The 52127-nt window shown below is 39.6% G+C and overlaps 2 protein-coding genes and 1 pseudogene across 3 annotated transcripts; all 3 read right to left on the reverse strand.

Moving 5' to 3' along the window:
• Positions 1–85: 85 nt before the first annotated feature.
• Positions 86–2418, reverse strand: LOC118831406 (annotated as a pseudogene).
• Positions 2419–6863: 4445 nt separating this feature from the next.
• Positions 6864–27646, reverse strand: ZNF200 (zinc finger protein 200). Of its 2 annotated transcripts, none has more exons than XM_036737438.1 (5): positions 27315–27646; positions 22140–22499; positions 21333–21424; positions 20853–20982; positions 6864–8367 (listed from the first exon to the last, which is right to left on the reverse strand). In XM_036737438.1, the coding sequence occupies exons 2-5, from the start codon at positions 22387–22389 to the stop codon at positions 7622–7624; spliced, it is 1218 nt and encodes a 405-aa protein (XP_036593333.1). In that variant the 5' UTR covers positions 22390–22499; positions 27315–27646; the 3' UTR covers positions 6864–7621. The 2 variants fall into 2 exon arrangements, with proteins under 2 accessions (XP_036593333.1, XP_036593332.1); XM_036737437.1 differs by having other exon boundaries at positions 6864–8370.
• Positions 27647–33182: 5536 nt separating this feature from the next.
• Positions 33183–35072, reverse strand: LOC118831429 (natural resistance-associated macrophage protein 2-like). The gene has a single exon (XM_036738776.1). The coding sequence runs from the start codon at positions 35070–35072 to the stop codon at positions 33303–33305; it is 1770 nt and encodes a 589-aa protein (XP_036594671.1). The 3' UTR covers positions 33183–33302.
• Between the last annotated feature and the right edge of the window lie 17055 nt (positions 35073–52127).

Here is a 52127-nt window from a genome sequence, read left to right on the forward strand (position 1 = left end):
AAATATTAAAAGAAATAAAAACAAGCATGCACACAATTGTAGTTTTCAAAAAGGTCTATTTCATTATAGGTGGGTAGTAATTTAACAGTAAAATACATTCAAATAATGTATAAGTAACTGCACTACTGCAGCATTGGTAACTAGATAACCAATTTAACTAGAAACCAACTAACAAGTAACTGTCTATAAAATACAGCTTTTGTTTGGCTCATCTCTTATTTCAATCATCCATCTCTCTTGGGGAAAAAAAAAAAAGGTTAGCAAGTCACACTGGAAATATATTTTGTGGCCAAATCTTCTGATACCTCTTCCTTAAAAGTTCCTTCACAGGCACTAAGCTTCCAACTCCAAGGCAAGCCCAAGTTTGTGACCTTCAGCATAAATGCTCTTTCCATCTATCAAGGCAGATGGCACACTCAGGGTCTGAGTGTGGCCCTCACTAATTAAACTAGGACAGTGAATTCTGCAGAAATAGAAGCCATGGAATACCAATTGATATTAACTGCAATATCAAAATGAATGCAATAATTAAAATGAATGGTACCTGAGGTCCAAGCTAGTTTTACAGAAGTATCAAGATCATCATGTAGCTTCTAATAAATTGAATTTCCAATTCTGTTCCATCATTGACAATAGTGTGCAGCTGGAAGGCTCTAGTCCTGAAACCCTTTGCAGTCATTCCACTAAGATCATCTAGTAACCAGCAAGCTGGCCTTTGTAGCCAAAAACGGATGACCTGAATTGTAGGTGAATTGTAGGTCCAGCAAAATCAAAGTCAATATTACAATCAAAGTTTATATATTTTCATTTGTGAGCAGATTTATTTTTTTTTTTTACCACTTTTCTTAACTGTTTGGTATTGTCAAATGTCAGCTTCAAACCTTGGCAAATCTAATCTTCAACTGCAATTTAATTTCCCAGAGTAATCAGTGTTCCAATTTTTTTTTTGAAAGACCATGCTCATACCATTTACATTTGATTTCTAATTTAACTGTAACTTTGGTCCCATTAACTTTACTAGTGTCTGTACTAGGTGAAACAGAAGATAATTCCACTCCATTACAGAACTTTGTTTTCACATCCAGTTTCACCAACCAGAAACCAAATCCTTAGTTGAAAATATCTCTGGCAACTTTGCCAAGGTTACAGTATAAAGGAGAAATACACATTGACAGAGGCTGACAAGACTTTTTGTAAAATGACATGGCAAGATTACAGGACGGGGTGACCAGTGCACTAGTACTCTAGAAAGGTGCTGAGGCTGGAAGGCAAAGTAAAGACACCATCATTCTTTGCCTGCCAGGAACCCACCTCCACCCACCACACCCCCATGGCTGTACACTGTACTGGTCCAACAATAGCCACCCTCCAAGACACTCTTACCTCCGTGAGAATTCACCCCCAGTCACTCCTCCTCAGTAAGTCTGCCTTCTGGATACCAAGAGGGTACAGGTAAAGAAAACTGGGGCAGCAATCAGGCAGTAATGAGAGCAGCTTGTGCTCAAAGGGAGTGAGAAATGGTGGGAGCCCTAAGCTGTTTCTTCCTATTTTTTTTTCTTCAATAGGTCTAATTTCACTTTTTAAAATGTCTTATATCCTTCTGGCCACATTATTCCTTTTTCTGAGGCATTACTTTACATTTGTTGTGAACTTTTATTTTTTGTGGAGTTACTAAATTCTTTGGCTTCTCTTATCCCATTATATTCCTTTTGCTTCTACAGTCTGGGTCATTGGTAAATTATCTTGCTTATTTTTTTTTCCTCCAGAAACTCTGTAAGTGCCTCCCAATTTCGTTGGATGTCCATTTCCTTTTACTGGTAAGTTCAGGTTTGCAAAGTATATTGCTTTGCATTTGGAGCTTGAATTCCTTTGCTTTTCAGAATATGGTATTCCATTCTCTTCAGCAATTTCTTGTGCCTGTTGAATAATCCTGTGTCATCCAAATTGTCTTTTCTATATAAATAAAGATATTTCTTCTATTTGAAGGATTTGCTATTAGTAATGGAAATTAAATTTAACCCCTGTGACTTGGAGTTTAAAACACAAGTCTTTTTTCTGAGGATAAGCTGATTCTTGAAATTGATGTTTTTGTTTTCTGTATTCAGAAATACTGGGAAGTTTTCTTGCATTATCTGCTATATTACAGTGTTTATTTTTTTTGTCATGTTCTTTTGGGAGATCTTTGATACTTAAGTCATCCCTATGCATCCTTTCTTCTAGGTTAAATCACATTGGTGCGTATTTTACATTGATGCCTTTTACTTCTTTTATGCCAAATTATCTTCCACTCATTTTTTTGTTTTAGACTCCTAATCCTGAATTCTAAACTGCTGAGTATTTGAATTCTGCACCTAAAGCTATAAATTCTGAACTATATTCACTCCTAATTTCTTAGGTGCTTTACTAGCATTATCTCATTTTAACTTCACAACAACTCTGTGACATAAGTGCTACTATCATTCCTATTTTATAGTTGAGAAAACTGAGGCACACAGTTTAAATGTTTTGCCCAGGGTCATACAGCCAGTTGAGTGTCTGAGGCTGGATCTGAACTCAGGTCTTCCTGTCTCCAGGCCCAGCTTTCTATCCACTGTACTAGTACCTTCTTGTTCCATGCTCTCATGGGAGTCCACATGATTTGCATTTTGACAGGCATTTGTTTACTCCTCTTTGAGGATTTAGTATTCATCCTTCCTTCTGGCTTAGGATACTCTAAGCTGATTTATTAGCTTGTGCTCTCAAGCTTTTATTGAGGAATTTTCTATATTTCATTCTTTTAGAAAGCTTCCACCTCCTCCCATCCATCACTTTTTTGATCTTCCCCTTTTATAAGGTCACAAAGGTGCCTCAGCTCCTAGATATCACAGGATATAGGTTTTGCCAGCCTGTTTCCCTGCCCTGAGTACACCTTGGCAAGGCAGGACTGACTCCCTCCCCCAATTCCTCTCTGGCCTCTCCTTTCCTTCCTCAGCTAAACTGTATCATTACCTATTAATTTTTGTGGGATGGAGAAAAGGTGAAGAGGAAAGAATCCTTGCAGTCTTACAAGTTCCCTTACCTACCAATTGGGCTCCAGCCAGAAGGCTTCACATTTTCAGCCCCTTCCTGCCATCGCCATCCCAAGCTGGGCAGAGTCAGTCTGCCTCTTATTTTAGAGCAAGAGGACAGAGAAAGTGTGCCGATAGTCCCTGCAATGGAGGGAGGGAAGTCTCTTACTGAGCCTCCAGTACAAAGGTGCATGTTGGCCTGTGTCTCTACCACAAGCTTGGATGCTGGTAGGGAAAAGGTGTTGAGTTATTGCTTTAAATATATGAGTTCTCTAGTGTAAATTCTTAAGTATTTTTACTCGGTCAGAGTTTTCTCTTTGTCCTATTTATTCAACTATAATTGTTAGATAATTGTGCATAATTCTTTTTTGGTGAGAGTATCAGACAGTTAAAGGAAACTGGAGAAAGCGACTAATCTGCTATCTTCCTCATTCTATAGTATTTCTTCACTGTAAAATGTTCTTCTGTTTACGCACATCTTTAGCTTCAGTTCTTAGACTGGGATTCAACATCGGGAGCAAGTTCCACCCTCACCCACATTCTTGGATGAGATGAACATGCCAAGGTGCTACGATGCAGTAACAATACCACAGCCATTGCCCTGGTATAGTTCTCCATGAGGTGGCTGGTTTCTGGTTTTCCTTCCTATAACAACTTATCTTCCTTCTGCAAAACTGGCTTGGCACAAAGAGCCAAGCCCATAGAAAGGACCAAGCTCAGTCTTCAGCCTCAATCTCTGGTGTCTGTTTCCTGTTGGCCCAACATGTATACTGGCCTCTATCTCATCTGTCTCCTTTCCTAGTCACCTACTAGATTCCACTTTTCATCCTAATGTGGCCAAGGCCAGTCCTAATCCAGTATCAGAGATTATTGCTTCAGACCTCAAGGGTTCTGCAATGTTAGCTGCAGAGGTGCATTTGCCCTATTTAATCTCCTTGGGCAAGCACCAAGAAGTGTCTTTACCCTCTCATGCAGATCTAACAGGTCACTGGAAATGAAGCCATTTTCAGGCATCCTAGAGGACCCTATAGCATATGCTTCCCATGTATTTCTGCCCCTTCTCCTAGGGCAGTCATCTACTGAGTGTTGCCTTTGTCCTCTGCTACGGCTCCAACAGTACTGAGATCCCACCAGCTTCAAGTGACCCAACAAGAATATCCATAGGTTTCTGTGCCATCTTCTTGTGTAGTCCTGGACTGGATAGAAGATCTTACTAGTTTTTCTCTGATCTTATCAAATCTTTGCTTTATGACATTCTCTATAATCTTGTCAGAGATATTTCCCAGGAAAGCTGAGTTTGGCTGAAATCTTTCACAATGTTATCTTTATCAGAAATTTAAATAGACTTTCCAACAAATTTCAAGTCAGTAATAAACTTTCATAGTTATCTTTGTTACATTTGTCAAGTTATAAGAGGAATATTAACTCTCCCAATTTTTAGTGCATTGCTATCTTTAGAAAAATTTCAGTTAACAATCCATCAATAAGCATTTATTGAATACCTATAATGTCCCAGGCATTAAGTGGTGGAGTTCAAAGAAAAAGGTAAAATAGTTCCTGCAGTCAAGGAGCTTTTTATTCTGTTGGGGGAGATAGCATGTACAAGATAATCTTGGAAGAGAAGGCACCAGCACTTAGGGAAATCAGGAAAGACCTTGCACAGAAAGTCACATCTGAGCTATGTCCTGAAGGAGTGAAAGTATTCTAGGTAGTAGACTCAGCCAGTACCAAGACACAAAGACAGGGAACAGAGCCTTGTGAGGCAGAATATAAGAGTGAGGGGGGAACAATTTGTAAGAAGGGGAGAAGAGGCCTGGATGTGAAAAATGATAAATATCAAATAGTTTACATTTGATCCTCCAGGAAAAAAAGAGAGCCAATGGAGTTTACTGGGGGTGGGAGAGACACAGTTATACCTATGCTTTAGGACAATCACTGGTATCTGTCAATGTGGATCAAGGCTTAAACTAGGGTTGTGGAGAGTGGAGAAAAGGGTATGGATAGTAGAGATGTTACAGATCTAGAAATGACAAGATGTGACAACTGACTGAATACGAGTTGAGACTGAGGACTTAGTTTGTGAACCTAGGTGATTGAAAGATGGTGGTGCCCTTGACAGCAATAAAGAAGCTTGGAAGAGGGGAACATTGTTGGCTGACAGGAAGGGGGTAGATAATGAGATGTTTTGGAAATATTAAGTTTGAGATGCCTATGGGATGTTCAGTTTGAAATGTCTGTTTGTGATACAGAATTAATGAAGGAAATAGCCTAGGTTTAGAATACATAGATCTGAGAGTAATCTGCATAGAAATAATGAAACCCATAGGAATCGATTAGATTACCAGATGAAATAGGGTATAAAGAAAATTGAAGGTCCAGGAGAGAGCTTGAAGGACACCCTGACTTAGTGGTCTTGACATAGATGAAAACCCAGCAAAGGAACCTGAGGATTGGTCAAGAGAATCAGAGCTGTGCCATGAAAAACTGGAGAGAAAAAAGTATCCAGGAGGAGTAGTAGTCCAAGTATCAAACACAGAAAGATCAAGAAGAATTAGAATTGAGAAAAGGCTATTAAATTTGACAATTAAGAGGTCACTGGTGACTTTGGGGAGAGAAGTTTCAACTGACTGAAGAGGTTATAAGCCATATTACAAAGAAAGAAAGAAAAGCATTAAATAAAGACTGCTTTTTCAGAAAGTTTTGCTGAAAATGGAAGGATAGAGAATGATATCTAGCAAAGATGGTGGGATGAAGTGAGGCTTTTTTTTACAGATGGGGGAGATTTGAATACATCAGGGAAGTAAGACATAGACAAGGAGACTGAAGTTAAACTGGATATCATCCAAAGCTGTGTCCAAGGCCCTACTTTCTTTTCTTTTATCCTCCCTTTTAACATAGTCTCATCAGGTTCCAGGAGTTCCATTAGCATTTATTCAAATGACCCAAATGAATAAATCTCACTTAATTTCTTTCTTGAACTTGTGACATCAATTCCCATTTGGCCATCTCCATCTAAACTTCTCAAATTCAGGGTCCTAATCACCTCTCCCAAACTATTCTAAAAGCCTTTCAACTGGTTTCCTGGCTTCTGGTTTTTCGCATTGATCATTCACAAAGCTGCCAAAGCAACATTCCTAAAAGAAGCTTGACTATGTCACCTCCCTACTCAAAACTCTTCAATGGTTTCCTAATGCCTCTTACAACACAAGCTCCTCAGTTTGGTGTTGAAGTCCCTTCACAGTCTGGTCCCAACTGACCTTTCCACCAAAGGAGATGACAAGTGGCTCTATCCTTTTCTCTCTCTGCCTTTGCACAAACTGTACCCTATGTCAGGAAAGCTCTCAGATTCCTCCTCCTTCCTTAAAACTCAGGTCAGGTGCCAAATCCTCTCTCTGCAGTCTTCCCTGATCATCCTCCAAATTTAGTGTTCTCTCGCTTCTCAAATTACCTTGTTTTTACATATTTATGTACATGCTATAATCCCCCAATGGAATAAAGGTTCTGGGAGGGCAGACTGTTTTGGTTTTTTTTGTCTCTATATCCCCAGTACCTAGGATAGTGTCTTGCATATACTAGGTGCTCAATAAATTATTTACTGGATTGAATCATATATACACTCACAACTTCTCATACAAAGATAACACTAAAGACTAACCATCAGTATTCCAAGCTGTTTTCCCATTACACGTGAACTTCATTTCGTATACTGGATTGCTGTGTATCATTAATCAGCTCACTTTCCATAATGAAATACTGAGATGGGTGCTTATGGGAAAAGAAAAGACCTGTTACAGACAAAAATAAGAATGGAGAAAACTTTTTTTAATCACATCAGAGGAAAAATGGCATTTTTCTGATAAAACATGAATATTCAAAGTAAAGTCACAGAATACAAATATTGTACTGAAATGGTAAAAGCTATACAGGACCAGAAACTGCACTTAGGTGTAATCCAAATGGGAGTGATCCACTTTGTAGACCCCTTACATTAATCCATGGTGGTTCCTTGTCTGAAGGGAAATTTTCCTTTTAGAATTTCAAGCTTTTAGTCATTTATTTATTTAACAAACCTAATAAGAGTTGTTGGTTCACTATATCCAAGACTCCAACAAGTATATAGCACGTGTCAATTATATTTGATTCATTTTTATATTGCCATATTTTAATGCTGATTTTCATGTAGAGGAAAGCTGGATACAACTACATTAGTAATGGGTTCATACTGAGCCTTCACTCTGGTCACTCCTAAAAAAAATCTGTAGACAGACAAAAATATAAAGGTTTTCCTTGAAAGAGAGGTTTGGAGACTTTATAGTTCTCTTTGCATTGCTTTACATGGAAATTATCCTTAGTCCTTTGTCTGAACTTTAGGCTTGGCCCATTCATATAGTTTTTTATCTTATACATTCTTCAAAGAGTAAATAATGCCTGAGCTGTGATGGTCGGATATTTATCTCATTTGGACTATTAACAAAATTTCACTGTGAGTTCATTGTTTCAAATAATTTTTCTTACATTCTTAGCATTTGGAGGGTCACCACAGAGAGAATCATGTCAAGGTGAACAAGGTCTGATTAACTTGACAACACTTGTTTTTGTGGTTTAGGGATGAAGTGGGCTTTTTCATGTCTGGTACAGTTTGATTGTCGACTAAATCTTCTCCCACATCTACTGCATCTATAGGGCCTCTCTTCTTCATGCGTTTCTTGATGAAGCAAGAATTCTTCATCTCCTAAGAAGCTTTTCCCACATTCTTGACACTTAAGGAGTTTTTCCTTTACGTGAATTACTTCGTGGCGACTCCGGTGAGAGTTCTGACGAAAGTTTTTTCCACATTGAGAGCATGTGTAAGGTTTCTCTCCAGTGTGGATTCGTTCGTGTTTATTCAGGTTTGTTTTATGATTGAAGCTTTTCCCACAGTGAATACAATCGTAAGGTTTTTCCCCAGTATGTGTTCTCTGATGGGAAATAAGGTAAGAACTTTCAGTAAAGTGTTTCCCACACTGTGGACACGTGTAGAATCTTCGTGTTCTTCGATTCTGAGAAAGTGCAAGAATACTCATGTCCACGTATTTTGAAAGGTCCTCTAACGGGGCATCGTTTTCAACAGTAATTAAAAGACTTCTTAGTCTCTTTTCTTGTGAGTCTGAAGTAGTATTTAGTCTTTTTCCTTCATGGCTGTCTGGATGCTTCTCATAGCCTTTTGCCTGCTTAAAAATCTGGGAACCACCCCTTTCACAGTAACCTGATGACATTTCATGGTGTTCTACATCCTCTGGATTTTCTGGCTGATGATCATCTTCCTTATTCTCACTGCAATCTACTGTTGAGACAAAGATAGAATTCATATAATATATCCTCTTAATTAAGCTTGGTGGAAAAAAATATAGGAAGAAATACCAAAATGTACGCCCTAGGTTTTTACTGACTTTGAAGGACACAAATCAAGGACCTCTATCAGGACTTGTGGGAAATTTGAGGACTGAAAATAATAGCTAAATTTATATAGCACTTCATTAGTTACTGAAAAACTAGAAAAAAAATTACCCTGACCAATATGGGAAAGGGGCTGAGAGAATTTACAGGTTTACTTTTCTTCACCTCACTTGTCACCATTAATTTATTCAACAAGCACATTGAAATTTAGGCTGTACAGAGCATTAAAGAACAGAAAGGAAAAAAATACTCATGAGCACTTAGATACAATCATTGAAAACTATCATACACACTGAAGTGAAATCAGTATTACTAAGCTGGCTTAGCTGGGTGCATTGATGTTCGTGGTGAAGCTTTTAATAAAACTTTTTTTTAAAGAAAAGTTACAGAAGACAATTTCTATCCTTGAGGAGCTTACACAGTTAGTAGTCTCTGGGTTTTGAGATCTGGAATTCATGTTTATAAGACAGGTGGGGGAAAATTTTTTTTTTCCCATACTGTACTAAACTGATGTTATCATATCCACAGGTGGTTTTTCTATTATTGTGATCGCCCCTTTACTGTTCATTCCTACTTGCCATCTGTGTCAAGAGGACAGTGACTAAGGAATCCTGTAAGAAATTTTCCCATTTATAGAGTTAGTTATAGGCTTCTGCCTGCAACTCCCTAAATTTTCCTAATATAAAACTTACCAAGACAAGATGAACAAATATGGCCAACAGGTTGTTTGCTACAGTAGTTCCCCAGGTAAATCTGTCATAGGTGCAACCACCAAGACAGAAATTTTTATGTGGAGCACAAGAGCAAAGGAAATTCTAAAGTGATCTTCAGCCTGCACACTTTCTGCTAATGCCAAGGCATACATGTACACAAAGTACAAGGTGGTTTCTCACTCCATTTTCCAGGGTATTTAGACGAATTTTTAAAAGAGTGAAAGAAATACTTCAAAGTAAAAGCAAAGAATAAAAAAGATATTAAGAAAAAGAGAATATTCCTGACCTGCATTAGGAGTTCAGAAGGCAAAAAATGTAACAAAGAGAAGAGAAAAACGACGACTGAATATCTAGAGTTAAAAGATATAAGTCTTTTCTCCTAGGGAGGAGAGCTGAACATTTTCAAAAGGAAGCAGTTTTTTTGTGCTCCAAGGAATGTTCAGATGGATCCAAAAATTGCAGATGGAGTTAAGCCACCCAGGAAAGGACAGAGGAAGAAGAAATAGTAAGAGTTTGTGACTCTGATCAGGCTTGTACTAAGGTAGCTATTTGATTTGACTTTTTACAACAGACTAGACAGATATCTCCTCAGAGACCATGTTCAGGATGCAGCAGAGAATTTGCTGAGACTTGTCAAACCTGGTAACCCACTATCCAACTCTGATGATTCATGTGGGGACATGTCACCAAAAGGAATTCTACAAACCATTATAAGGGCTTATAAAATCCTGGGCAAGAAAGTAAAGACCTTAGGAACACAGATGTTTTCAACCACCAAGAAAATTATTTCAGTTTATGTACCAACATCCACTGCAGAAGATAAAAAGATAGAGAAATTCTGTTAAGAATTCAATTAGGACTCTCCAAATTAAATCTGCTTGGACATTTAATACTAAGTAACTTCAAAGCAAAGGTATAGGGGGAGAAAATGAAAAATACATTGGAAAAATATGGTTCAGGAGCAAAAAACAAGAAAAGTTAAAGACCAGTAGACTACACATAAGCCTCACCCCTAAATATTACAAATCCCTTACTTGAGAAAATTTAGAAGTGCTGAACTTGGCAAGCACCAAAGAAGTGTTTTGTTTTTTGGTTTTTATTTTTGCAGGGGGGAAGGCAGGGCAATTGGGGTTAAGTGACTTGCCCAAGGTCACACAGCTAGTAAATGTGTCAAGTGTCTGAGGCCACATTTGAACTCAGGTCCTCCTCACTCCAGGGCCAATGCTCTATTCACTGCACCACCTAGCTGCCCCAGTGTTTGTTTTTTAACTGACTATATTTTAACTGCCAAGTAATGCCTGATTATAGATATGGGAAAATCATTTCTGGATTAGCTGAGTACAATCGAATAGATTACTGACTTGTTAAAGCAAAGATGAAAATTACTTCCAAATTAGAATAAAAATGAGATGTGGCATACAACTGAGGGAACTCCGGTCTGATGTTCTGAACCAGGCTGTTGATCCAAAAATATTAAAATGGATAAAAGGACTGACACTGACAGACTGTCACCACTTTCCAAACAAGTTTAGCTGATGTAAATCAACTGCAACAAGAAAACCCAGAAACTAACACACTTCCTCAGCTAAGAAATACTTGATTTCTTTTTCAAGCAGAGATAGACATGGTAGACAAAGGAAACAACAATTCGGAATATAAATTAGTCTGCAAAATGTACTGGAGGAAGATTAATAGCATTATCACCATTTTATAAAACAGTGAGAAGCAGCAGAGGGAAAAATCACTTTGAAGAAAGTTTGTCTTCAGATCCAACTAAGTAGCTATCACAAGGGCACCTAATGACAAAATCAGAGATAATAGACCATAAAAGAGTTCTGTAAAATCTGAAAAAAGATCTGTAAAGGACAAATTTTTATGATACATGAAAAAAGGAAGGATACCAAAGACTTGGGAGAGAAATTCAATTCTTTTATTACCCCTTCTAAAATAAGACAATATAAATCATTACTGACTAATATACACCAACTTTCTCTTAACTATAACATTTCTTATGAGAATAATCTACACACTTTGCGAACATCTTTGATGAAGGTTTAAGAGATCAGGCAGGCCTCTGTAAATCATTCCCTACAGTAAATAAGACCATATCTCTAATCTTCACAAAACTGACTAAAAGGTATAATGAATATAAGACTGTATTGTGTTTATTGTTTGACTATTAAAAAGGCATTTATTTCAGGAGAGCAAAATATTTCCTTTAAGGATTCACCTCTAATAAAGTACCTCCCCTGGAAATAAAAAATTTATCCAAAATTTCTTTAAAATTAAGACAAAAGACACTGCTTTGTTTGATGATCCTCTGATTATTAACATCAAATGAGGATTAAACAGGAAGACATAGGCTAACCAAAGGTCAGGCCCTGTTATAGAGAACATTTAGAATACAATCCAATAGGAAGAGGATTTCCCTACAAGTCATAAATTTCAGAAGTTATCTACTCTAACACCTTCATTTAGAGATTAGAGAAATGTGGCCTGGGAGGTTAAATGACTTGCCAAAGGTCATCCAGGGAGTAATTAGCAGAACCAGGATTTTAACTCTGGTCCTCTGACTCTAAATCTAGTGCTTTTCCACTGCACAACTTGTATAAAATACAAGTGAGATCCCAGCAGAAGGACAAATATCTCAATTTTCAAAAAGAGGGAAGAAAATGGAATCTATGAGCAAAGAGCAACAAGCCTGACTTAATTCCTAACAAAACTCTAGAATGTATTATGAAAGGGATGGTTCTCAGTATTTCGAAAGGGAGAGTTATGATCAAGAATGAATCACGACAGCTTGACTTTATTTCTTTTTCTGATATGGTTATTAGTCTGGTAAGTTGGAGGAACACTACATAGGCACAGAATACTTCAATTTCAGTAAAGCACTTGACAAACACTCATGCTATCCTTGTAGACAGGATGCAGAGACATAAACTATCTAGTCACCAGATAATAGTATAATTGGCAGAGTTAGTACATGTTTAACAACAGAATCAAAAGAGCAGTTACAATAGGTCCATATCATTTTGGAATGGAGTTCCTAAGGGAATGAACCAGAGATTTATACTCAGCTTTATACTATTCAGTATTTTTAACAACTACTTGGATGAAGGTGTGTTATTTGTGTCATGAAATTTGCAAATAATGTGAAGCTAGAAGGAATGGCCAACACAATGGAAAACAGAATTAGTATCAAAAAGGAGCTCCATGGGCTATAATAATGCACTGGACCTACTAAGATGAAATTTAATAAAGATAAATTTGAAGTCTTAAATTTGCATTAAAAAAAGTAAGTTTAAGAAGCACTGAAGGAGTCACAAGTGGAAAAAGTTTAAGAAACCCTGGTATAGAGCAAAGAAAGCTGGACTTCTTATCAAGAAGACCTTGGTTCAAATCTGGCCTCAGCCACTTACAAACTGTGCTTCTGGGTGAGTCACTTAAGCTATCTAGCTCAGTTTCCTCCATAAAATGAGAGTAATAGAACCTACTTCCCAGAGTTGTTGGAAGGATCAAATGAGATATTTGTGAAGCACTTAGCTCAGTGCCCGACACATAGTAGGCATGTAATAAATAAAGTCTACCTTTCTAGCTCACCCTGGAACCCATCTTCCCATTTACCAAGGTGGGGAACAGAAGTCTCACTTTAAATACAGGCTGAAAGAGGCCTTTCAATTCAAAGGCAGAAGGGAAAGGGCTGTTCTTAGACCATTTAAAATCAGTAATCACCAAAATGATTTGGTGCTGGTTAAGAGAAAGGACGATCGATGGAACAGATTAAGTTATGTAACATACAGAAGCAAATGAACACAGTGATCTAGCATTTGAATGGCAACAACTACCTGCTGAATATTTGCTGAAAGTTTTTCTGACAAAGGTCTCATTTCTAAAACTTATGTATAAGGAAGTAATTTGAATTCCTATAAGCCATTGTCTTATTAAATGGTCAAAGGTTATGAACAGGGAGTTCTCAAGGAACACCTGCTATCAGCAGCCATATTTTTAAAAATGCTCCAAGAAGGGCAGAATTTAGGACTAAACGAGAGATAGAGAGCATTACAAAATGCAAAATGGATAATTTTGATTACATTAAATTGAAAAGTTTTTATATAAACAAAGCCAACGCAACCAAGATTGGGAGGGAAGCAGAAAATTGGGAAGGAATTTTTGCTACCAGTGTCTCTGACAAAGGCCTCATCTCTAAAATATACAGGAAACTGAGTCAAATTTATAAGAACACAAGTCATTCCCCTATTGATAAATGGTCAAAGGATATGAACAGGAAGTTTTCAGACAAAGAAATTAAAGATATTTATAGTCATATGAAAAAATGCTCTAAAGCTCTATTGATTAGAGAAATGCAAATCAAAAATACTCAACCACATCTCTCCTGTCAGATTAGCTAACACGTCAAAACAGGAAAATGATAAATGTTAGAGAAGATATGGGAAAATTAGGACACTATTGCATTGTTGGTGGGGTTGTGAACTGATCCAACCATTCGTGAGAGCAATTTGGAACTATGTCCAAAGGGCTATAAAAATGTGTATACACTTTGACCCAGCAATACCACTTTTAGGGCTATATCCCCAAGAGATCATACAAGGGGGGAAAGCACCCATATGTACAAAAATATTTATAGCAGCTCTTTTTGTGGTGGCAAAGAATTGGAAATCAAGGGGATGCCCATCAATTGGGGAATGGCTAAACAAATTGTGGTATATGAATATAATAGAATACTATGGTGCTATAAGAAATGAGGAGCAGGTGGACTTCATAAGAACCTGGAGAGTCTTATATGATCTGATGATGAGTGAGGGGAGCAGAACCAGGAGAACATTGCACACAACCACAAACACATTGCTTCTGTGATGACTAACTTTGATAGACTTGGCTCTTCTCAACAATGCAAGATTGTAAGACAGCTCCAAAAGACTCGTGATGGAAAAGGCAATCCACATCCAGAGACAGAATTACGGAGTCTGAAAGCAGGTTGAAGCAAAGTATTTGCTCTCTTTTTAAAATGAATTAAATTGTATTTGATTCTTGGTTTTGCTTCATCTTTCTCATGGTTCATTTCATTGGTTATGATTCTTCTTTACAACTTGATTATTGGGAAAATAAGTTTAATGTGAGGTATATGTACAACCTATATCACATCGCATGCAGTCTAGGGGGCAGGGGAGAGAAAATTTGGAACTCAAAAACTTGTGGAACTGAGTGTCATAAACTAAAAAATACATAAAATAGTTAACTGTAAAAAAAAAAATGCTCCAAATCACTAATAATTAGGGAAATGCAAATGAAAACAATTCAGGTCCTTCATATCAACAAAGACAACAACAAAGGAAAATGATAAAGGTTGAAGGGGCTATAGGAAAACAGGCACACCGATGGACTACTGGGACTGCTTTCCACAGTCATTATAGAAAACAATTTGGGAACTAGGATGAAAAAGTTACTAAGCTGTGCACACCTTTGATGCAGCAATACCACTACTGAGACTATACTCCCAAAAGAGATCACAGAAAAAGGCCCTCTTTATGGTGCTTTTCGGTAGTGGCAAAGAACTGGAAATGGAGGAAATGACCACCAACTGGGGAGTGGCCGGACAAATTAAGTGTACGAATTAATGGAACACTGTTGTACTGTAAGAGGAACCTGTTTCTGTGGAAGCCGGTAGAATTAAATCTAATCAAAGCAACGCTCAGCTAGGATTCCCAAGTACCAATGATAAATGTCACGCACCCTCCAGACAGATACGCAGAATGAAAAAGCCATCTTTGGGCATTTGGGAATTTGTTTTATTGCCTGAATATGCTTACTCGTTAAAATGGTTTTGTTTTTATTGTTGCTTTTTCCCTAATAGAGAGGAGAAAGTGGGAAAAAATGCTTAATCCTTTAAAAAATGAAATTTAATTTTTCTTTTGGTGAGGCAGTTGGAGTTAAGTAACTTGTCCTGGGTCACAGAGCTAGTAAGTGTCAAGTATCTGGGTCATATTGGAACTCAGGTCCGCCCGACTCCAGGGGCAGTGCTCTGCCCACTGCGCCACCTAGTGGCCCGAAATTTAATTTTTTAAAAAGGAAGCAGGCAAATGAGAAAAAATATTTGCAGCAAGGTCTCATTTCCAAGACATATAAGGAACTAAAGCTAATTTATAAGAGTCACCTTCCAATTAATAATGATCAAAGCATATGAACAGGCAATTCTCATAGGAAGAAACCCAAGCTATCACAACTATATGAGAAAATGATCCAAATCATTAATGATTAGAGGAATAGAAATTAAAGCAATTCTGAAGGTTTTTCCTCATATCCATCAAATTGGCCAAATGGACAAAAAAGGAAAATGTCAAATGCTGGTGATGTGGGAAGACAGGCACATTGAGCCATGAACTGGTCTAGCCATTCTGGACAGCAATTGGGAACTGTATCCCAAAAGTTACTAATCTGTCTATACTCTTTGACCTAGTAGGCCTATCCCTCAAGGAAATAAAGAAAAACAAAGGAAAAGGACCCATATGTACAAAAATATTTATAGAAACTCTTCTTGTAGTAACAAAAAACTTGAAACTAAGGAACGCCTTTAACTGGGGGATGGCTAAACAAATTGTGGATGGATGTGATAGAACAGCATTTTGTCACAAAAAATGAAGAGATGGTTTCAGTGAAACCTGGAAAGATGAGTGAGCAGAACAAAGAGAAAAAAATTACACAATAACAACAACACTGTATAAAACAGACAACTGCAAAACATTTAAGAATTCTGACCAACACAATGACCAAGCAGAATTCCAAAGGACCAATGATGAACCATGCTACGAATTCTGACAGAGAGGGGATGGTGTAGAATGAGAGATAAGCATTTTTGGACATGACCAATGGGAAAGGGAAAATCAGTTGTTAATGAAAGAAAATTTATAAGAAAAATAAAATAGGGAGGTTGGAGGCAAAAAAAAAATAACTGTTTAGCTACACAAACTCATCTTCCCCAACCGTTCCCTACATTAAATATACCCAGTTCTCTAAATCAGTCTTCATATGGTATGGTTTCTAATCCCCTTACCATCAACAGGGTCACCCACTTCTGTATATACTACAGCTTAGGAATACTCCTAAAATATGGGAGCCAGAAATGCACATACTACTATAGATATGGTCTGACCAGGACCATTACCTCCCTCCTCCTGGACACTAGATCTCATTCATACAGCCTAAACTGCGTTAGCCTTTTATGACTATCACATCATGCTACTGACTCTCAATGAATCACTAAAATTCACAACGAATCCATGAAAATCCTTGTTTTCCCCACATAATCTTGCAAGATCTCTCTCCCATACCCTCCTAGCTATCTGCCTTCTAGTCTTATGCCAGAGTTAGGCATCTTACAACCTTCTAGACGCTTTGGAACAAGACATCAGGGAGAAAGATGTTATCAACCACTTCCTCAACTACTTGAAATATTTTAACTACAGTTCTCACCTAATGAATCATAGGGGAAAAGGGCAGGAACTTACAGTGCAAGGCTAACCAATCTAAGCAAAAAAAAAAAAAATTAACAACACCTCTTGAACTGAATGTGGCTCTTCTACCGTTGAAGACGGAGCTCTTGGTTGAAAAAACCAACCAACATGTCCAGGATGCACCACTGGGTTAGGCATGACTATTTAATCAAATTTATTGAATGCCTAATCATATGTATTGAGTTCTGCAGTGTCAAGTACTATTGCTGAAGCAGAATTTCTGTTACTTGGGAGGTGGGCATGGGATAGAAAGAGGATTTGCTTAACAATGAGTTTTTCCAACAACAAAAAGGGATGAAGTTGTAGAGGTTAACAGGCGTGATGCAGGGAAAAATTTCCTAACAATTAGAACTCTTCAAAAATAGAATGGGTTGAGAAGTAGTTGGCCTACCCTCACTAGAGGCCTTCAAGCAGAACTACTTGTTAGATATAGTAAAGAAGATTCTTGTTTAGGAATAGGCTGGATTAGATGGCTTCTAATGTCTATTCCAATTCTGAGATTCTATGATACAGTGCGGCAGCGTTTCTAAGGATGGCAGGCTGGAAGGAGTCTGTGTAAAAATGTTGCTTAGGGGCCAGAAATCAACTTACTCCACCAGTCACTCTTCAAAAGCCTAGAGGAACTCAAGTTTCTATATCACTTGTCAAACAACAACCTGAAGAATGAACAAAAACAAACTCTCCACAAAGAGAAGACTTCAGAAGCGCTGCCCAAAGGGAACCTGCACCTTACGTAGTATTATCATCAGCAACATCGAAATAGAACTTTAAGGTGCTTGAAGCGCTTTACAAGCATTCTCTCATCAAATGACCCTCTTCTTGACTTCCACCCCCATGATGTACTGGCCCCTGCCTCTAACACCTAGCAAGTACTTAACTCTCAACCTAAGTATGGTAGAAATATTTACTGTCAATTCATTAATTAGTATAATGACTCATCATCTAAAAATATCACTCTTACCATTCAATCTTAGTCAGTTCAATTCAGCCCCCACTTATTAAAGACTATATGCAAGACAATGTAAAGGATACAAAGATGAAAAAAACATAGTGGTCTCTTTCTTTAAGGAGCTTACAACCTCGTGGGAGAAAAGTAAGTATTACATAAAGACGACAATCGTGTTCTAAGGGCCCTTCTAGCTCTAAAATCCTATGACAGTTCATTACAAGTGGCACACAGCTCTATGAGGCTTCAAATGAGGAAGAGGATCACTTTCAGATAGGGGATTATCGGGGAAGGTGTCATACAGGACCCTTCTCATGAAAGACAGATAAAGTATCAAAAGGTACAGATGTGCAGAAAGACACTGAAGAAGAAGAACGTGGCATGAGCAAAGGCGGAGAGGTGGGAAAGTAGAAGACAGTTTAGGGGAACAGTAAACAGAATGATTTGATTAAGAGCGCACTGAGACAATGAGGAAGAATATTGTAAAAGGTCTTGAACTCCAAGTTTAGGAGCCAAGACATTATTTGACAGGCAATATTACATCAAACCTCTACTCAATTTGTCCTCAACTTACCATTCCATCCTTTCTCCACAATACTACCCAACAAACATGCTATAGCACAACCAGATTGTCCTCCAAACATACGCTGCATCATTCATAGAATGACACTCTCAGATTTGGAAGAGACCTTCAAGGAAATCTATTCCTACAAGACCAGGAATATCCTCTAACATATTATTAACAAGCAGCCATTTAGTTTATCCCTGAAATCTCTAGCGATGGGGACTCAAAATGTCTCCTGTTGAAGTTCATATAGCTCTTAAATTTTTAACTTATACAGAACCAAAATGTGTCTCATAGCAACTTCCACTGACTGCTTCAAATTCTGCCCTCTGGGATCAAACAAACCAATCCCTCTTTTCCATGACAGATACATGAAGAAAGCTAGTATGTCCCTCCAGAGTTCCTTTAATCATCCTCTTAAGCATGGTTTCCAGTCTCCTTATCATCTCACATATCTGTATGTCAGCTTATCAATATTCTTCCTAAAATATAGTGCTCAAAAATGAATCTGACACTCTAGATATAGTCTGATCAGGGCAGAGTAAAACAGAATACTACACTTTCATTAAAGTAGCCTAAGAAAACATCTGGTTTTTCAATCATTATATAATATTCAACTCATGCTGAACTTAACAGTCCAACAAAAACCTGAGATCTCTTTCCCTATGAAGTTTCAGTCATGTCTTCTCCATTCTGTACTTGGATTAAAGAATTCAATTGCACTTGACCTTCCAATTTTGATAATCGGACTACTGTTCCAGCATAATCCATGCTGGAGATCCTCAAGATCCTTTCAGGGGGTGCATAAAATGAAAACTATTTTAATAATAACACTAAGGCATTTTAATTTTTAATACGGTATATATCAACAGCTATAACCCACATAAACAAAAGATATTTGGGGGAGGATCCTCAATAGTTTTTAAGAGTATAAAGGGATCCTGAAAACAAAAAGTTTGGGAACTGCTATTCGAGGTCTTTTAGCATCTTAACTCTCTCATTCAATGTGTTAGTTATTTCTCCCAGATTAACATATAAAATCCAGCTGTTATCTAGCTCGTATCTCTCCATCTTATCCATGGAAGGCATCATGAAAAACTTTCTCAAATTGCTTCCTGAAATGCAAGTATATTCAGTCAATGCACTGTCCTATTAGTCCAGTAATCCTATCAAAAAGGAAATCAGAGGGGCAGCTAAGTGGTGCAGAGTAGAGCACCAGCCCTGGAGTCAAGTCAGGAAGACCTGAGTTCAAATCCAGACTCAGACGCTTGACACACTTACTAGTTGTGTGACCTTGGGCAAGTCACTTAACCCCAATTACCCTACCTTCCCCCCTCCAAAAAAAAAAAAGAGCATTAAAAAGGAAATTAGGTCAGTTTGGCATGATAGGGTTGGGTTTTTTTGGGGGGGATGGGAGGGGAATACCCATGTTGACTCATCATTGCCTCCTTTTCTACATGTTCACAAAACATTCCTTCAATAATGTGTTCCATAATTTTTCTAGGAATTGAAATCACATCTGCAAATTAGATCATGGAATGTAACCAGGCCTGGTGACATGAACTCACTAAGGTCAACTAGGTTTTAATTCCCATTCTGAGTCTTTTAGTTGACCACCACAGGTTGAGTGGGAGCCGGCAGTATGTTGTAACATAGATTACATCAGAATATAGTAAATAACACTTCTATCTATCTTGTAATAGTTAAACCAACTCTAAACACTGTGGTTCTCATGCTTAGATGCCTCAATAGAAGGATATTGACAAACAAGAAAATATTAGAGGAAAAGTGATTAGGAGTTCTAGAAATCATCTCCTAAAAGAAATTTGAAGAAAGCAGAGTTATTTAGCCAGGAAAACAATAAGGAGAGGCAAAATATGTTGAAATAACTGAAGGGCTACTATGCAGAAGTAGAAGACCTGTTTTGTGCTGCTCCAAAAAGGACTAATACCAAGGAACAGAAGTTATAAAACAGGGAGAACTGAGCTCAAGAAAAGGATTCCCAATGGAATTCCCTTATGGAGTGTCAGTAAATGAATTTCATCATACATCCAGAAACCTACATTTGCTGAAACCACAGAGTTCTCAAGTTCTTGTCTTTAGGAACAGTCTGCCTAAATTTTCCATTAGTTTTTGTTACATATCAACATATCAACCCACAGTGTTGGTGTTAAACTGTTAGTGGATGATCTGTATCTAGGGGAAAACAGACTCAATAATTTCTCACATCTGAAAATGCCTCTTCTGAATAACAAATTAAGCTCAATGTGACCTCTAGAGGGCGTAGAGGGTGAAAGGGAATATGTGCACACATGTAAAGCAGATACTCTCCCAGAGGCTCTAGAACTAAAGAAAAATGACACTCTCACAAAACAGTACAGTTGGGTATGAAATTATTCGGGTATCTTAGGATTCAGGGAGAATGTGTTGCTATAATGAAAAGGCACTGACTTGGGATAACACTAGCAAGGGGACCTCAGGTATAAGTCCTTTTATTTCTCTTGGTCTCAATTTCTTTACAAAAATGAGGGGGCTAGACAAAATGGTCTTTAAAGTATCTTTTGGTTATGACATTCTATGATGCTCCACAATTCCCCAAATTTAAGGAATTCTTACCTTCCAAGACCATGTCACCAACATCCTCCTCTCCATGATTCCTGGAGAAGGGGGACCTCTGGGCAAGATCCAGGCCCACATACTCCTCTTGGGAGTGATACACATTTAGATCCTCAAATACCACAGGCTCCTGAAACAATGATAGACTCCTGAATTAGTACTTATTTTCTCTAAGATGGTCCTAATTTCCTTGATCTGAGAGACATCAAGATAAAAAATGAAAGATATAATTGATATAACACAAACATTTGAATATTATTATCAATATAGCATAGATGGAAACATATCAGAAACAGAAAGATGGCAGTCAGGATGGGAGCTGCAAAGAAGCAGCCTACAAAGAACATCTAGCATAGGACCACCTAGTTTCCCCCCTGAAAGCTAAACATGAAGTTGTTTGAATCAGATTTTCTGGGCAGGAAAGTTCTGAAGAAGAAAAGAGAAAGCTGAATTCAAGAGAAAGAAGGAAGTGCAGCTTACCTGAAGTTCAGATGGAAAAATCTGGGGTCCCACCTCCCGTTTATGGACACGCCTATCCTTGGGAAAAATAGTCACCCAGGAAGCAGGATGAGCTGAGAGGAGAGAAAGCAGTAACGACAGACAATACTGAGATTCCAAATTATCAGAGTTCAGATTCTAGGGCTTCTGTATCAGACTTAGCAGCATCAACCTTCTTTAGAAACCAAGGCACAAATATTAGAATCATAACATCCTCGAAAGTCATCTAATCCAATCCTTACCTAAATTATGAATCCACTCTATAAAATTCCCCCCTCCCCACAAGTGATCATCCAGCTTTTACTGAAATATCTCCAGTAAAAAAAAATAACTGCTGCTACCTCCAAGGCTGCTCATTATTAAAAATGTAAGCCTAAAGCTACCTCTCTTCAACTTCTACCCACTGATACTAATTAAGAATAAATCTAATGACAATTCTTCATGTGTCAAGGCTCGGCTCATCTAAATCTTCTCTCCAGGCTAAATAGCCTCAATTCTTTCAACTCGTCTTTAAAGGCATTGACTTTAAATCTCCTGCCCCTTCCAGTTACTCTCTACACTCACTAATCTAGATGTGATCTGACCAAAGCTGAGCACAGTTGGACTATCACCCTCACACCACGTTTTACACCGAGGACATCATTACGCACTCGATTACGGAGGTAGGAAAGGAAGAAAAATCAATATTCACTGTCCTAGGCAAGGAAATACCAATACCTCTCACCTTTTTGGGGGAGAGAGTAGTGGTAAGATTCTCCCTTTCTCCCCAGTGAAATTTTTGTTTCTTACCTCTGTTCTGCAGAGTTGAAGTAACATCCTTCACTAAGATTATGGTGTCTTCCTTGCCAGTCTTATGATTCTGGGACTGGTTCTTCTCGGGTAGAAAGGTAAAGAAATGCTCCAGTACTAACTGGTGGATGGTCTTGGGAGGTATAGCAGATTCTTGGAGAGCATCCTGACCCATTTTAGGGCCTGGTACCAGTTTCAGTATAAGGGACCCTGTCTGCTTTGGGGGCGTTAGGACTGCTTCGGCAGCCATTGTCAGTCTCAGATTTTCCACAATCTCAGCTATATATTAAGTATCTTGTCTGAAGGGAGGCCCTTTCAAACAGGATCTTGACTTCTGCTAGATGACTGTCACACAGGGCCCTAAAGAAACAGAAAAGACAACATTACTATCTAAAGAAAACAAGCATTTATTGAGTATCTAATATGTATCACTTTACAAATGTTATCTCATCTGATCCTCACAACCCTAGGAGATAGGTACTCTTGATTATCCCCATTTTACAGTTGAAGAAACTGAGGCAAACAGGGATCACACAGTTAGCAAATGTCTGGGCTTAAATTCAGGTCTTCCTGATTTGAGGCCCGGCATTGTACCACCCAGAGCTGTACAGGATCTTACCCCCTTCGCCAACCTGTGAATCACTCTCCTGCGTCCTCTCATATCTCTAGAGTGAAGCTGAACAAAGAACCCACCACCAACAAAAGGCAAAGGTGAATCTGGGGGAGCCATGGGAAGTTACCAAACAGCATAATTAAAAATTTCAGAGATGCGTAAAACTTCAGAAACATCAATTTAACTTCCAGAGAAAAGATGTGAGGCTTTAATAACAGAGGCCAGACTATGACTGGTCAATTCTTTATGTTGATACATTTACGTCTGCATTGAATTGAGAGAAAAAACACCTTGCCAGGTCTGTAGGTATCACTGCTCAATGTTTATCACAGTGCTACTTGAAATTCCACAAACATTTATTAGGCCCCAGCCTATTTAACACACTGTGCTAGATGAAATATAGTCCTTATCCTCAAAGAACTTATAATCTTAGTGGGAGAGTCATGATACATATGTAGGTAGATAATAAAATTAGATTATTGACCATCTTAAGTGTTTCTCTAAAACATATGTACTAATGGATTGGCTCAGTGCATTTCCCAACTGCATAGCTTTTAGTCTAGAGAATAAGCATTCTTTATTCACTTGGTTTCTGTTTTCCTGTTAGGCCAAACTCTTTCGAGTAATTATGAATCTCATTTAGTAGGCTCTGCAATGTTCTGAGGCTTGATAAAGTCAAAACAGTGTTATTTGCAAACTGGAACATTTGGAAGACGTCATCATTTGCATCTTTCCATTTGGATTCTGAACTAGATGTCTTCCATGATGGTGGCAATCACCTTTAGTGAGCCTATTTCCCAGTTTTATGCCTGGCTTGAAAATAACAAAGGAGAACAAAGCTTCTTCCTATTGTCTTTCAAGGAATCTTACGATTTTTACATGTACATGGGAGACATCTTGTTGGAGAGCCTTTAAGTAGCATTTAGATCAGCTGAATCAAATGCTTTTTTACAGTAAGGTAATACACCAAGAGACTTTGTATTTTTTCTACCTTTCAGTCAACTGTGTAACTATAAAGATGTGGTCACTAAAGAATATAATTTACAAGAGCTTACTTGCTTCTTCTTCCTCATATGTTCATGTAGGTTATCCTCAATATTATTTACAAATCTTTCTCAAAGCTTCTGTAGAGGATTCCATCAATGTAGGAAACTGCCAGGGAAGAAATTCCCTCCACCAATGAAGATCAGTAACTGTTGAGCAATTTATGGCCTTACAGAATTACCTAGCACACTGGGTTAACTTGCCCAGAGTCACACACCCACTACATGACATATGTAAAACTTTAATCTAGGTCTTCCTGACTCTGAAGCAGGTTCTTTTATCTATCATGCCTGGTCTGTTTTTTTCCCCTAGCATCTGTACACTCTCAAAGATTGTTAGAATCAATCCTTCAAAATCCTGTCATGTCCTAAATGGAAATCTGGTCTTGGTCTTCCTGTCTTCTTTAGTAGTACTGTTGAATTTTCATGCAGCGCATGAGACAGATATTATCATCCAAATGCGATGGTCCCAATGTTACTGAAAGAGAAAATAGTTTGTTCTAAAGAGACTGATGTATCTTTTTCATCTATTCATCTTCCTTCCATGGCTGATCTAACTGATTCTCTACCACGCATTCTGCACACTTATCTTCACTCCAGTACTATTTTCGGAGATGATACTCCTCGCAGTCTTCCATCACCCTTCTACATTATATTCTGCAAATGAATTTAGGTTCTTAACCAGCACTTCCCTTAGCTGCCATATATCACTAAAAGGAGAACAAGTGATTTGCTGGCTGAGGTAGCTTCTTGGCTTTTTTTGGTTTCCTCATTGTGGTGACTGCTTTTTATCAAACTTCTAAAGGAAACAGTGATAGACTAAGTTGTTATCTGTTCCTTTATCCACTTCTTATTTTACAATGTCAACAACTTGTTAGACTAAAACTCTTAGTGTTCTTCCGTATGTTCACGCTTAACACTGATTTTGACCTGTTTTAACAACTCAATTACTGTACAAATACCACCAATTCAAAAATGATTCCTATATTAGTAACTACTAGTTTCCAACTTCATTTTGTTGTGATATTACTTAGTGATCACTCTGTATAACATCTTTTCTTGAGAAAAGTACTGATGGGATAGCAGGGCTGAGGTAGTTTACCTCTGACCTCTTTTGTTTCTTGTTTCTGAGTCACGTTCTCCAATACACTGAAGTATAGACTAGATAAAGTGCTATGAGATTAAGTAAAGGAAATATAATATTTTCCCCCAATCTTCAAGTACATGATTCAGAGATAGGATATCTACATTAAGCCTTGAACAAGGGAACAATGCAAGCAAAGATACAGAGGTAGAAGGAATTCAGGAGGAAATCTAGGAGGTTGCAATTAGTTCAGCATGTATTAAGGGTAGAATATACAGCACTTAGTTAAGACTGGAAAGGCAGACTGAAGCTCTACTGTGTTAGGTCTTAAATGTAAAAGTAAAACTTTTTTGCTTACTTTACTGGGTAGGCAATAAGAAGCCATCAAAGTTTTTGAGCAGTAAAATGAACAGATGAGGTTATCTGTGCTTATCAGAAATATTCATCTGGAAGCATATGTAGGATATACCGGCACCTGAGAAACCTGTTGGAAGATCACTGCAACAGTCTAGGTTAAGGGTGAACTAGCATTACATAAATGATAAGAATTAATTCAACAGTTATTTTGGAGGAATGACAGGGCTCGGCAACTGACCAAATGTGAGGCAGAAAAGAGTCAAAGATATTCTGTAAAATGCAACAATAAGTGACTGGGATGAATGGTGGCATATTGACAGATACACGAAATCAAGAAAAGGTTAAGGAGAACAGAGTTCAGTTTGGTATTTATTGAGCTTGATGTGCCAACAAAATATTGAAAAAGAAAAATCTAGAAGGCGGATGAAAATGTAAGCATGGAACTCTGGAAAGAAGGAAGAGTTGGAGATTCCAGTGTTGTCCACAGACATGACAATTGAGGCCACAGAAGTAAATACGATTACCTAGTGAAAAGTCAGCAAAAAAACACCCAAGAATTCAACAAGTACTATTAAGATAGTTACTATGTACCTCAAAATCAAAAGGCTCTACCCTCAAGTGGCTTTCATTCTCTGGAATTAGAGAAAGTAAAAGACAGAACCACCGTTAACAACTATAGTAGTAAGAAAGGCAGCAAAAGATATAGAAAGGAAATGGCTGTAGAAATGAAGAAATCGAAGAACATCAAGTCACAGAAATCAAGGCAATAGAAAACATCACTAGGTGCCAAATACCTGATGAAGACTGACAAATGAGCAATGAGAATAAACTATGATGTTAAAGCACACTAGTCTGTAAGTCAGAAAACCAGAGTTCTAGTCTAAGGGCACTGGAAGCTAAGGGCTAGAGAAGGGTTTGTGGGTTTGTTTTTAACCAGAGGGTCCATCCAATGAACTTGGATGGGGAAAAAAATCACATCTTTACTTTTTCCACCATTAACCTTGGAGATTTAGCATGTCCTTCAATACTGAATTGTTAAAAAAAATTATTGAGTAAGCTTCACCAGATTGCCATGGGGTACACAAAAAGTGACACAAAAAGAGCTGGTCTAGAAATTCAAGTCCCAGCTTTGCCACAAAAGCATTAAGTGTGGTCTTTGACAAGTTATTCCTTGCTTTAGGATTCAGTTCTCATTCCAAAAAAACTGAAAGGGCTTAATTGTACTATCTCTACGGGCTCAACTTAACTCAATATATCTTTTTTATATGCATTTTTTATTTTGGGTTTGTTTTTTTTGAAGGGGGGAAGGCAAAGGCAATTGGGGTTAAGTGACTTGCCCAAGGTCACACAGCTAGCAAGTGTCTGGGACACATCTGAACTCAGGTCCTCACTCCCGGGCTGGTCTTCTATTCACCGCGCCCCCTGGCTGCCCCTCAATAAATCTTTTAATAGTAAAGAAAAGAAGGTCTGCAAGCCATGTCTTACAAGACCAGGGCGCTCAAGTATATTTGGGCAAACGCAACATTACTTCAATTTTGAGAATCAGTGAGTCATGTGGCTCCGCCTGACCTATGAACCTTCTACTCGAGGGGAAATTCCCATGCAGTACTGTATCTCCAAGGCAGGCCCGATGTCTCCTTCCTCTGCGGACCCCAGGCGCCGCCTCCGTTCCGGCCCTTTTGTCTCCCTTCCTCTCTCGACACCCCGGGGTCCCGTGGGCTGAGGGGCGTGCGGGAGCCGGGGTCTCCGGAGCGGCCGCAGAGGGGCTGCGCCTCACGGCGCATGTCAGGGCTCGGTCTCGGCTCAGGGCGCAGGCCCGATTCCGGCGGTGCTCCCAGGTCTCCCCCAGGCGCTCCCGATGCCCAATCGGACCGAGATCAGCCAAACCTCGCGCTCCGCTGCCCCAGCCTGGCCCTGCCCAGCCCTTCCCAGCTCAGCCCCGCCCAGCGGCTTCTCTCTCCCCGGGGATCACCCGGCCGGCAGCTTCCTCCACCCCAGCCGGACTCGGCGTCTCCGGACTCCGGCCAGAGGAGACCAGATGGAATGAGGGAGGGGCCGCAGCCCACACAGCCACTCACCTCTAGAGTCGGGGGAATCAGGTATTCCAGAAGAGACCAGGAAATAGAACTAGATGGGAAAAGCCCACCGCTGCTCGCCTGTGATTGGTCCAGTTTCGCGCCCGCGCGGAAGAACCCTCCCCATCTATTGGTTGAGGCGGCTGTCCCCCGGATATGGCGGCGGTGACGTCTGTTTTCTGGAAGACGGCGAAGCCTTAGTTAGCCGTGGCGTCACTCCCGGTGCCTCGTTTCCACTTCGGATGCCTGGTCTCCCCGCTCGGAGCGGCGCTCGGAGACAGGAACTCGAGTCACGAAGCGGGGGAGCCGGCAAGATCGTGGACGCGGGCGAACTGATCCACAGACCCAGAGCGCCGTTGCATCTACCAGCGACCTTTCGAAGGAGAGCGTGGAGACAAGCGGAGTCCCATGAAGGGCTGAAGCCACTGCATGCTGGGAGTTGGAGGCTGCGGCCTCGCGTAAAGGCTTCCGGGAAATGGAGTTCCGGCTCCCTCCCCACCTACGCGTGGGCGGTGTGGGCGGAGACAGAAGAGGAAATGAAATTGAACGTGTGACGTTAGCGCTTTGTCCCTCTGTTTCCAGAGAAGCCTGGCGAGGGGGATATGGTGGCGGTGGAGTGTTAGCCTATGTGCAGAGAGGAAGGCACGAAGGGAGTGGGCGCAGCCTCTGCGCAGTCTCCGCCTTGGATTTTAGTGACCTCGGTTCTGGGCCGCAGGCTGACCTCCTGCTCTCTAAGAGTTCGGCCCTTACTCCCCGGGGAGAGCAATCGAGAGTGCGAATGCATCCTTTAAAAACTATTCCTTCCCCTGGGGTAGCCCTCCTATCTGCGTCCCCTCGCCGCAGTCACGGTGCGATCACGACAGCTCGCCTTTCTTATACTGTCGGAATATAGTTTCCCTCTTCTACACTTTTTCCCTTAAGTCTTGATCGCAGAGAACGCGAGTGCACTGGTGGTACGTTATTTCACAGTGCAACTCAATAAAAGAATGGGTGAATGACCAGATATATGTTAATATACATGATATATAGATGTATCTATATGTATAATATATATATATATATATACACACACACACAATTACAGATACACACGTTCCTTTTCAGAAGATCCCATTTTAAAAGGGAAGTCCTACATTCACAACTATGTAAGTATATAGGCTTCCTGTGACACATGACTTGTAATTTAAAGTACTGGTTGGGCATGATTTGCCCATAACAGTTGCTGGTACATAGCTAGCTTCAGCACTCTGCTAGCCACCGTGATTCACACAATTAGTATGTGTCAGATAAAAGGCTTGTATCCAAGTCTTTCTGGATTCAAGGCCATTCTCTATGCCACTGTCTCCCATGTAGTCAAAGCTACTGGTTGCAGATGAGGACTCAGGAAAAATGTGTTCCGAAAGAAATACCCTTAATTTATCATATCAGGGACTAAAACCTGATAGGAATTTTATACCTCCCACAGAAATTAATCTGAAATTAGTTAAGACAAAGTCTAATTTCTTTATTTCTGGGGCAAAGGCAGGATGGCGAGAGTGTCCTTTTTTTGTTTTGGTTTTTAAACAAAAATCAGTGAATTCAGGGCTTTATAATTAATAGAATTCCTCCAAACCTTGTGAATTATGTAGTACAAGTAGTATTTTTCCCCATTTTACAAATAAAAAAACTAAAGGAGAGATTAAATGACATGCTTTCCCACTTCAGGTCAATTCGTCTGCCATGGATCGTGTATTCAGACTTAGTCTCCCAAATTCAATTTCTGTTCCTCTATCAGTACAGCATGCTGAATTTCTTTCTAGGCTGCTACTTCTAGTTTTGCTCCCATTTTGTGGTTTCCCCTACCATCCGATAATCAGCATCTCTCTTCTTTCTCCTACCACCATCAATCAGCATTTATTAAGCGCTTAACTATGAGCCAGGTGATATGCCAGGGACTTAGAATAGAAAGACAAAAGTGAGTATTTACCCTCTAGAAGTTTACAGTCTGTTGGGATTTGGGATGGGAACAACATGCACATGTATTGGTACAGATGAAAGATGATTTTGAGGGAGACCACTGGCCACTGGCAACTGGGGGTGGAGAGATACAGAAAGGCTTCCTGTAGAACTAAGCCTTGAACGAAGCTAAGGATCCTAAGAAGCAGAGGTGATGAGGAAATGCATTCCGGGTATGGGGGAAATCCAGGGCAAAAACTTAATGCTGGGAGATGGAACATCATGTATAAATAATGAATGAAAAAGCAAATATCAAATACTTACTGTGTGCCACACACTGTTATAAATGCTGGGGATAGAAACAAAAAAGTAAGATAGTTTCTACCCCAAAGAGTTCACATCTTAATCAAGGAGACAACAAATACATAAGGAAAGTTTCACCTGCTAGTCAGATGGAGAAGTCCCATGGTCCTTAGGGTATAGCGGTCAAGAGGCAAAATTGACGATATTATATAGATATTTATATAACAAAAGAGAAATTTCTATACATTTTTGTTGATGGAATTCAAAATATAAAAATAGTAATTGAGTACAATTGTTTGTAATATGCATCTACTAATGAAAAGAATTGGGTTCTTTTGGGGGGATGATATTTCACTTAACTGGGGTCCAAAGGTACTGTTTCCCCATGTAGTTGATCAAATGTTCATCTATTAATAATGAGATTTTATATATTTCATCTGTAAAGAAGATGTCTTTTTACGCAGGCACTGCTAAATATTTGTAACAGTCCATGAGCATATGATTGTAATTGAGCATATTCATTACTTGGAAGGCAATTACAGAATTCTTTTGATATTTGCCTTTTAGCATGGCATTTTAATTGCAAATTAATTTCTTTCAATTGAAGATTAGGTAGAAGTTCCTCAGTTGCACAGCTACATGGATTTTCAAATATAGAAATTTCTCTTCCACTTGCATAGAGATCCAAAAAAAAAAAAAAACCAAAAACATTACTGGAATTGTAGTTTGAATATCTGCTGCAAATTAATGGGGGGAGATCTTGCTTCTTGTTTTATCTTTTGACAGAATGAGAAGTGTATAAAGCAGTAAATTGACTTTATTTATGATTCAAACATTATTTGTCATCAAATTGACTTTACCACAGTAAAAGTTACACTTTAAGTGCGGTTTTAACTTACAGTTTAGGTTGAATTTATTAAAAACATCAAGTCTGCAGCAAAAGCTAATTTCCAAAGACAGTTGTTATTTGACAGTAGTAATGGAGGGCAGTTCTTGTTCAGAAGAATTTCAATCTCAGCCCTGAGGTAAGAAATCATTAATAAAACTTTTTTTCCCCTCTTTTCTGTTTTGAAAATATGGGTAATAAAAAAAGTCACAGTACAGCAATACATGTGGCACTCAAAATGCTGACCAGTTTTAACTGCATCACTATAATTTGTAGTACAGAAGCAACAGTGATGAGAATGCTTCATATGTTCTCAGTTATAACTATTCAACTCTGCCATCGTGGCAGAAAAACAGTTGTAGACTATACATAAACAAAGGAGCAGGAGCAGCTAGGTCGAGTGGTGAGTAGAGCACCAGCCCTGGAGTCAGGAGGACCTGAGTTCAAATCCATCCTCAGATACTTGACACACTAGCTGTGTGACCTTGGGCAAGTCACTTAACCCCAATTACCCTGCCTTCCCCTTCCCCCCCTCCAAAAAAAAAAAAAAGACAAAGGAGCATGCCTGTGTTCCAGCTTTACTTAAAAATGTAAAAACCGTTCTTAATTCATAGGCTGCTCGCTAGATTTGCCCCAAGGGCCTTAGCTTGCCTGTCTATGGTTTTTTTTTTTTTTTTGAAAAAAAATTTAATTACAAATCAAATTTACATAGTCTTTCATGGTCAATAAAATTACTGAAAGTTTCACAAAGAAAACTAACTACCAGGGACCTCCTAACTACCCACAAGAAATCCCACAGAACTGTTCTCGGACAGTCTCCCTCATCATGGACCACAGGACAAGGATGTTCAGAAACACTGGAGGGGATCATCATTGAATACAAGAGCATTTATTATCTACTATGGGCCAAGCACCATACAAGGTGCTGGGGGTACAAAGACAAAAATCACACAGTCTTGGTCTTCAAAAGGCTTATACAATGGTTCAAATACATACACTGCAACTGTTCCACCCCTAAATACGCATTAATTCAAATGTGACTTGTATAGTGATTTTGGAAGATTTGACTTAACTGTTTATAGTTTGGGAATGAGAGTTTTTCTCATTAAGTTGGAGATGAGTTTTTATAAAAGGGTTTGTTTGTTTTGTTTCATTATAAGCAGCTTTGATTTGGGCTCCTGAAAGTCTGTGACTAGAACTGCAGATTCAAGGAGCTGAGGCAGGAGAGTGATGGCTCACTGTACCATCCTAAGAAAACAACTCCCTCCCAACAAGCACCAACCACAGCCTTGTAGTCTGTGCTCCCAGATCTGCAGAGAGTAGAGCCAGTTTGAGAGGATGGGGGGTGAAATGCTACATGACTGGAAAGCCTGGGCTATGCTCAGAGGCCTGTACACAGCATCAATGACCCATACTAGGCTCTCCTTAGTGTTCTAACTGTGTGAGCATCACATGAGCAACGACCCATCTAATCTGTACCGGGTGCTGTGTGCAAAATATCAGAATGATGCTGTCTGGACTCAAACAATGGCAGATCATAAACCAAGTGAGGCTCTGAGAGAAAACTCCAAGAATGCAAGTCTCACAAATTGTCAATCAGACAGCACTGGCCTCTAACCTGTGACCAGATCTTTTCTAACCAATAAAAAGGATGCTAGAGACAGACCTCTCAAGGGAGGAAAATTAGCAAAAGTGCCTGACTGGGGAGCATGTAACTGTATGAGACGTTAGTACTCCTTCTTCCCTCTTTGTGCCTTACAGCAATACATTTGGTGAAGGGAGGAGATGGTCAGGCCAGTCTTTCAAAGTCACAGTCCTAACCACTGCAAAGGTCTAAGGCTGATGGCAGGACTTGTGCTTTTTCAAGAATCTCCTTCTAACTCAGAGAGCAGAAGGAAATATTTATTCTTTGGAATAGCCAATGTGGGAATTTATTTTGACTGTATATGCATTACAAGGATTTTTTTTGTGGGGGGAGACATTTTTGGGGAGGAGGTAAGGGCAAAGTCGATTTTTATTCACTGAAAAACTTCACATATATTTTTAAAACAACCTCCTCAATCTGCCAAGTTGATGAGACCATTGCTAACACCCATCATCACCACACCATCAACAGCTGTGAATACTGTCAGTCAGACTCTGCTCCAACCCCCACCCCCTGCCAAAAAGTAAGTATGAATGCACTGTCTTGTAACAACCCTCATTTCACATGAAAGGTATTAAATCAGAATTCTCCCAAAATGGGAAGCCATCTAAAGCTTATAAATTACAAAGAAATGTGCAAATGTTTCCTCATTCCTACCTATCATCTACTAAGAGAGTTAATCCTGCTTAGCCTTGCTCTATGTGTACAAGTGTGAGGCACATTTTTCTGACCTTCACATCCAGTAAGTATGGAATAGCTCTAAGCAGCTCTGCCCATGGTTTCTATTTTTTTTTATTAAAAATCAGAAAACGAAAGGGTTTCACAGTAAAGGGACACCTAAATATAGACCCTGAGAGGGAAGTCAAGGGGATCTGGCTCTACTCAAAATGACTACTCTGTAGCTTAATGTTGGGATAGTAGTTGAGTATTTCTATAATAGCAGCAAAAGTCAGCATTTGAAAGCCCATGACTAAACTTCCACCCAGATGACACCCATAATTCAAAAGGTGAAGGTCACAAGGTAAACAAAAAAGATTCTGTACTTTTAACACTTCTGCAGGACAATCATCCCTCAAATACACAGTGGACCTTAGGGAAAAAAAAAGGAGACCCCGGAGCTTTGTGCAATGGCACATACATGTGGCTAAGTTCACACAGTAAACCATAGAAACGCACTGGCTCTGATGGCTACCTGCGAAGGACAGATAGGCTAACCCAGTGTTCAGCTGATGTGGCCGCCAGCGGAATCTTCAGTCAGCAGGGCTTTATTGATGCTTACCGTCTGTCCACAGTCCAAGAAGGACAAGCCCACAGCAATCAAACACTGCCAACCCAGGTAAAGCACAAAACAAAGATAGGCCACAGAGATTATAGCAGCCACCACATACAGTGCCATGCTGGCCAGGTCTTGAACATAGACAACCACAAAGTACATGTTGATGCCACAGATAAGAAGAACGAGGAGCCCACCTGCGATCCTCCAGCCCAGTGCATTGGCAAAGTCATTCATCACTGGACGCAAACTGGTAAATGTGAGGACCGGGATGAGGGCGAAGGGAAGCTGTAAGCTCTGCAGTACATTCAGGAAGTCATTCATCCCTGTCAGATGCTCCACATCCTGGAAGACTGAGACCAACAGCGTTGGGATGATAGCAATAGAACGTGTCAAGATCACTCGGGCAAACCGTGACCACTTTAGGTTCAGGAATCCCTCCATGACAAACTGGCCAGAATAGGTCCCTGTCATGGTAGAGCTCTGTCCTGCAGCCAGGATGCCCACTGCCCAGATGTAGAGCGCTGCAGGCCCAAAGTAACATCCTAGTACCACTCCCCCCTTATAGAGGTCCACAGACAACATGGTGTCGTTCTGAGGGAAAAGGTCACTGTGAGGACTGCTATTATTGACACAGATTTCACGCACTTCCTTGTTGGTTTGGTTATAAAAGGCCTCGGCAAAGACTGAGACGACAAAGACGTTGATGATGAAGGAGACGAAAAGAGCGATGCAGGACTCGATGAAGAAGTACTTGTTGGCTTCTCGGATCTCCCGCTTGCTGGTCCTATTCACCTGCCTGGACTTGACCAGTGCAGAGTGCAGATACATGTTGTGCGGCATGATAACAGCACCCACAATGCCCACGCCCTGCTCAATCTGTGTGGTGCGACAGTCTGAACAAGAGGGCACGAACATGCCCCTCAGCACCTTGGTCTGGTTGGGTTTCACTGTAACATATTCATATCCAAATGTAAGGGCCATGATGGCGATGAGAAAGCCAAAGAATGCTTCCAGTTTCCGTAAACCATATTTGTCCAGAAAAAGAAATACGAAGGTATCTGCTACGGTAATTAGAACTCCACCCCACAGAGGAACCTTCCCAGAAGACAGGAGATTGATGGCAATAGCTGATCCTATGACTTCTTGCATATCGGAGCCTATGATGGCCAGCTCCACTATCAGCCACAGAATAATTCGGGGGACCTTAGGATACTGCCGGTTACACACTTCAGCAAGATGTAGGCCCGTGACCACACCCAGCCTGGCTGCCAGGCGCTGCAACAGGAGCCCCACGATGGTGGCCAGGAGGAGAACCCAGAGCAACTTAAACTGGGCCACAGCCCCAGAATGTAAGTCGGATTCTATGTTCCCTGGATCCAGATAAGCGATGCTCATGAGGAAGCCAGGCCCTGTAAACGCCCAGAGTTTGCGGAAGCTAAAACAAGAATACTCCTCCTCGGGAATGGGGATCTTCTCATCAAAGTAGGTGGTGAAGGGGTCATCCTGAGATGCAGAGGTTTGTGAAGGGAAATGACTACTGTAGATGGTGTTAACCGCGCCCAGGCTGGCAGTGTCCCCGTGGTCTCCAGAACCATCAGCAGGCATCTTCCGGTTAGAACTTAACATCATGGTGGAAGCCGGGACATCCAAGGACTTAGAATAGGATTTTAGCTCACAGCTGGGAGCAGCCTCACTCTTAGCCTGCTTCTTCCCCATGGTGCGGAACTGGTTTGCTCTCTCTTGCCTGTCTATGTTAAAAAGCAATAGAAAATAATTGGAGTTTATTGAATGGGAAAGTGACAGGTCAGTCCAAAGTTTTAGGAAAATCACTTTGGCCACAATGTGAAAAATTGGGATGCTAACTGCTGAGAATGAGAATGTGAAAAATGGAGGCAGATCCTGCCCTCCCTGAGCTTACATTCTAATAGAGGAAGGCGACACTTTTAGGGGAATCGTCACCAGGGAAAGGAATAGAAATTCACAGAGATGATAAATTCGATTTATGACTCAGGAAAGTCACACTCTTCAAAAGTCATAACACTATTGATTGAATTACTGTAGCCAGAGCAAAAAGTGGAAGGGATGTGAAGAGGAGGGCTGTAGCAAGGAGATGATGAGATGGTCTGAGAGAGCTCTGGAGAGGATGCAAAGGTGAAATGGTCTGGTGTCTAAGTCCAGCAGGGAATATAGTAGGCTACCAAACAACTGGCCTGGGCCCTAGGGCAGAACTCTACAGTGGATCAGATTCCCCTCACTCTGAGTACATGGCTTTTGGAGGTCCAAGATACAGAGGTTTAGGTCTGGAAGTCCAGATATGGTGTGTAGTTTGTCGGTTCAGTGGTAGCATACTGGCAGGTGGTAAGATGACCTTAGTGGAGTGCTGGATGCGATGTAAGGGTGAAAAAACAACATCTCAGAGAGTTGTGAATCCCTGGACTCACTGTGACTACAGAGTTGATATTGCATACATCCCTGTCTCATGTCCTTTTGCTTTGTCTAATGTCCAGCTCTGTTGGACCTCCAGTAGTAAATGTTGCTGTGATTTCCTTTACTAAAACTCTGAAACCTGAAGGTGACTAACCTGACACATCTGGAGCTTCAAGTATGATTCAAGTAAAGCAACTCCATAGGTAGGCATTTGACATAAGAACAAGCAGGAACAAGGGAGTTTCCCCATTCCATGTTGAAAGGCTACTAGTCTGTGGTTTGTCATGACACAAAACTGGAAAATTCACAAAACTGTTCCCTAAAATACTATAAGATGCAGAGCAGTCCTTCAGTGATGATAAAGAATGTTGAAAAGATGATGTTTACTGCCTGGAGTAGTGTAAGATAGTGAAAGATATACAGAACTAGAGGGTAGCCTGGCTTCTTTTAACTCTCAGAAGGAAAAATGGTTTGAGAAAAAAAGGAGCAGGTGCAGGAAGGACTTTAATGGTTTCAAGCCAAAAACGAAAATAAGTTGGCTCACATCAAACCCCACTGCTACAGGAAACATTGGTGGCAGACCACAAACAGTTACCTGAGAGCCAAGTCCAGAAGTTCACTATGAGGCTGGTGGCAATGTTAAACTGACAGGCAAACTTGACAAGTCTCAATGGTTTAGGATAGGGCTCCAGTGTGGGGTAGAATGCGATATTGAGTTCTGGATGGGGGTCTTTCTGAATTGGAAAAAGGTTAATGAAGGGGATGAATCTGCTAGCTTACTGTTTAAACCTTAAGAAATAGACCAGACTCAGTCATTATCTCTCTGGTATAATTTACCTAACTCCTGTCAGCTCTGACATTTCCTGTTCTAATGCCCCTCTCAGCTATGATAATGTGGGGACCTAAGTGAAAATCGTAGGGACTACCTTTACCCTGGCAAAGAATTAGTAAAAACAAACAAAAAAACCTACCACATTCCTGGAGGAATTTATACGATAAGAACCACTATCAAGGACCTTGTTAGGAGCATGGTGTACCTCATTACCAATAAATGCAAGCTCCTTGTGGTCAGGCACTGTTTCTTCTGCTTTTTTGTTCCTAATGCTGGCAATGGAGAGTACCAAATACACAAAAAATGCATTTTAACAGAAAGGAAATGACTCTTGAAGATATATGAGTCATTCTTCAACCACCTAGATTTTACCATCAGACCACTCTTAGAACAAAGTTCAAGATGACTGAAAAACTAGAAGAAGAGAAACAAAAAATTTGGAGAAGAAAAAAAAAGATGATGTGCAATTAAAATAATGTCAACCCTCTGAAAAAAATGAAAATGAAGGATTAACAAAAGGATTAACAAAACTTTTTTCTCCCTCTTTGTTACTGATTATATCAACCTTGCACAGAAATCTATCCCCTCAAAAATCTATAGTCATAATGAGACAAAAGAAACCTAAAAACAGCATTGCCAAGCAGTTGATCATCTTTTTAAGAGAGCAAGAACACCAGTTTGGAATAGAAACTCCTCTGTAATATTTTGTGGAGGGAGTTGGTAGAAGATCCTAAGCAGTGTCACCTCAAAATATCAAGATGCAAAAGAACTAAAAAGCAATTCGAAAAAGCTAGATGAGACTTCTAGGTCATGTGACAAATAAGATGGAGGACTAGATATTTTCTCTGATCCTCACAACCTTTCAAACCATTTCAAAATTAGAATTATTTGCAAGAAGAAAACAATTGCAGCTGCCTCTACAAGTTAAAACACTAATAATCCTAATAATAACAACCTAATGGATTTTTTTCATTAAATTTTTTCAAAAGTCCTCTTCTCCATCTTACATTAAGAAAATAAAGGAAAACAAAACCCCTGTTACATACACGTATATGCAAGCAAAACAAATTTCCACATTGGTGTGTTGGCAACCAAAAATGGGCTCCTTAGCGCTTAGTCAACAAGTGCCCTTGACTAGTTTGGCTTTTTCCCCTGAACTGAATGCTGTTTGTATGTTGGACTGGAGTAAGCTTGTTGGCCCCTTCACCTTGCTTCCCTTGCTTAAGCTGATGGAAAGAACCTGTGCTTTCCCGGTCAACCCCTTCACCTTGCTTAAGCTGATCGAAAGAACCTGTGCTTTCCCCGGCGTACCTTACACCCCCCCCACCCCCCCCACCCCTCCCCACCCCCCCGCAGAAGCTGGATGGTTAAAAGCAGCTCCCGTTGGAGCCAGAGGCTGCTATAACCACAGCCACAGCTGAAGCAGGAGCTGCCAGTGGCAGAGCTGACCTACGGGAGGAAGCTGAACAAGGACTTCAGGCCAGTGGGTAATCTTTTTACCATAGAGGGGGAAGCATGATTTTGCTTTACGCAATCATGCTTCTCTGTAGCCTCCTGGTTACTCTTTCAAGGTGTACTTATTGGGCCTGGAAGCTTTTGATCAATATATCAAAATGGGGTTGCTGGTTCATGGGTTGGTTACTGTGGAGCCTAAATATATGTTTTGATTCTTCTGCCTTCTACTTTGAGAGTTTCTTATATCCGGCGGTTCCGAACCTTTCAGACATGTTTATGATCCTCTTTGAGATTATAAACTCTGCCCTCCTAATACATTTGGTGACGAGGATGGGATCACTAGGTATAAGATCTTTATTTAGAAGCAGAACAATTTCAGAGGAAGAGATGAATATCCCAGGATGGGAGGATCCATTTTATTCCTCCCTAGCAAAAGAATTGGCTAAAAAAGCTGGACCCTGTGAAAACTGGGAACCAAGGCTACGGAGAGGAGATCCTAGGGATTTGGAAAAGTGTTTACAAGAAGTTGGGATTCAGTCAGGGGCATCGCTATCTAGGCAAAGCTGGATAGTGTTATCAGCCTACCGGCTAGTATACGAAAGATTGAGATTAAGTGAAAGACATGGGGGCACTCCTACCCCACAGCAAGAAGGGGAATCTCAGATAGCAGGAGACCAAACTGACTCAAATGAGAACTTTTCTATTAATGTGGCTAGGAGCAACAGGAGACCAAATAAGCCAAGAGTGCATTCCAACCCAGCCCAGAAAGAGCCTGACTGTCTGCTTCGTCCTAGCCATGGTGGCAGAGGAAGTGAGTGGGGGGGAAAATGAGACAACGTTAGGGGCTGAGGCACAAAACACTACTGGGGTTCAGGATGTGCCTCACACAGAGAATAGGAGATGGTTAAATGATCAGACAAGGGCTCGACCCATACAAAGGAGGAAGACAGAAACCCGAGGTGAAGATTCAGTTACAAGGGAAATTCAGGAAGATTTCTCACCGCAAGAGGTCACAGATATTTTGAGTAGATTCAGCCAAAGAATAAGAGAACCATTGATATCTTGGATGGTAAGACTCAGTGATCAAGGGGCCAGTGGAATATCAGTAGATAGGACAGACTGTATGAGATTCATAGGTATCAGCCATGATCCTCTAGTTCAACAAGCTTTTAGGGAACATCATCAGCAAGGAGATGGTGATAGCAGGACTACTCTGTTGGCGTTAGCTGCTGTGGGATGCAATAAGAGATATGCTACTGATTCTATGTGGCCCACTGAGCACAGACCCTGGTATTCACTTAGAGATTGTTTCATGAGACTAAAGGAGGAGGTGATGAAGACTGCCATTATGATAGGAACCGCAGACAAATATTACAATGATCCAATGGGACTGCCTCATAGGAATTTAATAATTAGAACAGCTCCCCCTGCTTATAAACAACTAATTTTGAATTTATTACTTGGAGAAGTAGGGAGCCATCTTACAACAGTGATAAATAAGATTTTACAGTTACATGACTTAGGTGACTGGGGAAGGGATAGATCTCCTCGAGAGAGAAGGGTGAATAACCAGCAAACTTGGCGCCAAAGGAGAGTAACTAGGAAAGAAATGTTTACTGCTCTATTGAGAGCAGGGGTAGGTTTTGAAATGATAGATGGCATTCCAACCAATGAATTATACAGAATGTATAGAGATAAAGGACTTGATAACAGGAGAGATAGGGAAATAAGAACTGCTCCTGCAAATGCTACAGATGTTGAACCTTCAAACTCAAGTGAATCACATGAAAGGGAATACTAGGGAACAGGCCGAGCCCCAGTCCAAATTAAGGAAATACACAGGCTGGATTGCAGACCTCACATTAACTTGACCATATATTGGAAAAATGGGTCAAGTACGGTAACTGAGGCATTAATAGATACTGGGGCCGAGGCCACCCTTATTTATGGAAATCCAGACAAGTTCAGCCATGGAACTCCTATTACCATTACAGGACTAGGAGGGACTGAAATATCAGCCAGGCAAGTTAAATTAATGATGAAAATTGGACAGTTGCCCAAGAAAGAATATAGTGTGGTTATTGTGCCTATTCCCGAATACATCATTGGAATAGACATATTGAAGGGTATGACCTTAAATTTACCCGAAGGGAAATACCAATTTGCTGTGAGGAAAATGGGCATTAATGCAGTCTTAGTGGGGAAAATCAAGATGGATCCAATCACTTTGCCCGAACCTTCTAAAATAATTACTTTGAGGCAATATCGTGTGCCAGGTGGGCAAGATGAAATTGCCAACACAATTGGCCATGCTGCCACCATATTTCTCAAAATACACTCAGAATCCCTCACCTCTCTATCAGGAGGTGAATAGTATGTTACATCATGGTTCCTCTGGAATTGTGGTTGGTCATTGTGTTGATCAGAGTTCCTGAGTCTGTCAAAGGGGGAGGAGACAAGATGGCAGAGTAAAGGCAAGGACACACCTGAGCTCTCCCAAATTCGCCTCCAAACAACTTTAAAATAACACCTCAAAATGAATTCTGGAGCAGCAGAACCAACAAAATCCAGGGTGAAAAAATTAGAAGGTGAACAGGGAAGGTCTATCACATGATAAAGAGGGGAATGCAGTAGAGCACAAGCTGAGCCCCAGCAATCCAGCAGTAGGAGAGACCATGTAAACCAGCAGCAAGCATTAGGGGTAACTGAATCAGTGACATTGACTTCTGGAGCTCTCAGCCCACAGACAAGAAGGAGATTGGACAAATGGTCTGAAGGTGATTATAAGAACCCTTTGATAGCACTGGGTGCAGGACTCTGTTTCATTGCTCATACAGGGATCTGGGACTCAGGCCTGGGTCACAGTCCCAGGTCAAGAAGGAGCACTAGCATATTAGAGCATGCAGCCACAGGGAGGGAGACCCTAGTCTCCAATCTAGGGTGGAAAAGAATGCTTGAAGACCATAGCACCAACCAGTGCTAATTCAGTGACTACACCTCTTTAGATCATACCATCTTGGAAGAAATGAAAATTTACAGACTCACAGAACTAGCTCTGAAAACAGCAACACCAAAAAACCAAAAGAAAAAATAAACAAACAAACCCTGAAGCTTAGGACACCATCCTATCCACCCCAGGCTCAGAGCCAACTTTAACAAAAAAAGACAGGAAGTTGCCTGAGCTCTCTCCAGTTTCCCAAAACAACTGTAAATCAAGCCTCAAAATAAATTCCAGAGTGACAAAACCCACAGAAGGATGGGGTGAAACAGCTCAAGATAACTTAGAAGGACTGCAGGAAAGGTCTCTTTCACTTGGGTTAAAGGGGAATGCAACCAAGTGCGGGTGGTGTCTGGGTAAGCCAGCAGGAAGCCCCTAGCCCCAGCACAGATAAGCAGTTGAGGCCCCCTGGTCCCAGGTAAACAGACCAATAATACAGTAGGCCAGTGGTGAGGCTTCCAGCCCCAGTAAAGCAGGCTAGTGACTACCACTAGAACAAGTGATCCTAACACAACAGGTAAGCCACCAGCCCCAGGGGCCCTAGGACACAGCAAACCAGTGACCAGGACCCTGCCTCAGGTGCAAGAAACATGGACCAGTGCCCTCTGTGCCCCAGGAGCAGAGCTCAATTTTGAAAGTCATAAAATAGACTGGAAAAAGAGCAAAACACAAAAAGAAAAGAAAGAGCCCTGACCATAGTAGGTCAGGGAAGATCAAAACACAAACTCAGAGGAGGATAACAATGTCAGTATGCCTACATGTAAAGCCTCAAAGAGAAATATGAATTTGTCTGAAGCCCCAAAAGTCCTCCTGAAATAACTCAAAAAGTATTTAAAGAATCAAATAAGAGAAGAAAAATTGGGAAAAGAAATGAGAGTTATACAAGAGAATTATGAAAAAAGATTCAACAGCTTGGTAAAGGAAGCACAAAAAATGGAAAAAGATGGACAAAAATTTAATGAAGAAAACAAGTCCTTAAAAAGTAGAATTGGCCAAATGGAAAAACTAGCTGAAGAAAATAATTCCTTAAAAATTAGAATTGGGTAAGTGGAAGCCAATGACTCCATGAGACATCAAAAAATAATCAAACAAAATCAAAAGAATGAAAAAATAGAAGAAAATGTAAAATACCTCACTGAGGAAAAAAACTGACCCGGAAAATAGATCCAGGAGAGAATTTAAGAATTATTGGACTACTTGAAAGCCAAGATCAAAAAAAGAGCCTAGATTGCATCTTTCAAGAAATTATTAAGGAAAATTGCCCTGATATCCTAAAACCAGAAGGTAAAATAGAAATTTAAAGAATCCACTGATCACTCCCTGAAAGAGATCCCAAAATGAAAACTCCTGGGACTATTATAGCCAAATTCCAGAACTCTCAGGTCAAGAAGAAAACAGCACAAGCAGCCAAAAAGAAACAGTTCAGATATCAAGGAGCCACAATCAGGATAACACAGGAGTTAGCAGCTTCTACATTAAAAGATTGAAGGGCCTGGGCTATGATATTCCAGAGGGCAAAGGAGCCAGGATTACAATCAAGAATTGCCTTCCCAGCAAAATTGTGTATTCAGAAGAAATCATGGACATTTAATGAAATAGAAGACTTTCAAGCATTCCTGATTAAAAGACCAAAGCTAAATAGAAAATTTGGCTTTCAAATAAAAGACTCAAAACAAGCACAAAAAAGTAAACAGGAATGAGAAATCATAAGGGATTCAATAAGGTCAAACTGTTTACAATCCTACATGAGAAGATGATACTTGTAACTCCTATGAACTTTATCATTATTAGGGAAATTAGAAGGAGTATACATAGACAGAGTGCATGGGGGTGAGTTGACTATGGTGGGATGATATCCAAAAAAATAAAATTAGGGGGTGAGACAGAAGGATGCACTAGTGGAAATGGGAAGGGAGAGGTAGAATGAGGTAAATTATCTCACATAAAAGTTATGCAAAAGATCTTTTACAGTGGATGGGAAGATGGGTGGGCAGCCCTTGAACCTTACTCTTGTTGAAATTGACTGAAAAAGGTGATAACATGCACACTCAGTTGGGTATAGAAATCTATCTTACTCTACAGAGAAGTAGGAAGAGAGGGGAACTAGAGAAAGGGTGACCGATAGAAATGAGAGAAGATCGGGGGAGGCGATGGTTAGAAGCAAAACACGTTTAAGGAGGGACAGAGTGAAGGGAGAGAGGGAAAGATAAATGGGGAAAATATGATGGAGGGAAATACACAGTTATTAATCATAACTGTGAATGTAAATATGATGAATTCCCCCATAAAATGGAAGTGGATAGCAGAGAGGATTACAAACCAGAATCTGACAATATGTTTACATGTTGTTGTTTACAAGAAATATGCTTGAAATAGAGAGATACATAGAGTAAAGGGAAGAGGCTGGAGCAGAATCTATTATGCTTCAGCAGAAGTTAAAAAAAAAGTAAAGGTAGCAATCTCAGACAAAGCAAAGTGGAAAATATTCCTAATTAAAATAGATAAGCAAGGAAACATCTTGCTAAAAAGTACCATAGACAATGAAGTAATAGCAATACTAAACATATATGCACCAAATAGCATAGCATCCATATTCTTAAAGGGAAAGTTAAATGAGTTACAGGAGGTAATAGACAATAAAACTAGACTAGTAGGGGACCTCAACTTTCCCCTCTCAGTACTAGATAAATCTAACCAAAAGATAAACAAGAAAGAAATTAAGGAGATGAATAGAGTTTTAGAAAAGCTAGATATGACAGACCTTTGGAGAAAATTGAATGGGAATAGAAAAGAATATATCTTTTTCTCCATCATCTCAGCTACATGGCATTTACACAAAAATTGACCATGTATTAGGGCACAAAAACCTGACAATCACAGAAAAGCAGAAATATTAAATGCATCCTTTTTGTGTCATAATGCAATAAAATTACATTCAGTCAAGGACTATAAAGAGAAATTTCATTTAAAATAACTGTAGACAATATAAAATACCTGGGAGTCTACCTCCCAGGACAAACCCAGGAACTATATGAACACAATTACAAAACACTTTTCACATGAATAAAGTCAGATCTGAACAATTAGAAAAATTTTAATTGCTTATGAGCAGGCTGAGCCAATATAAAAAAAATGACAATTCTACCTAAACTAATTTACTTATACAGGGCCATGCCAATCAAACTACCAAGAAATTTTATAGAGCTAGATAAAATAATAAAATTCATCTGGAAGAAGAAAAAGTCAAGAATATCAAGAGAATTGGTGAAAAAATATGAGAAGGAAGGTAGCCTAGCCATGCCTGATGCCAAGCTATATTACAAAGTGGTAACCATCAAAACAATCTGGTACTGGCTAAGAGATAGAGATGTGGATCAGTGTGACAGATTGGGTGCACAATAGACAGTAAGTAATCACTGTATTAATCTAGTATTTGATAAATGCAAAGATCCCAGGTTTTAGGATAAGAACTCACTATTTAATAAAAGCTGCTGGGAAAACTGGAAAGCAGTTTGGCAGAAACTAGGTATAGAACAACATCTTACACCATATACCAAGATAAGATCAAAATGAATACATGATTTAGACATAAAGGATGACATATAAGCAAATTAGGGGAACATGGAGTATTTACCTGCCAGATCTATGGATGAGGGAAGAATTTATGATCAAATAAGAGAAAGAGAGCATCATGGGATGTAAAATGGATCATTTTGATTTTGTTGTTATTCAGTTATATCTGACTCTTCATGACCCCATGGACCATAACATACCAGGGACTTCTATCCTCCACTATCTCCTGAAGTCTGTCCAAGTTCATGTTGTTTCCATGATACAGTTTGTCTCATCCTCTGCTGTCTTCTTTTCCTTTTTCATTCAATCTTTCCCAACATCAAGGTTTTTTCCAATGAATCCTATGTCCTCATTATGTGGCCAAAGTTTTTAAGCTTCAGCCTCAGTATTTCACCTTTGATAAATAGCCTGAATTCCTTTAACTATTGACTGATTTGACTTCCTTGCTATTCAAGAGATTTTCAAAAGTCTTCTCCAGCACTGCAATTCAAATGCATCAATTCTGCAGCACTCAGCTTTCCTTATAGTTCAACGCTCACTGCCATACATTGCTACTGGAAAAATCACAGCTTTGACTATATAGACCTTTGTCAGCAAGGTGATGTCTCTGCTTTTTAGTATGCTGCCCAGATTTGCCATAGCTCTCCTTCCAAGAAACAAGCATCTTTTAATGTCATGGCTGCAGTTACAATCTGCAGTGATCTTTAAGCCCAAGAATATAAAATCTGACACTGCTTCCATTTTGCCATTTGCCAGGAAGTGATGGGACAGGTTGCCAAGATTCTAGGGTTTTTTATGTTAAAGCTTCAATCCAGCTGTTACAATCTTCTCCTTCACCCTCAACAAGAGGCTTCTTAATTCCTCTTTACTTTCTGTCATCAGAGTAGTATCATCTGCTTATCTGAGATAGCTGGTATTTCTCCCAGCAACCTTAATTCCAGTGTTTGATTCATCCAGCCTGGCATTTAGCATGATGTACTCTGAATATAAATTAAACAAAATGACAATATACAACCTTGTACTCCTCTTCCAATCTTAAACAAATCCATTTTTCCATGTTTGATTCTAACTGTTGCTTCTTCACACATATACAGGTTCCTCAGGAGACAAGTAAGATGATCTGGTACTTCCATCTCTTCGAGCACTTGACACACAGTCAGTGACTTTAGTGTAGCCAATAAAGCAAAAGTAGATGTTTTTTTCTGGAACTCCCTTGCTTTCTCCACAATCCAGTGAATGTGGTAATTTGGTCTCTAGTTCCTCTGCCTCTTTAAAAATCAGCCTGCTCTTCTGGTAATTCTTGGTTCACATATTGCTAAAGCCTAGCTTACAGAATCTTAAGCATAACATTTTTGGTGTGTGAAGTGAACCAAATTGTCGAGTAATTTGAACATTCCTTGGCATTGACCTTTTTTAGGACTGGGATGTAAACTGATCTTTTCCAGTCCAGTGGCCACTGTTGTGTTTTCCAAATTTGCTGGTGTATTGAGTGCACTACTTTAATAGCATCATATTTTAGAGTTCTGAATATCTCAGCTGGAATTCCATCACCTCAGCTGGCCTTACTGTTAGCAAAGCTCACTAAGGCCTACTTGGCCTTATTCTCCAGGATGTCAGGCTCTAGATTGTTAGGGTTATCAGTGATATTAAAATCTTTCTTGTATAGTTCTTTTGTGTATTCTTGTCACCTTTTCTTACTCTCTTACTCTCTTCTATTAAATCCCAACTATTTTTGTCTTTTATCATGCTCATTTTCACATGAAACTTTTCCCTTGACATCTCTAATTTTCTTGAAGAGTTCTCTTGCTTTTCCATTCTACTGTTTTCTTCTATTCCTTTTCATTGCTCATTTATCTCTCCCTGCTATTCTTTGGAATTCTGCATTCAGTTGGCTGTATCTTTCCCTTTTCTTCTTGCCTCAGTTACTTGTAAAACCTCATCAGACAGCCATTTTTCTTCTTTGCTCATCTTTTTCTTTGGAATGTTTTTTGTTACTGTCTCCTATACAGTGTTGCAAACCTCTGTCCAGGCACTCTATCTACCAGATCTAGTCCCTTAAATCTATTGATCACCTCCACTTCATATTCATAAGCGATGTCATTTAAGTTGTACCTGTATGGTCTGATGGCTTTCCCTACTTTCTTCAATTTAAATCTGTATTTTGCATTAAGAAGGTCATGATCTGAGCCACAGTTGGCTCCAGGTCTTGTTTTTACTGACTGTATAGAGCTTCCCTGCCTTTAGTTGCAAAGTATATAATCAATCTGATTTCTATATTGACCATCTGGTGATGTCCATGTGTAGAGCCACCTTTGGGGCTGTTGAAAAAGAGTGTCTGTTATGACCAGTGAGTTATCTGGACAAAAATCTACTAGTCTCCGCCCTGCTTCATTTTATACTCCAAAGTCAAGTTTGCTTGTTATTCCAATGTCTTCTGACTTGCTGCATTCCAATCTCCTATGATGAATATAACATTTTTTGATGTTATTATTTCTAGATGTTAGAGGTCTTCATACAACTGATCAACTTTGTCCTCTTTGGCATCAGTGGTTGAAGCATAGACTTGTACTACTGTGATGTTGTATGGTTTGCCTTGCATTCAAACAAATATTATTTTGTCATTTTTGAGATTATACCCCAGTACTGCTTTTCTCACCCTTTTATGTAAGAGCTACTCCATTTCCTTAAGGAATTCTTGCCCATGGTAGTATATGTAGTGATCATCTGAGTTAAATTCACCCATTCCTGTCCACTTAAGTTCACAAACACCCAAGTTGTCAATGTTTAATCTTTCCATCTCTTGTTTGACCACATCCAACTTACCTTGGTTCATAGGTCTTACATTCCAGATTCCCATGCATTTGGTCTTTACAGCATCAGACTTTCCTTTCATTACCAGCTGCATCTGGAGCTGAGCTTCCTTTCAACTTCATTAGCACTGGAGTTATTTGTAGCTGTCCTTTACTCTTACCTATTAGCATATTGGGCATGTTTTGATTTGAGGGGCTCATCTTCTGATGTCATCTCCTTTATCATTTTAGTACTGTCATGGGATTTTCTTAGCAAAGATGCTAGAGTGCTTTGCCATTTCCTTCTCCAATGACTTTTTGTCAGGACTCTCCACTATAACCTGTCTATCCAGGGTAATCCTGCATAGCGTAGCTCATAGGTTTTATACAAAAAAACCAATGTAGCCAAGATTAAAAGGAAAGCAGAAAATGTGGGGAGGGGGAATTTATAGCAAATTTCTCTGATAGAGGCCTCATTTCTCAAATATATAGAAAACAGACTCAAATTTATAAGACTACAAGTCATTTCCCAGTTGGTAAAAGGTCAAAGGATATGAACAAGCTGTTTTCAGATGAAGAAATCAGAGCTATCTATAGTCATATGAAAAAATGTTCTAAATCACTATTGATTAGATTAGCTCGGTTGGTTGGTTGTTCTCCTTCATACTTAAGGAGGACAAAAATGACATCAGGGTCAATGTACAGTATATCTGACCGTGGGTAATCGGACCCATATGAGTGCTATGACAACTCAGGCACAAATAGTCCATATGACCATTGGGAAGGGAGATGTCTCTAAACTTGCACATCTCACATTTCTTCTGAGATACTGCAATTCTGCTTTGCTCATAAAGCATAGTGCCTTTTTTGATGCAGGCATGCCATGCTGGATGGTCCTGTGCCAGGGTCTCCAATATCTCACAATAGATACCAAAATTCTTCAGAGAGATCTGGGGAGTATCCTCGGATTGCTTCTTCTGACCTTTGTGTGAGCACTTGCCTTGTGTGAATTCTCCATAAAACTGTCTTTTAGGCAAATATACATTTGGTATTCAAACAATATGACCAACCCATTGGAGTTATACTCTCTGCAGTAGAGTTTGAATATTTGGTAGTTCAGTTGTAGAAAGGACCTCAGTGTTCATTACCTTATCTTGCCAGGTGATCAGAATCTTCCTAAGAATCCAAATCGAAGAGGTTCAGTTTTCTGGCATGGCACTGGTAAACTGTCCAGGTCTCACAGGCATACAACAATGAGGTCACTACCATAGCTCTGTGGACCTTTAGTTTGGTAGACAGCCTAATCTTTCTTCTTTTCCACACTTTCCTTCAGAGTCTCCCAAACACTAAGATAGCTCTGGCCATTCGTGCATCAACCTCATCATCTATGTGTACATCCCTGGAAAGTATACTGCCCAGGTAAGTGAACTTATCCACAGCATTTGGAATTTCTCCATTTGCTGTAACCAATGGTTCCATAGATAGTTGATATGCTGCTGGCTTGTGGAGAACCTCTGTTTTCTTGGTATTAATCATCAGACCAAAATTAGATCAAGGATGCCTCTATTGTCTATCTCTATAAAGGAAAAGGAAATAGGTTGTCCTGTTAAAATTAAAAGGTAGGGAACCCTCTCTCATAGTCTTTGCCAGCAAGATTCCTGCTAGAGTCCTGCCAGAGACACATACATATTTGTGTCTAATGGTAGACATCTTGAAGTTTGAGGGTGGGGGAAGAGGAAAAAAAAGGAAATTACAAGATCGTATATTTGAAAGGAGCAAGTTGTACATAATGGATCTGCAACTTCTGGTGCAGTCCTCTGTTTTTCTATTCTACTTCATTAAGGAAATGCTTGTTTTATTTCTTAAGTTCAGAATAAAATAAATAAAATTTTAAAAACAACAAGAAAAACTGTTGATATGGTGTTTGCTGCCCAACAAGTCCAAGGGAAATGCTAGGAGCAGAACAGAGGTCTGTACCCAATATTTGTTGAGCTGACTAAGGCCTTTGATACTATCACTCATGAAGGGTGGTGGAAGATCATGGTAAAGTTTGGTTGCTCAGAGAAGTACATCAGTATTATACACCAGTTCCATGATGGCATGATGGCACAGGTTCTGGATAATTCTTGATGTTCTTGCTTTCCCAGTCACCAGTCGAGTGAAGCAGGGGGGCTATGTGCTTGCTTCCATGATTTTTAGCATGATATTTTCAGTAATGTTGTTTGGATGCCTTCAACAAGGACAAAAACAGCTTCAAGGTCAGGTGCTGCACTAACATAAATTATTTAACATGAAAAAGCCACAATCCAAGATTAAAGTGGAGAGAGAGTTGGCACACAACTTTTTGTTCACAGATGATATATAACCTCTGAGCCTGAGATGCCACGGAATACGGATCAAAGAGATTCACTAATAGAACAGAAAATGAAAATGACAAATGTTGGAGGAGATGTGGGAAAACAGGGACACTAATGCATTGTTGGTGGAGTTGTGCACTAATTTAACAACTCTGGAAAGTAGCTTGGAACTGTGCCCAAAGGGCTATACAACTGTGCATATCCTTTGACACAGGAATACCACTTCTAGATTTGTATTCCAAAGAGATTTTTTAAAAAGAAAAAGGACCTATTTGTAGAAAAATATTTGTAGCAGCTTGTTTTGTGGTGGCAAAGAATTGGAAATTAAGGAGATGCCCATCAATTGGGGAATGGCTGAACAAGTTGTGGCATATGATTGTAATGGAACACTATTATGTTCTAATAAATGATGAGCAGGAAACCTGGAAAGACTTACATGAAGTGATGCACAGTGAAATGAGCAGAATCAGGAGAACATTGGATGTAGTAACAGCAATATTGCACTATGATCAACTGTGCATGACTTCACTATTCTCAGCAATCAAAGATCTAGGAAAATTCTGAGGGACTTATGATGAAAAAATGCTATCCACCTCCAGAGAAAGAACTGATGGAGTCCAAATGCCAATAATGGCATATTATTTTATACTTTATTTTTTTCATGGTTTTTTTGTCTGTGTTTTCTTTCACAACATGACTAATATGTAAATGTGCTTTTTATGACTGCACATGTATAACCAATATCAAATTACTTGCCTTCTCAATGGGCAGGGGGGAGGACAGCAAGGAAGAGAGAGAATTTAAAATTCAAGATGTTAAAAAAACTACTGTTAAAATTATTTTTATGTGTAATTTTGAAAATATTAAAGTAATTTTTAACAGATCGTCAAAAAAGAAAATGATAAATTCAGAAAAAGACATCCTTAATCTCTAACTCACTCAGAATCACTCCTACAACAACTCCCATATTCTGGCAGGCCTGCACAGTTGGACCCACAGGTTTGTTATTTGGGATCCACTGAGTAATCTCCTTGCTGCTGCTATAGTATCTCTCAGCATACCCCCTGCTTCTGCCATAATCCTACCATTCTGTGGCAACAAACTACAACTCAATTCTACCTGCAATCACCATATAATCAGGAGATGGAGGAACAGAAAAATGAGAACATCCTTTTCCTGGGTGACAACATGTAAACTGCTCTGCAGCAGAGTTGAGTCAGGGAACTAAGGAATAGAGCCAATATGCCCATATGTCCATGGGTTCCACAAGTCTTGAAGTAAAAGTGATTGGCATCCAGCTAAGGTCTGTTCTACACTACCACCACCCCTGCAGAAGTAACCTGAGGCAAAAGCTAAGGCTCATGAAAAGTGAACTCCCTAGCATGGAAAAAGGCCAAGATAGCTTTGAACCATGATTCTCAAGAAATCTGCCATCAAAGGGGAAAGACTCAGAAAATGAACAATAGGGAAAAATAAGGAAAAAGACTGAAATTACCAAGTGTCTCAGGAGGAAGAAAACAGTTGTAAACCTTGAGAACAAGCAGATAGATCATGAGGAAAGATATTAATAACAAAAGGGAAGAAGGCCTCCAAGACATCCAAGCAAGTTCAAATATTTCTGAAAAAAATATTGCAAGACAAAGGAATGTGAATCAATGTCAAAGGAGGCAGAGGACCCTGTAGATTTCCAAGAGCATATGGAACCACAGCAGCATGTTCCTAAATGGTTTAAAACAGAAATAAAAATTGTGAAAACAGGATGTGTGGCCTACACAGCAGAAATAATTGGTGGAATAGAAAAGATTGAATCCACAGTGGCAAGTCCTACCAAAGAAACAAAGGGAGAACAACTTATTAGAAATAAAAATATACAAAAGCAAAGGATGATCTTAAAAAAGTGAAGCAAAAAGCTTCCCCCTTTTTTCATAGCTCTGAAGGGTCATTTTTTCCTTGTTCCTCTAATTTATGATGTGACTTTCTATGTTTAGGTCATATATCCATTTGGAGCTTATCTTGGTATATGGTGTAAAGTGTTGGTCTGAACCTAATTTCTGCTACATAATTATCCAGTTTTCCCAGCAGTTTTGCTCAGATAGTGAGTTCTTACCTCAGTAGCTGGGGTCTTTGGGTTTTTATGAAATATTAATCTACTAGTTTGTTGGCTTTTGTATGTTGTATTCCTAATGTGTTTCACTAATTAGAATCTCTATTTTTCTAATAGTTCCAATTTTTTTATTATTACACCTAGATCCCTGTCAAAAGAAACTGAGGCTGGCCATTCATTCAACAAACATTTATTTAGCACCTACTATTTACAAGTCTTTATTCACAATTCTATGG

This window comes from Trichosurus vulpecula, chromosome 9, assembly GCF_011100635.1.
Source record: "Trichosurus vulpecula isolate mTriVul1 chromosome 9, mTriVul1.pri, whole genome shotgun sequence".
Lineage (NCBI taxonomy): Eukaryota > Metazoa > Chordata > Mammalia > Diprotodontia > Phalangeridae > Trichosurus > Trichosurus vulpecula.

Bases quoted from the DNA above. Each gene is read 5' to 3' on its own strand.
- LOC118831429 (XM_036738776.1), bottom strand. From the start codon at position 35,072: ATGGGGAAGAAGCAGGCTAAGAGTGAGGCTGCTCCCAGCTGTGAGCTA.
- ZNF200 (XM_036737437.1), bottom strand. From the start codon at position 22,389: ATGGCTGCCGAAGCAGTCCTAACGCCCCCAAAGCAGACAGGGTCCCTT. The intron at 21,425-22,139 runs GTAAGAAACAAA...CTCTCCTCTCAG, and splicing joins TTCAACTCTGCAGAACAGAG to CTCATCCTGCTTCCTGGGTG. The intron at 8,371-20,852 runs GTAAGAATTCCT...TTGTCTCAACAG, and splicing joins TGGTGACATGGTCTTGGAAG to TAGATTGCAGTGAGAATAAG.